Source organism: Pseudorasbora parva, chromosome 12, assembly GCF_024679245.1.
Source record: "Pseudorasbora parva isolate DD20220531a chromosome 12, ASM2467924v1, whole genome shotgun sequence".
Taxonomy (NCBI): Eukaryota; Metazoa; Chordata; class Actinopteri; order Cypriniformes; family Gobionidae; genus Pseudorasbora; species Pseudorasbora parva.
In genome coordinates, this window is record NC_090183.1 from 36,952,960 (window position 1) to 37,022,543 (window position 69,584).

Here is a 69,584-nt window from a genome sequence, read left to right on the forward strand (position 1 = left end):
CTTCTCATCTCATGCTGTTTCTGATTTGGCAGTGTGTTCAAGGCAAGGACAGACTCAATGTAAAGCCAATCATGCAATCCATTGAAGAATCCCAACATAAGGCCCATTTATGAATCTACTATTTTTATAACATTGCCTCTCATAGGTCTTCCACACATATGCTAGACGTTGATTTATCAAGTTGAGCGTGAAGCCTTGATCATGCATTCAGATTAATCAGGCTCATCTGGAGGAGCTCTTTGAGTCTGTGAGAATTAAATTACAGGCAATTGTGGGAGGTTTCCCCTAAAATTACATATTTTATTGCCTAATGACTTGTTTATATGGATATTTGCAAAAATGCTTTGATGCAAAAACAAAGATAACCAATCAGCAAAGATTTCCAATTAGTCAAACTTTACTAGGAAATTCCCTTCTGTCATTCATTTTCAGCAGCAGAGAGGAGTGGGGTAAGTTGGGCCACTTCTTACCTACTCATAGTTTTCACGTGACGTCACACCCTTATTGACCAGTTATCAAAAATAATGTTTTTTTTTTGTCTTTTTTATTAATATTATAAGATGAAAGTATAGATTATAACAACATTAATATTATTATTACCTGATTTCTCCCTCTAATGTTAAAGCTACACTATCTACTTTTCCGTCCACTAGAGGGCGCCTATTGGAGCTGAGTAAGGACGCTGGAGTGATTGTTGCCGAACACCGCTCGCGAGCAACGTGACTTTTATTATGATGGGACACAGTCGCCGGCGCCATTTCAGCTTTTACGGTCATGAGCATGAGGTAACACAGCTGTTTATCATATTAGATGCGTTTAAGTGTGTTTAAAATTATGACGGTACTCTGTGCGTTCGCTCAGCGGCTGCCGTGACACTTGTTCACACTGCTAAGAGTAAAGCGCTTCTGCAGAATAAAACCGGAAACCGAGGGTAGCGCAGATATGACGCAATTGACAGGCGACTCGCTCAGACGTCCTGGTTCCTTATTTAAAATAGCAATTTTCTCAATTTACAAATAATTGGAAACATTTGGGATATTGTAAGAACTCAGCTGAACAAAATATATAACACTGACTATAGTTTTGGGATATTTTACTGCAAAAATATTTCATAGTGTACCTTTAATGTTAATGCAGATTTGTTTTAGAATGTATGTATTATTTATTTCTTGCTTATTTAATTCTACTTTAAGTTTTTAAATTTTTATATATTCATATTTGTGAGGACCCCTGGGGGTCCCCGGACCCGTTTGAAAACCACTGCTATGGTGATTGTCCTATGGGGTTTTATAATGGGTTTTCAGTTTATGAGTAAAATAAAGCCAGTAAATATAACTTGATGATACTTTAATGTTTTGTTCCAAACTGCACACACCCATACTGAAAATGCAACATTTGAAGCAGTCATGTTTATTTTTGAAAACGTATGTTTCTAAGTAACTAGATAAGACAGTTTGGGGTGTGTGCAATTATAACGTTGTAGAACAAAACATCATGATGTAAGAGATTTTGTTGAATAAAGCATTGTAGCCCATTTGTTTGCAAAGAGCAAATACTGTGGTGTAGGATCTATAGATTCTTGCTCTGTTTATACATTTAAATGAGTTCCACAGGCTTAGACTGGACGTCTCAGTGCAAGCTAAATTAAAATCGATGTGGATGCATAAAGCATGCAACTGTTCTGCTTGCTCAACCTGCATCCTTCGACCTGTCTGAGACAAAACGGCAGCAAACAGCATAACAGCTGAATGTGCTGCATCTGGCCGAGACCATGTCTGCCAAATGTCATCATGATTTACAGTAATATTAGTAGTATTTATAGAGAATCATTACGTCTTTTTGTGTGCGGTACAATAGAAGGTTGAGAGTGTTGAATCCCAAGATGAAAATGACTAATTAGTGTCGGGGCGAATGAGGGAAGCCAATTTGATAGCTTTGAATTTGTCCTCTGAATGCTGCTGTCCTGCGTCACTGAGACGCCATTATCAGGTCGACATTTGAACAGCTTTAGTGAGCATCATTTGCATTCACTGCCTGCCCTTGCCATAATTCCACCATGTGAAGCTCAGAAACTCAAATGGAGAGTCTTGCTTCATGTTGATAAAAGCCACACTTGCACATGATTTCAGGCCAAGAAATAAGCTAAGTTTGTGATTTATCTATAATTTAACATTTGATATGTTCCATATGTTATAGGTTTTTAGTGTCTCTGCAGACAGTGATTTTCTTGAATTTGAAGAAAACACTCCTGACTAAGGACAGTCTGGGGGTTAGTTCCAACGTTTTAGTTGTAGTTTGAGTAATATTTACTTCGTAAAATGACTCCCGGGAGATTTAATATATATTTTTAAAGTTTATAAAATTATATTTCATCAAAGCAGCTCCCTATGCATCCTTAGAGGTCTGAGCAAAGCCCTGAATATTCGTTGCCCTTAATAATCACCTCAGTTTCCAGCAACTTCTACATCAAAATCTACTTCAAAAGTGTGACGGTAGACAGTATAATGTAAGAAATGAACTGACCAATTATTGTAAATAAATTCTAGCAAAGGGTTTACAAAGTAATACCTTTATAATATTTACATCTGCTTTTGCATTTGATTAGGTAATAGCCGCAATTTTTACGAACTGAGATTTTGGAGGATTCAGTTCAAGTTTTAGAGTTAAGTAAATGTGTCAAAAAAGGCTGGTATCAAAAATAATGTTGTTTTTTGTATTAATATTAGATAAAATTAGATTAATTACATGATCATCTAATTTCTCACTCTTTAATGTTAATGAAAACACACACACACACACACACACACACACATACACACACACACACACACACACACACACACACACACACACACACACACACACACACACACTCTCTCTCTCTCTCTCTCTCTCTCTCTCTCTCTCTCTCTCTCTCTCTCTCTCTCGGGAATTAAATGAGATTTAGTTTCAAAATTTCCCTGGATTCATATCACTCTGAATAAAATTATTATAATCATAAAGAGGAAAAAGAGCTTTACATCCTTATTAAACCGATTTAAAACAATTCACAGTTCATATATTTCGACTCTATGTTGGTCTCCTGAGTTCATAAAGCTTCAGTGAAGAATTGAGAAGCTTTAAATACTTCGGTACATTTTTGGGAAGAGGTGAAAACTGGTAATCGCGGAAGTTGAGCGGTTACCTCAGGGAGAGGTGAAATTTATAACCCGAGGGAGGTATTTTTAGACTATTAGCTCCTTAATGGAAGGTTTTATTAGCTGCTCCTCACAGACAGAAAGCTCTAGGAGCTGGACTAAAATGCTTCGAGGACAAAATAGAATGACACAATTCCAGCACAAATAACCATAAATAGTCCTAGTACTTCAATTATGTATACCTAATGCATAGTCAAAAGATAGACAGTGTTATTTTAGTATCATTGATATGTTATTATAGTTGTTAATGTTTTAAGATTTTGTTTTCTTTTCAATTTTAGATAAAGTCATTATGTTTGTTTTTTCTTTTATAAATATATCTAGTTTTATATTAAGTTTGTTTTATTTTTAGTCCACGATAATAACCCTGGATGTAGATTTAGATATGAGAGCTTAAATCAATAAATATGAGGGGTTATCACAAATACAACTTTCATAAAAAAAAGAAAAAACTCATTAAATCATAAGTAAACATGTGGTTATTTCTTGACCACACCATTTAGCATTGTTAAGCCAGTTAGATTTGCTTTCTCATTTCAAGAGCCTGATGATTTGTGTTTTTTTTACAGCCTCTATTTTTTCCCGACTTGGGGTGCAGTTTAAATTTAAGAGGTGCACAGGTTTAGTTGTGGTGGTTCTTGTTTAGTTTCCTCCAGGGATTTTACTGTTATGATGCTATAATTTTACCCTCTGCCTCAACTTTCAGTTAATATATAGCTTTGAGGATATGGGAGCTACAGTCTTGACCTATATGGTATGTGCTTCCAAATCATAGATCATATTTTAATATAGAGGTCCTCTGTTTCTTTGCCAATAGCTTAAACAGGCTTATTTGTGATCTCTTCCTTCAACATAACGAATTGCCATGCAACACTATATGCTCAGATGAGGAAATTTTCCATGTTTCTCAATGGACTCCACTGATTAAAACACATTTTGTTGTCATGGAGATGTCAAGAAGTCCACAATGGGAAAGACGAAAAACAACCCATCAGCCTTTTTGGGACAGATCTAGGAAAATGACACCTGTTTTATTCCCAAGACTCTCTTTGATTGAGTCTAGCACTGATGTGCTTAGTGTGCACTGTGTCTAAAGTCATTAGACTACATTTTCCAGCAGTATGAAAAATCCTTTTTCGTCACAGAAGTTAAAGCTCATTTGTGTGGGCTACATATATTCTCTCAACACTTTATAATCTTTAGAATAGGAAGTGATTTAAAGGCCAGTGTTCTGTTGACAGATACTGATCAGTGTGTCATTATCAGTTTGCACCAGACAGATTAGTCACTTCCAAAAATTTCCGGCTTGCAATCTTCTTCGGTTTTGCGTTATAGGTCATTGTATGTTGATGTGATGTCCCCGAGAGATTTCTTGAGAGACTTTGACCGCAACATTATTAAAATGATTATTTTTATTTTGGGCTATTGTTTAATCACTTAACCTTTTCTTGAATCACACATAAAAAGAAAAATCTATGTGAGAACAATATTGGGGGCAAGACCAAGTAATGTGAGTTACGTAATTAGATTACTTTTTTTAAAGTAACTAGTAAAGTACTTTTAACAACAAACTATACTAGTTACTTTTTCAAATAAGTAATGCACATTACTTTGTTTTTCCATTTATTGACTAACACATCTCTTGTCCCCATTTTGAGAGGTATGTGGAGTGAGGTGCAGAGGCGTTGTGTGTATTTACTCATGTCACTTGCAGATTCAGTATTCCTCAATATCAATAAAAACTGTGAAATGCAAACTCAGAATATTACAAACTTGTACTAATGTTAAAAAAAACAACATACTTTATGTATTTAATATCACTTTATTAACCAATGACTCTGGCTTGTGATGACACAATTCCAGCACTCTAATAAGCAAAAAGGACAAAAAATGAAAGGGAATAAAAACATCATCATAGTCCATATGTGACATCAGTTAATTCATTAGAATCTCTTGAAGCATCAAAGATACATTTTGGTCCAAAAATAGCAAAAACTTTATTCAGCATTGTCTTCTCTTCCGTGTTTGTTTTAAATCCTCTAACAAAGATTCAAACGGTTATGAATCAGCGGATAGATTCATGATGTGCATACACTTGCATACGCTCTCAGACTTAATATAAAATATCTTAAACTGTGTTCTGAAGATGAAGGTCTTATGGGTATGGAACGACATTAGGGTGAGTCATTAATGACATCAATTTCATTTTTGGGTGTACTAACCCTTGAATTTTTATTATTACTAATGAAAGAGTCCTAGTCTTCTGTGATCCAGAATGGCACCACAGCTACACCCTCCAATGTACAGATGTGAATTTCAGCCTGAGATGTATTCATTTCACTTTTGGTGCACTGTCAACCCAAATAAGTTGGCAAAACTCATACTTATTTAACATACTTGCTCTCAAAACAAACGGCATGCATCACTTGGCACCATGACGGTAACTCTCTAAAAACGCACATTAACAGAAACTGTTCTACATCGTTTCATTTCGTGTCTTGGAGTTTTTTCAATCGCTAACAAGCACTTACTCATACTTCAGATACCTTTTCTAAACTCTTAACACAGACTCACACCTACAAAAGACAATTAGCCAAATAGACCATTTTCTTCTCAAAAACATATTTTGTTAAATATATACTAACTCTTCATTTCAAAATAGAACACATCTTTCTCTGCACACACTAACTTTACCAACACACTGGAAAAACTAAAAAACCCACAAAATTTATGTATCTAATCTTTGCGATCTTCAGGGTTAGGCCACATTTTCATCAACATCACATCTGATATTATCCAAGGTGATGCACCTGGGATAAAACCGTCTGGTATGTCGGATTGACCCTTGGCAATTACGAACTGTGATGTCCCTGCAGCCAGCATTCATGGCTTCAACGAGGGACATCTGGTCATGTGGCTGATGGTTATAAACCTTCTACCTCCATGCAGAAAAGAACTCCTCTATGGGGTTGAGGAAAGGTGAGGAAATTAAAAATCTTAATTTGTGTTCTACTGAAGAAACAAACACACCTACATCTGGGATGCCCTGGGAGTAAGCAGATAAACATCACATTTTCATTTTGGGGTGAACTAACCCTTTAAGTTTGTCATACTCAAACCATTTAATTATTTGAATTGCCATTTAAAAAAACAAACAAGCAAGCCTATCCCTAGTGAGGGAAAGTGATGCAAAAGTAATGTAATATAACTTTCTATAAAAAGTAACTGATTAATCAGTTGGTTAGTTTTTTAGGGAGTAATGGAATATTGTGAGACTACCAGAAAGCTAGTCTTTTTATCCTTTCATGTACTTTACAGACTGTATTTTTTTTTTTACAATTGTTTTATTCAATCAGGGTGCAGGTGTGATTGAAGACCTAAAGTGAGGTGAGGAATGCGCTCTTGACAGTTTCAGAGAATTGAATGCTGTTTTGGTTTACCTCATCTTTTTTTCTAGCCTGACAAGCCAGACCCACATCAAAGACCCATTTGGTCTGGAAACTCACCATAGACAGGGCTCAATCTGAGGGGCGGGATAAACGCTTGTCTTTCAAACTCCTTCTGCACGCGATAGGATAGCGCTACAACCAACCAGAGCAACGAAGGTGAAACAGAGCTTGTTGAGTCGCCCTATCCGGTCAGCAAAACTCCGAACACCTCTTCCCTTTTTAAGAATGACTTCAATGCCGTTCTTTGTTCTTTTCTCAGAGAAAAGCTGAACTCCAAGTCTTCCAGAGTCGGGGTCAAAGCTGATTTGACAGACCGCCGTTCGCCAGTTTCTGTGTTTACTAGAAGAACGCAAATGCAACTCAGCCGTCGTCATTATGGCCCCGCCCACCGACTCTATACACGATGTGATTGGCCCGGCAAGAGTTAGGGGAATACAGCTCAGAAGGGTATTGAGAGTTGCTAGACGACACTCGCGGGCAGATTAAATTTGCTGCCGCTAGGGTGCATCTAGATTTCTAGGCTACTTTTTTTCCTCTGTGCCTTCCAAACACACATGCACACCAGTCTTTGTAGGGACCAGACTTACATAATCTCAATATTTTTCTGGTCTATGTAGTATTTTCCAGTTAGGAGGAATTGAAAATATTTACTGGTGGAGGAAGTTTCAGAGAGTCTAATGCAGTAGTAGTATTTACTTTTTAGAGGAAATCGATCTGAGCAGGGTCTGACTTTGCTTGAGGTGAGGTTAGCCCGAGAAACATTCAAATTTCTGTCTCTAAGCTGCTTTCACTGAGTAACATGTATGTGCTATTATTAAAGGTGTCAAGGCTCTCTCCTGAACGCTCTGTTTTGATGGGCATGCTGCACTAAATACTTGGAATGATTCTCTCACAGGACCCGCAAAGCGTCTTTATCAAACAAACACAGACCACATACTGCATCAATTACAACATCATGGATGCGTAGAAGAAGGATCCGAGTACTGAAATGGCCAGCCTGTAATCCAGATCTTTCACCCATAGAAAATATTTAGCGCATCATAAAGAGCAAGATGCGACAAAGAAGACCTATGACAGTTGAGCAACGAAGTCTGCATTAGACAAGAATGGGACAACATTCCTAATCCTAAACTTGAGCAACTTGTCTCCTCCCTACACATTTGAAGAAAAGAGGATGCTACACAGTGGTAAGCATGGCCTTGTTCCAACTTTTTTGAAGATGTGTTGATGCCATGAAATTTAAAATCCACTTATTTTCCCCATAAAATTGTACATTTTCTTAGTTTATGCATATGATATGTCATCTACAGGTCCTTCTCAAAAATTACCATATGTGATAAAAGTTCATTATTTTCCATAATGTAATGATACAAATTAAACTTTCATATATTTTAGATTCATTGCACACCATCTGAAATATTTCAGGTCTTTTATTGTTTTAATACTGATGATTTTGGCATACAGCTCATGAAAACCCCAAATCTAAAACAATTAGCATATTTCATCCGACCAATAAAAGAAAAGTGTTTTTAATACAAAAAAAAAGTCAACCTTCAAATAATTATGTTCAGCTATGCACTCAATATTGGTCAGGAATCCTTTTGCAGAAATGACTGCTTCAATGCGGCGTGGCATGGAGGCGATCAGCCTGTGGCACTGCTGAGGTGTTCTGGAGGCCCAGGATGCTTCGATAGCGGCCTTAAGCTCATCCAGAGTGTTGGGTCTTGCGTCTCTCAACTTTCTCTTCACAATATCCCTCAGATTCTCTATGGGGTTCAGGTCAGGAGAGTTGGCAGGCCAATTAAGCACAGTAATACCATGGTCAGTAAACCATTTACCAGTGGTTTTGGCACTGTGAGCAGGTGCCAGGTCGTGCTGAAATATGAAATCTTCATCTCCATAAAGCTTTTCAGCAGATGGAAGCATGAAGTGCTCCAAAATCTCCGGATAGCTAGCTGCATTGACCCTGCCCTTGATAAAACACAGTGGACCAATACCAGCAGCTGACATGGCACCCCAGACCATCACTGACTGTGGGTACTTGACACTGGACTTCAGGCATTTTGGCATTTCCTTCCCCATTCTTCCTCCAGACTCTGGCACCTTGATTTCCGAATGACATGCAAAATTTGCTTTCATCCGAAAAAAGTACTTTGGACCACTGAGCAACAGTCCAGTGCTGCTTCTCTGTAGCCCAAAGTGGCTTGACCTGGGGAATGCGGCACCTGTAGCCCATTTCCTGCACACGCCTGTGTACGGTGGCTCTGGATGTTTCTACTCCAGTCTCAGTCCACTGCTTCCGCAGGTCCCCCAAGGTCTGGAATCGGTCCTTCTCCACAGTCTTCCTCAGGGTCCGGTCACCTCTTCTCATTGTGCAGCGTTTTTGTACAGTGACCTGTATATTGCATTCTGAATAAAATGTTGAAATTTGAAACTTCCACATCATTGCATTGTGTTTTTATTCACAATGTGTACAGTGTCCCAACTTTTTGGAAATCGGGTTTGTACATTTTATATAGGGAGCAATAAATAAGAGAGCCAAAAAGTTTCTACATTTACAACATTAACTATATAGAAGAATGGCAAAAGCCTATCCAAGTACACTTTAGGTTGCACTCGGTTTGCCTTCATGCCTCTGCATCATTTAATCAGTCAAGTGCTCACTCCGCATGACACAGTGCCGTCGGTTTCAATGGTTTATGTCCCCACCATAGACTTTTCCCCTATACTCTCTGGGATTAATTATTGTTGCACCTGAATTGAGATTCATTGAAGTCCTGTTTCTTTTTCTCTCTTTCTCTTACAATCATTATGGGCACCAGACACCCCAGTGAATAATTTTTTCTAGTCTATATAGAATTTTCTAGCAGGGAGGAGAGAACTCAAGAGATTCAGTGGTGAATGGAAGTGAATTTTAAGAACTGCCCTTTGCTTTCGCACACTCTCTTTATGGCTGTGCTGCTTTCAAAGCTACGATAGCTAAACATGCTCTCTCCCAAAAGGTCACCGTGCTCTTCCTAGGTCTTCTTGTTTGTGACTCTCACTCTTGGCTACTGTCTCTCACACGCTCGCTCATGCATGTTTGTTGACTCTGTCAGTTATGCAGCAGCACGTGTCAGTAGGTGCATACAAAATGTGAACGTGTCAATCCTCTTGTCTGAATGCAACACACAAATTTCATCATGCTGAGCATAAAATAGGGTTGATGACGAGGTCAGACAAGGATACAACATATTTCTTGTTTAAGTGTGCATGTACCCTACATTACATATACAATCCCCTAGTGTTTCCTAAAAGATTTTTGTTTTCACAGCCTGAGGGAGATAAGCCAAATAATGAATGCTATTGGGGTTAAAATAGCATTCACAATAGCAAAACCCTCTTTTGTCACACTTTATATCAACTACTGTGTGCATACAAGACTTGTCTGTGGTACTCACATTTCACTTTACACAGCATACTTGCACTTATCCTACAAGCTGTCGACTGCTCTCCTCACTATCTTCTTTCGAAGATGGTAGATGATGATGCAGGCCTGCTTCTTTCTCCCTGGTTAAGCTGGCTTTAGGTCAAAAGTCCCTTTTGTCATCTTAGACAAGTGAATGTAATATATTTCTTTCAAGTTAAGGTGAACTTTTATTTTGATGGGTTGCCGTGAAGACCTTTGAGTTTCTGTGTGTTTATGATATGACAATAGTTTTTCTCAAGTGAAATGCTAAAATGCTCATGAATTGACTCTCAGAATGGCTCTGGAGATGAAGTTCATGTATTCATGTCCTCATATTGGCAGAGGCTAGAAGCAGCGGGAGCGTCACGCGTGCTTAAATGTGTGTGTGTGGTAAATGAAAATGCCCGTCTGCTGTATTCATTCAAGCAGAGACACACAGAACATGCAGGATTCCTATTTAAATATTCTTCTTGTGGTTTAATATTCACAGACACTAGTCTATATCGCAATTTGTTTTAAGTGCATTAACCTGCTTTTTATTTATTCATCAGAAAATTTTACAAATTCTGTGAAATTCCACAGATAATACATTTTTTTATGACTTTATTCCGCAACTACGTCCGTGTTTTCTGGGGCCCTAGAAAAAGCCAAGAAAGACATTTATCAACTAATAATTAATGAACACACTTGCCATTATGATTGCTATTTTACCAGAGATTAAGACAAATTTTACTCTAGAAAATAAATTTGTCCCTGTCCCCAAAAATATCGGTATCAAAAGCACTTCCCTCCACATTTTCTGCTGCGCAACGTTTATTTTACCACTCATGCGCACCAGTTATGTCCACACCTACTTATTGTGTTCATTGCATTACAAAACACTAGCTATTGATGTGGGATATGTGTATGGTTAGGTTTAAAGAGGTAAGGGAATGTGCAACAGTGTAACTATAGATGTACTTACAGAAATGACTTAAAGGAACTGTATTTAAGAAATGTATTTCAATTAATCATAAAATGCCCTTGATGTGTCACTAGTCATTAAGAAATCATGTTAATTTCAAATACTTATATCATTGACAACAGTAGTCCGGTCAGGATCTTGTCATTTAAAAGTTGTTGTTGCAGCCCTCAACTGATGTTGATGTTGTCATGTTGTGTTTTGCCTGAAGCTCCACCCTCCACCTATCGACCAATCATGAAGTCAGTAGTGTTTCCGCATCCGGGTTGCCAGCTCTGCTCTAGTTACCACAGCTGCAGCTACAAACGTTCCTGCTGGATCCTGCAGCCTATCTGGCAACCTCGAGTCAGGGAGGAAGGAAGAGGGGATACACCGCTCTACAGTCATTTAAAAGTGATTGCAGTACCAGTTTTGGCCACAATCTTACCTTAATCTTCATTTAAAGCTGTAATTACATGCAAGTATTTTTTTATTTAAATATAAGTACTTGTAAAAACTTGTGTGCGCACAATAAGTGAATTGTAGCTAGTTATTAATCCTATGGAAGTCAATGGCTACCATCCACTCTCTGGTTGCCAACATTCTACAAAATATTTTACTTTGTGTTCAACAGAAGAACGAAACTTGTACAGATTTGAAACAACATAAGGGTGAGAAATTATGTCAGAATTTAAATTTGTGGTTGAACTAACCCTTTAATATGAAGTGGGACTCTTACAAGAGTACTCTGGGACTCTTACTCTTATTAATTTCAAAAAATGAAATGTTTTTAAAACGAACACACGATCCTCAACTTATTTCAAGATGTGATAACCTGCAGTTCAGTGAGCTGAACTAATTCAATTCAGACTGATTTGCCAACCCAGCTTACGTTGCATGCCAGTCTGACGCAAAAATGGCTCTTTCTATTTCTGTGTGATTCTCAGGACACTTCTAACAGATTTTCTCCTTTCTAGCCCTGAGCTCACTATCTGGCCATAATACTGCAGCTGTCAGGAACAGAAAATAGAGGGATATTCGGTGAGGCTGAGAGCATCGAATGACCAAGAGAAAACATGTAAGTTGTTGAGAAATATGTCACGAAGCTGATGTTGACAAATATCAATTTAAAACTGTATGCCCCTAAAGGGTTTTAAATTATTGTACATGTTAGCAAGCAACACGTTTCACATATGTTTTGAATGTGTTTAAAAATAATCAAAAGGGGTATAAACTCTGTACAGCACTCCAGAAACATCATGCCCATTCAAACTGTGAGGACATGTGCCCCCTCGTAATTTTGAGCCAAAAGGATTTTGAATGCAGCTTCCAAAAAAAGTATATTTGATCATTATTGTATAATGATTATTGTACAAATTTGTTTTAAATGCGACACGTTTCTTTGAAGGACAGAGAACAGCCTCTGATTAGTAAAATCAAGCACATACAAAAGGTGCAGTTTTAAATTAATACAAAATATGTGGGAGCCTGAATCAATGCAGGACCATGCTCCTTCAAAATAAGTGCATGACATCCCTGCGGTATACTGTAAGATTACAATTTGCAGTTCAGTTTAGTAAAACTTCACTGGAATCATCTGATGAAAACTTGTAAATAATGCCTCACTTTTGAAATTCTCACTAAAGAGTGCCTCTGTTATGCTTTTCCCCATCTGATCAATCAGGGGTAAAGGGGTTTAGAGAAACCAAATCCTCTATTAAACAGTTTCAGATACTGAGAAAAGAGCTCATGCTTTAAATTTATTTTGTACTTTAAGAAAATTAAAATCTTTGACCTTGGATTAATGTAACAAAACATGAAAAACTAAATTAGGAATCTTTAAAATAGCCCTTTAATTGGGGCACTTTTTTAACTGTCCAACATACTAGTTGCTTTTGCACTAAAATCTGAAAAATATTGATATATGGCGGAAGTTATGCTAAGTGGAAAGTTACTTAATTATAAACAAAGGATTGCTTTGTTATAAAGATAAAGTTAGACCCCAGGCTTCCTCTATACATATCAATATAAATTTCTCTCTCATTCTCTGACAGGCTAATAAGCTAAATTTGTTCACTAAGAAGATTAAATTTGTTTCAAGCAAATGAGGTGAGAAAGGCTGGGATTTGCTCTTCTTTGAATGAGATTTTTACATTAATTCCCACACATCCAACTTTTTTTAATTCTGTGGATATATACTATCCCTAATCCCATGTTATTTGTTCATAATTTAATTTATTGTCGTCGCTTATATCACAAAATATAGTCCAATATGAATAAAAGAATGTGTATGAAAATAAAGTATGCTCTTTCTTTGGATTTTTTGTCAATTTGTTTATAATGAAATGCGATGTGGTTACATCTAAAAAAATTACAGATGTTTTCTGACTCATCTAGCGCTTGCGGGAAAACGTAATGCAATTCGGAATTCAATGGCTTTAGCAATTTTGAACTTTCATTTTCAAGAGAGTCTAGATTGATCTGAAGATCTCTCTCAATGATACGACTTCATTCACTTCATGCCTTTTCTTACAGAAATACTAAAATTTGACCATATCCAATTTCATTTGAGAATAGGCCCTCACCTCTTCTATTTATGAACCACCGTCATGTTATTTCTTATATCTTATCTGAGTGCTGTGAGAACAAAATAAAAAAAACCCTTGAGAGCGGTGAGATACTGGAAAGTGATGCTATCTCACTTCATTTACAACTATAGTGCAGCACAGTTTGAAAATACTTAGCAAAGCCTGAACTATACTGTGTTCATTTCATTTACTGGTGATTTAAAAGGAATCACAACACTGCTCTCCAAATATGTTTTATTTGGATGTTTCAGGGCCTGTCTTGCATTTTTATCTATCTGATCCAGTGAGAATTTGTCATGCTTGTCTATGTTAATAAAGAGTGAACCTGTTTTCTCTGTCAACCTTGAAGTGTTCAACAGTACTGCCAAAACCCCCAGAATGCATCACTTCACGCATGCCAAGATTTAGGTGTATTCTTATCATGACTGTTTCATTAGCATTTTAAAAAACGTTTTTTTTTTCTCTCTGCACAAGATTAAAGAGCCCTTACTTTGTAAAATACATTATCTGAATCTCTAAATGTACCTTAAAAGTACATTGTTTTTTTGTTGAAATTTTACATTTAAATGAGTCAATACATCATTAAAACATGAGTTTTTGTCTTACCCTGATTCACTATGGTAAGCCTATTATTAAGTGTTTATGTTGTAGACCTGTGACGATTTTCGTGGGAAATTGTGTGCACAGCACTCGCCCGTGCGTATCTCGCCATATCCATACATAGAGAAGTGTTGCTTCAGCTACTTTGATGTTTGTGTGGTGTGGTAGTGGCAGGTTAGTTGTCGTAATGAGTTCGAAAGGTTGACATGGAGTAGCTAAATCTCCAACCTACAATGAATCACCCATTTGAAAAAAAAAAAGCTGAACAGAGGAGAGTCTGTTGGCAAAAAGAGAATGCAACAGAGCTCGTAATAAAACAAGAATAAACCTTGGTTTGGCCTTTCAGAGATCTCAGGAACTGAGGGGTTAAAAAAAGTTGTAAAAGTGATGCGGATATTGTGTTTTTATTACTTAAATGGTGAGTAAGGTGTTTTATTAAATGGATAAATTACCATATGTTGCTTATATCTATTGTGAAGGGTCAAATTCATCCACACAGTCACGCAGAGCCTAAGACCAACCAAAACCGTTCTTCCACAAAATGTATGCAGTTTTGTATTTTAACCACTTGAGAGCCAAAAGTTACCTTTAAGAGTTATTTAAGTAGCGTTAAGATCTGATTTAAGTTTATAATAAATATTATTATTAAAGACATTTTACATGACTTAACGGTTAAAAAACTGTACTAAACCTCATCCTTCAATTTTTTTCCCAATCATTTGTCCTTGAAAGTCCTGGCGGTATTTTTTGTGAGCTATTTCTCACTAAACAAAATATCACAATTCTGAAAGGTTTTGCGTTTTTTAATAGGTGTGTTTGTCAAATAGCATCTGAATCACTGCATATTTTCAGTGTGATGGATCAGTCAGTTATCATAATCTTCACCAGTATGTTTAATGCATGATTTATTGTTTTCTTTCTTCATTTTTGTCAACACTACAAAATACCCTACATATGTGAATCATTTACCATTCAAATCTGTATCTGCTCTGGTCAAATGTGTCTGCCAACAAGAAATCTTTCCGGCAAGTGGAAATGGAAATGTTTTCTCTATGGCTATGATTCTACAACTACGTTTTTCATCTCCTTTTGTAAGCATATGCGTGTGAATGTGTGTGTATGTGTTTTACATTATTCTGTAACGGATGGATGGATGGATGGATGGATGGATGGATGGATGGATGGATGGATGGATGGATGGATGGATGGATGGATGGATGGATGGATGGATGGAAGGAAATATAGATTCTTTCCTTACTTATTTAAGGAAAGTGCTGCATTTTGATAGCGTGAGCTGCTCTCTTCCCTGTTTTGTGTCTTTGTCCTCTTTCTCTCTTACTGTGTGTACACATCTGTCTGTGTGAAGGTAAATACAAAGTCAGACCATCCTTCAATGACTTGATTTAATTTAATTCTCTGCATTCAGTTTATTATCAGATAAACAATGTCCCATAAAGAATTTACATCCGATCTGTCAATGTACAATGTAATAACATAAATGTAAATAATTGTTTCTTTTTTCTTTTAACAGTGTAATGAACCACTTTGTAACCCTTGCTCTGTATATTATAATGATTATGTTGATATAGAACAGACACTCTCACATGTCTATCGACTAGGTAGCAATGACCCATGAAAGGCCAAACACTCATCAGCAGTAACTTAGTTTCCAATGGCTGCATGGTTGACTTTGAACCAATCTTATGTAAAACAATATTTACCTTTCTTTGACGTAGCTGCATCTTTTGGTGGTTGATTACCAAAACAGCATTAGTCCTTTGAGAACATCATGCAGCCTACACTCTAAAACAGTGGTGCTATAGCACTAAGTGGTTCTTAGCTCGTAATCATAGGGGAGCTGCTTTTGGTGCTATATCACCATATCTTTAAAGGTGCTCTTCAGCTTTGTCTAATGGTGCTAAAAGAAGTGCCAGAAATAGTGGTGACAGAAACGGTGCTAAACAGCACCAAAGGTGGTTTTTAGGCTCGTAAAGAACCTTTTAAGGGGCTTAACTGGTTCCGTTTATGGTAGTCGTGCTATATAGCATCTTAACCACCACAAAGAACCCCTAAGAAAACCATACAGGGGCTTAACAGGGGGTTCTGTATATGGTAGCAGTGGGGTTAAGGCTACTTAACACACCATGGCTATCAAACATCAAATACAGAATTACATTTTTGGCAGAATATGGGAAGTTTGATTCAGAGTTCAGCTGAGTTGTATGGAAGAGGGGTTGAAGCATGAGTTGCATGATGATGATCCAGAGAGGTGTCTTTGGAAATCTGATGAGAAATATTATAAATGCATCTCTCCCACAGTTGAAGCATGGAGGAAAAGGTGCCATTGTGTGGGGAGCCTTTTTAGCTGCTGGTATTGGTGAGCTGCTTCTTTGTTAAAAGTCATTTAATTATTTGGAGTACATGAGAGTATTGTGGAACGCTTGCTTCCCACAAATGAAATGTTATCTAAAGAGAAATTATCCAATGTTATTTTTTAAGAAGACAAGGCACAATTTGCAAAGACAACCAAGCAGTCCATTAAGCTTGTGTTTTAAGCCCAATAGGGATTGTTTGGTTTTACATTAAACTCAAACTAACTAATCATCAACTGTTAGAAGCCATCAACACTGACCTGTAAAAAAGCTGTATGCAAGTACACAAACATGGTTGAAGAAAAGAAAGAGGAAGACCCCGTGCTAAGTTACTTTAGTATTTGTGCAATTCATGCCAAGTGATTTATTAAGTCAAAACCAAATATTTATTTATTTGTAGTAAATATTTTGCCATTTTTGGTGTGGCTCAATTTTTTGAGTGTGCATTCAGAAAAACAAAGATTATCACTTTCACACTTTTATTTCATCTGCTTTGAATGTTGTGCAGCACACACACCACGTATTTTACAAATAAATAAACCCTCTGGCCTGTGTATCATCATTTATTTTAAATTTATTATGGGACGGTCGACCATTTCCAGATCCTTTCTTAGCATCACTTTTGTTTTAACCAATTACACTTGCCAAAGGGAATGAAATTTGAAAATCAAATTATGGTGGAGTTGTGCCAGGGATGATAATGAAAACCAGGCTTACTGTTCAATGATAATGGGCCAATTCAAATCATAAAGCTGATAGAGGAGACATGCTGTAAAAAATAATGATTTGGTTCTTTAGAAATATACCAAGGAAAACAGCTTGTAAGAACACTTATAAAATCTCCGGCGAGCAAAAATGATGCTTTATATCGACTCTTATGCAACTGATTGTTGTTTGAGAACTAAAGAGTTGTTTAAAATTTCTAGAAGAAGTCCAGGCCTGTTCTCTTCCGCCACTGAGAATAATGAGTGAGCTTAGCTGTAAATAAACACCACAGTCAGAAGAATACATCTCCTATAGGGTCAGCCGGGTCCTGCTATTTTCTCTAGAAGAAGCCTGGCTGTTTTTGAAGCTCAGAACAGTGATTAAGGTGACTGCGGTCTTATTCTGAGCCCCTCTTTAGTGGCCAAATGAGATTTTAGGATGCTGCTGTGGCCGTGATGCCGTTATTATGCCAATTATGAGCCTTACTGCATGCCAGCATGCTGCACTTGCACATTTAGCTTTGATTCTCCACAAGTATATGGACTTTTTAGAGGAATTTTGTTATAGGCTCTCTGTGCATGTCATTCCACAGAAGCTGTTTGGGTGAATCTGTTTAAAACTGAAGTTGACATGCAAACTCCATTTTGCCACTGTACAGCAGGAAGCATCTTGAGATTTCACTAGAGATTCCACTGACAGGTGTAATTTACAGCTCTTTGTGGTCTCAGCAAGATTTCTCTCACCACAGGGATTCTTTGTGCCTACTTGCTATATGAGACAGCTGGCTTATGCATATTTTCACCAAAGGTACTGGAGGCAGACATTAAGTTTGGAACATAATAAGACAGAGTGATTTAATGCAAATGAACCATGCAATTGAAGACCATTCACTGCACACAACATCCAGTGACTTAGATTTAGGTCTGGTGGCCATGATAGCACATGGTTTAAAAAGTAAGATGTTAGATTATCGGAGTTGAAGAAATCATTTTCTTCCAATGGCCACATGGGATATTTGAGGTTCTGTGACGTCCCAGATGAGTGATAGTGAGACACTTGTGCCCCAGTTGGGCTGGAAAACCTGAAGGTAGTTGTAGCATGGAGTGATTTTTCTTGAAGCTGACCTGTCTGACACATTGAGGACTTTCCACTGTTGGGTGTTATGAGTGACAGCAAAGTGGGCGATTTAGCACAGTCGATGGATTGCGCAGTGTCAGTCTGTAATGATGATTTGGTGATCTCATTGTATAAAGTTTTTCTTTTTTATATCCATTTCTACTTAACATTTAACTATTTCAGTCCATTCAATTGACTTCTCATATACTCTAAAAAAAAACACTGGGTTGTTTTCAACCCAAGGGCTGGGTAAGGACAGAACCCATTTTACTCAGCAAATTGGGTTATTTATTTAACCCAGCATAGTTGATTCATTTTTACTATAATAGATTTTTATTTATTATTTTACTTCAAACATGAATCAACATCTATGGATTAACTTAAATCCGCTAAACTTTTTTTAAAACCACTGGCTTGCATGATAATTCCTTTATCATGTTGCATATTTTACATTATAGCATATTTTTTATAGCTTTTAATACATATTGCCAACAGTTAACTGGCGTTTAACAAAAACTAGAAGTAAAAATACACATTTAGAAATAATTCAAGTGTAATCGAGCAGTCTCTGTCCCGTTTCAGCTGATCTCATGCCGGACCCGTATCATGTTCAACGGAGAAACTTCTAACTTTCGGCCAACCTGCATTTCTCTCTTAGCTGAAATATGCGGTGACTGGCTCCATAACCTGTCTATAAACAATCAAGTATAAACTATAAAGTTGACAGTTCTGAGAACATAAGTATTTATATTCTTTATCTTTTTGTATAAAATCATAAAAGGCGTGAAAAGACAGATGTGACACTTGTTTAGGTGACTCGCTTTGCATAAAATTGATATACAGCACAATAATAAATTTATCTACCCAAACCCTGGGTTGTTACATCTGACCCAGGATCTGGGTAACACAAAAATTACCCAAACACTGGGTTGTTATGTCTGACCCAAGAGTGTAACACAAAACCTACCCAAGCACTGGGTTGTTACGTCTGACCCCCAAGAGGGTAACAAAAACCTACCCAAACACTGGGTTGTTATGTCAGACCCAGGAGCAGCGTTACACAAAAATGACCCAAACATTTTTTTTGGTTTGAAAAAAATCAGTGTATTCTAATCCTCTCCATAGACAGAAATAACAATGTGACACACATCACAGACAGACTAGCAACATATTTGGAGGGCAATGTGCTCTGCCTGTATGAAACACACACACAAAAAGCACATCTGTGCGTTGTTCATAACAAAAAAACATACCTTAAAAGTGTATCAACAAATTTTGCCAATGCATTGCTTTCCATGCGAAGTTATGAAAACATGTTATCGTCTGACATTAATAAGTTATGTAATTTCCGTATAACTGGATGTCCTTGTTTGGCCAGCACTATTTTATAAGCGTGTTGACTTTCAGAAATCCTGACCCTGGTATGCAGCGCGTCCACCGAGATGCTGACGCAGATCAGGACTCGGGCATTCAATTGATGGAGTGTGATAAGCCCTGTTTGGGGCATACTAATAAGTCATCTTGAGGTGGATATTCAAAACATGAGCTGCAACCTCTCAAATGCCACCAAAAGATAAATATTATTCAGTGATAACAGTGTTGGCTGATATGCTGTCCATTTTGTTTGTTTGTGTGTGTGTTAATGTAGCCTACAATGTATAACTACAATTAAATTTTATATATTCTCCTTTGCAAAAATGAATTTCTCCTCATGATTCTGCTCTGTTCCCATAAGTCTTTCTATTTGACTGTCCTAATAATAGCTTTATTTTCACAAATGCCCTTAATAAATATTTAATATGTCCCCTAATTATTACAAGGCAGTTAACATGCAAGCACTGAAAACATTTGAATCATTCAGGCTCTTACTGGAACTTACTGATTTGTAATAGAGCACACAGACCCCTAGTGGAAGTCATGGGTAAGTTTGGTTAAGGAGAACCATTGAGAAGATGTATAAGTGGGGATATCGTGACGCGCTCCATTCAGTGTGAGCCGAGTGAGAGCAAAGGAGCTTCTCCCCACCCAGGACTCTGCTTTTCACCAACTCTGCTGGAACTCGGAAAAAATGGCTAATAATTGTAAGTGCTTATTTAAAATGTTATTTTCAATTATGTTTTCGATGTCTAAAATATTTTCAAGTTATATTTTTCTGAAACTACTGGATGCATGAGTAATAAAAACATTCTTATTACTATAAAATATAGGCTAAATGTGATTTATATATATATATATATATATATATATATATATATATATATATATATATATATATATATATATATATATATATATATATATATATATATATATATATATATAAAATACTCGTTGTGTCGTTGTGTGTATAGCTCACAGTGAAGGTTGAAACCAGCTGAGGGATCACCACCAAGCAGCAAAGGACTTTCCCTGTTCCTGGAGATCTTTGGGGCTACCTGTTAAGATAAAGAGCTGCCTGTGTGCTGGCTGATGATGCGCGAGGGAAAATAAGCATTTCTCTGACATCTGTGGAGAAGTAGGCGTTTTGTCACCATGGAGGACATCTTAAAGGATCAAGACTTTTGGTCCTTCAATGAATCATCTAGAAACTCCAGCGTCACCAATGAAACTTACGGCGTGAACCAGACGGTGAACCCCCTGAAGCGGAACGAAGAGGTGGCAAAAGTGGAAGTCACCGTACTGGCCTTGGTTCTCTTCCTGGCACTCGCTGGTAACCTTTGCGTCCTTATTGCGATCCACACGGCCAAGCACAGCCAATCTCGCATGTATTACTTTATGAAGCACCTCAGCATTGCAGACCTGGTCGTGGCCGTCTTCCAGGTTCTTCCTCAACTCATCTGGGACATCACATTTCGCTTTTATGGACCAGACATCCTGTGCAGGTTGGTGAAATATCTTCAGACCGTTGGGATGTTCGCCTCCACGTACATGCTGGTGCTGATGTCCATAGACCGATGCATGGCAATCTGTCAACCACTCCGTTCTTTACACAAGCGAAAGGACCGTTGTTACGTGATTTGCTCTTGGGCACTAAGCTTACTTTTCAGCGTCCCACAGGTTTATATATTCTCTTTACGGGAGGTGGGTCCAGGAGTATATGATTGCTGGGGAGACTTCGTGCAGCCCTGGGGAGCGAAAGCCTACATTACATGGATTAGTCTGACAATATACATCATACCAGTGACCATCCTGAGTGTCTGCTACGGCCTTATAAGCTTTAAAATATGGCAAAACTTTAAAAGGAAGACGAAGAGGGACCCGTGCATCACTCTCACAACCAAAGCATCAAAATGCAGCGCTCTCACGCGGGTCAGCAGCGTCAAACTCATTTCCAAGGCCAAAATCACCACCGTTAAAATGACATTTGTTATCGTACTGGCTTATATAGTGTGCTGGACTCCGTTTTTCTCCGTACAGATGTGGTCAGCGTGGGATCCCCAAGCACCAAGAGAAGGTGAGTTTCTTGAACAGTTTGATTAGAGTTTTACGCACGTGCAATGCGAAATGGGCTAATGGGGATCGGGGGCTATAGTTATTACCTTAACTAACTCGAGTAGTTTGTGGAATCGAAGGGAAGTTCGATTAACAGTTGGTTAGTCTAAGGATTTTTCATTTCATTGAAATTTTGCTGGCAGTTACAAAAAGATCATTTTGGCAGTTGCATTTTTTTTATTTTTTTTTGCGTCTGGATCTAGCCTACATATTATGTTGTCTTAACTTGTATATTTTTATAGTTTAATGCTTTTTGATCTATCTATCGATCTAAAATATAATATCTTTTTAGGTTATCTAAGTTATTAAACAGCAAGTGCTAACAAAAAGTATATCAATACTATAAATTTAAGGCTTGTTAATACTGGTCAACCAATAATCTAAATATTAGTGATATATAGCCTAGAGTTTTTGTTTTATAGTATGCAAGTTTTTAATAGTAAGAGCATTAATAATAATAGGCTAATAATAATAATTAATACTAGGCCTACTACCATAATAAAGTCGTAAAATCGTGTAAACAATGATTATATGTAAATAGGTCTAAATCACGAAAACATAAAATTGAATAAAACAAAAAATGGTCCGCGATATGGCATATCAGTCAACAAATAAAAAAATAGATAAAATAAGGAAAACTTTAATATTACTTTTCTAAAGTACCTCACTAATTAAACAAGTGATTATTATTTTTATTATTTTAATTTATTTTTTAATTTTATTAGACAATTAAACAAGGTATTCTAGTAGACTCAGTTATGACGTCAGTTTGTAGCCAAGTCCGGAAGTTTGCTTGCCGTAAATTCGGAAGTTCCCTCAACAAGGTTTGTAGTTGTAATTTTTAAAAAAAATCCAGTTTTGTTCTTTAAATAATTTTTTATGTCATACATTTAAAAAAAAAAATCGTGAGTGTATATATATTACACCATGCTTCTCTGTCACCTCAGCAAGGTAATGTTCATGTATGATTTAACCCCTAATGTCTACAGCCTACTGATGTCACAACATTCCTCATCTCACTTTTACTTCTATTTTCATACCATACCTGAGCATGCTATTTTCACAATCAAAAATAATACAGTTAGATATACAATTGGGCTATCAGTCTTAGCCTAAAGGTATGGTGAATTCAGTGTAATTGCGACACTTTTTGCCATTAAGATGACTTGGAAAAAGTGTCCCAATCAACCTGAATTTACCATAAGAGCCGACAAAATTAAAATGGTAGCCTTATATGTTCATGTGAGATGGTTCCTGTCCATGACTATTGTGTTCTTTCAAGTGTTATATATTATAAAGCAAAAAACAGCTGGTTTTAATTTATTGTAATTCATTGGACACAATGAATACGGTTGTATCAGTCCAGATCTATAGGATTTTTGTGATGGCATCTTACTTTTAAATCACTACAGATGTAGCCTACTCCGCTATAAACGGCAAAGCTATAAAGACCGGCCTCGGGGACACATTAATATTCAGAAGAGCTGCACCGCTTAAATCATGACCGTCTGCAGTATGAGAAATCACCCATCCAAACAAACCAGGGAGAGCTTGTGATAAAGACCTGTTGTTTCGAATAAAAGAATGATGCAGCTATATGAGATTAATAATGTAGCATATTACTGAAATATGTGCTTAATCGATAAATTGATTACAAAGTTGGTTTGTTTTTTACATGCACATGAGACATTAAGGATTCCTAAAAGTTTTGAGCTTGGCCAAACATTGCATTATTTAAAAATACAAATTTATAAATGTTTACACAATATTCCTGCAAGCTCAGAAGTTGGATCAGAGTTCCAAGGTTATGGCTTCTCTTGTGTGTTTGAAAGAAAATGTCACAATCAATGTTCTTGCCATGGGTTTTACCATGTTTGTCCTGCAATAAAGAGAGTACGGTCAGGTCACAAGTCGCACAGTTCAGAAAGAATTTTTTTTATATATCTCGTGTATATATACTGGCTTGCATCATGACCTCCACCATACAAAATTGGCCAAGACCAAGTGGTTCGTTTTATAACACCGATGATTTGATGTGCTCAAACCTTTAGCTGAAGCTCTACGTTTGAATGATAGCTGAAAACAGACTCTTCTTCTTGAACTTGCATATGTTTGCTTTATTTTGAGACCATGTTGGGTTTGGCAGTGTCATTTGGCCATTAGTTTTGTTCTCATCTCCATGACTCTTGCTTGAATTACAAGAGAAAAACAGCTTTCCACCAAGTCTTTCACCTTTTTTCGAACAGTAAAAACATTTGGACAAATGACGCTCTCTGGACTGTAGGGCTTCTAAAATGAAGAGAATGCGCTGAGTTGCAGGGACCTTTATCTTCAATGTGTAAATATACACTGTCGTTGAAATCTTTGGGGTTAGAAATATTTTGTATTATTCAGCAAAGATTTTTACAGTGTCACAAAGAAATCTATTTTAAATAAAAACTTTCTCTAATTCTAATAATCCTTTCAAAAAATGTATTACAGGTTCGCAACATTGCTAATAACAAGAAATATTTTTAAGCACCATATCAGCATATGACTTTTGTAAGGATCATGTCAGACTGAGGACTGGAGTAATGGCTGCTGAAAATTCAGCTTTGTAATCACAGGAAATAAATACACCAATCAGACATAACAATTGTGACCACTGGCAGGTGAAATGAATAACACTGATTATCTCCTCATCACGGCACCTGTTAGTGGGTGGGATATATTAGACAGCAAGTAAACATTTTGGCTGCGTCCGAAACCTGGAAAATGCTGCCTTCGGAGGACACATTTGAAGGCAGGAATGCATCAAGCAATGTCCGAATCTAATGTTTGCTTCACTTCCTGTCTCCAGAGATACCTTCATCTGATCGATTTTTGAAGGCAGCGTACATGTATCCTTCACTGCCTTTGATATCCCACAATCCTGTGCTTTCCATTCTGTGACAGTTGAGCTGGGGAAAAAGTTGTCGTCTGAAAGTTGTGTTTGCTGGTCAGTTTGTGTGTAAATGTGTTTTTAACAAATATTTTTCACTTCTGATGTCATTTCTAGCGAGAAATGACTAATGTAGTAATTAAATATGTGTTTAGTTTTCACCAAAGCTCTCTCTATTTTGCTCTCAATCATTAAACTGTTAAGCTGCCTTAGAAGTCTGTCCGAAATCAGTTTTGTGAGGTGCCTTCGTGCACAAAACTGCAGCGAGGCAACGAGTCAGTTGGCTAGGTTTTCAGACGCAGCCTTTGTCTTCAAAGTTGATGTGTTAGAAGCAGGAAAAATGGGCAAGAGTAAGTATTTGAGCGAGTTAGACAAGGAACAAATTAGCTCTTGTGGGGTGTTACCGGTCTGCAGTGGTCAGTATCTATCAAAATTGGTCCAAGGAAGGAACAGTGGTTAACCAGCGACGGAGTCATGGGCGGCCAAGGCTCATTGATGCACGTGGGGAGCAAAGGCTGGCCAGTGTGGTCCGATCAAACAGACAAGTTACTGTAGCTCAAATTGCTCAAGAAGTTAATGTTGGTTCTGATAGAATATAGGTGTCAGAATACACATTGCATTGCAGTTTGCTATGGGGCTGCATAGCTACAGACCAGTCATAAGCATCAGAATTGGACCACAGAGCAATGGTTTGAGGAACACTTCAACAAGTTTGAGGTGTGTTGACTTGGCCTCAAAATTCCCCAGATCTTAATCGAGCATCTGTGCTGAACAAACAAGTCCGATCCATTGAGGCCCCACCTTGCAATTTACAGGACTTAAAGTATCTGCTGCTAACATCTTGGTGCCATATAGGGGTCTAGTGGAGTCCATGCTTCGACAGGTCAGGGCTGTTAGGTTGTAGGTCATAATGTTATGCCTGACTATATATATATATATATATATATATATATATATATATATATATATATATATATATATATATATATATATTCTTTTTAAAAACTGTTTTTTTATTTACTGTAATACTATTTTATAATATCATCTGCGGTAACATTATATTTTAGGGTTCAATTCTTGGTAATAAATTGCTTGTTATCATACATACTAGGATATTGCCTGTTTATTAGTATTTATAAAGCACATCCAATGCATTATTCCGCATTACCTTCTACACCCCTTAAAGGGATAGTTCACTTTGAAATTAAATTTTGATATGTTTTAGCTTACCTCATGGGCATCAGAGATGTAGGAGTATTTGTTTCCGCAGTAGTTTCAATTTTGAACATTTTAGGTCAAACCGTTCTTGTCTGTGCCTCACATAATGCAGGTCTATGGTCACCACCTCAAAGAGCATACACAGAAAACAGTATTTATATCGTTTTTACCTCTTGTACACCACTACGTCCGACTGATCTGAGGGTGCGCGTGCGTGTTTCCTGTGGTGTACAAGAAAACGATATAAATACTGTTGGTTTTCTCACACAAACCGCTCGTTTCGTGTCTTAGGCCATCAGTGTGTATTTACGATGGGGGATTGTTTAATTTGGACTTCTCTGTGTATGCTCTTTGAGGTGGTGACCATAGACCTGCATTATGTGAGGCACAGACAAGAACGGTTTGACCTAAAATGATCAAAATTGAAACTACTGCGGAAACAAATACTCCTACGTCTCGGATGCCCACGAGGTAAGCTAAAACATATCAAAATTTAATTTCAAAGTGAACTATCCCTTTAATCCTACTCAATACCTAAACCTAAATGCTACAAAACTACATTACTAACTATTAATAAGCAGCAAATTAGGAGTTTATTTTGGGAAAAGTCATAGTTAATAGGGAATATGTGTTCCACATATACTAAAGTGTTCTACTTTATACTAAAATGCATTCTATAGGTTAATACGGTATATAGGAAACTTCTTTCAAAACGACTTACTGATCCTAAACTTTGAACAGTAGTGATTTAAAGATCAAATACCTTAATATTATAATAGCTTTTAGCATGATGGAAAAAAATGCTTAAGTAGATGATCATCTAGCTTTGCACCCAGTCAAAATGTTAATCTGTGAATCTTGTGCAAAGCACTTTTGCAGCCTGGAAACTCATTTTCACTGCTTCACATAAGAATATTCCCTTTCATTCTCTCTCTGTTGATTGATCTGACTGCCGATGGTACAGAGATGTGCTTGCCCAGTTTTCTCTGAGGCCTGAGAGCTCAGCACAAATAGGAGATAGCAACTAGCAAACAGAAAAAGCAATACAGTTGACTGAAACCCTATCTGCTATATGGGTTTGTTGCTTACTCCTTCATTTTAATTTACTCTGAGAGACTGAAGGATCAAACGGAGAAACTTTGAGTTCGGGTGTTTTAATGCGAATGACCAAACAGAAAGATGTACACTGAAAAACAAAATCTTGTCAATCTTATTTCATTATTGCTCACTGTAAAGTTTTTATTTTTGCCCAATTTGCTTTTCTACTGGTTTGGTCTTCTTTAAACCTGCGATGGTCATGGTTGTTTGTTGAATATTGTGAATTATGCTGCCTTCACATGCTGTCAGAAATGTACTTCTCACTTCTGAAGTTGTGATTATGAGCTCTTCACGTTCAAGTGCTTTGTTGTTGTAAAGAATAGGAATCCTAGAGGACATCAGGTTTATTCTTTGCCTGTAGAAGCCTTATTAAAGCCAGAATGTCCCATTCGTTGACAACCCTATAAAATACCAGCGCTACTGTATACATCTTCAGCCATCAAGATCTAGAGTCTCGGTCAAATACATGCTATTTTTGGTGTGCATAAATCGTACTATGTTTAAAGTTTAGGGCACGCCCAACTTGGAATCTTGAGTAAGAGTATCTCAAAGTTGTACTGTCATGTTGAAAAGAGCAGCATAACTGATTTTCAAGTTATTCTTTCTTTTGGATGGACTAGGTTTTTCCCCCTACAAAGCCTATAACCAGCACAATTTCTTTGGTTGTTGCTCTATTCCTAACACAGATAGGTCTTTTTAAAATGCGCCACAGTGTATTTTCAGAAAGATTTTGGAATCCAATGGAATCATGGTTCATGTATCAGAGTCTTCTTTTTTACCCTCATGCATCATCCTTTTCTCAGAGTGAGGTCATCCAGAAAGAAACATTTCTCAGGAGAATTTATTTCACAGCTCTTATACATTAGACTGCAATAGGCATGTTTAATCGCAGTACAGTCAGCTCACCACCAGAATACTAATTCGACTTTTGATTACTATCACCTGGTTCTTATTTCCTCTTTGCATACCAAAAATCGTAGTTAAGGACTACCGAAGTTGCTATGTATGGCAAAGTCCTATCAGTATTCTTATGGTGATGTAGACAATGTTAGTGCTTTTTTGACCTGGTTTTCCATGTTTATGCATATTATTTACAGGTTTTGGATTCTTATCCCCTCCAGTGTGAATGCCTGAATGCGGATTGCCAATTTTTGTCTTAAGATAAGATCACATTAGCGATATTAGCAAACTCATGCAGATTAAGAAGCTTCATTGCCAAGAGTGTACAGAGGTATGAAGCACGGAAGTCACTTTGAAACTAAGCAGCTTTCTGTTGTTCAAATCTTGACGAACTTGAACCGGTTATAACATTTCTATTTCTATGGTCTGTACATTCTATTTCTATTTCCAGTGTTGGGGGTCAATTTAAATTTGTGGAAACGATCAATTTTTTTGTTTGTTTTGTTTTTGTCAGGAATCTTTGATGAATAGAAAGTTAAAAAAATAAAATCTTTATCTTTATAACATTGTAAATTACTTTACTCTTAAAATGTAACCCTTTATTGCTGAATAAAATTGTTAATTCTTTAAAAAACAACCTAATGACCCCAAACTTTTGAACAGTGTGTCATATTTTGCCATCATGTTATAGAAGCAATAAGTATGGAAGCTTGTTTCCGCCACAGAATAAAAAAAGATAAGTGCGACTTATTATATCTCACAATTTTGACTTCATAACTCACAAATCTGACTTTATAACTCACAATTCTGACTCACAATTCTGACTTTATAACTCACAATACTGACTTTATAACTCACAATTCTGACTTTATAACTCACAATTCTGACTTTATAACTCACAATTCTGACTCACAATTCTGACTTTATAACTCACAATTCTGACTTTATAACTCACAATTCTAACTTTATAACTCACAATTCTGACATTATACCTCACAATTCTGACTTTATAACTCACAATTCTGACTTTATAACTCACAATTCTGACTTTATAACTCACAATTCTGACTTTATAACTCACAATTCTGACTTTATAACTCGCAATTCTGACTTTATAACACAATACTGACTTTATAACTCACAATTCTGACTTTATAACTCGCAATTCTGACTTTATAACTCACAATTCTGACTTTATAACTCACAATACTGACTTTATAACTCACAATTCTGACTTTATAACTCACAATTCTGACTTTATAACTCGCAATTCTGACTTTATAACTCACAATTCTGACTTTATAACTCGCAATTCTGACTTTATAACTCACAATTCTGACTTTATAACTCGCAATTCTGGCTTTATAACTCACAATTCTGACTTTATAACTCGCAATTCTGACTTTATAACTCACAATTCTGACTTTATAACTCACAATTCTGACTTTATAACTCACAATTCTGACTTTATAACTCGCAATTCTGGCTTTATAACTCACAATTCTGACTTTATAACTCACAATTCTGACTTTATAACTCACAATTCTGACTTTATAACTCGCAATTCTGACTTTATAACTCGCAATTCTGACTTTATAACTCACAATTCTGACTTTATAACTCACAATTCTGACTTTATAACTCACAATTCTGACTTTATAACTCGCAATTCTGACTTTATAACTCGCAATTCTGACTTTATAACTCGCAATTCTGACTTTATAACTCACAATTCTGACTTTATAACTCACAATTCTGACTTTATAACTCACAATTCTGACTTTATAACTCACAATTCTGACTTTATAACTCGCAATTCTGACTTTATAACTCGCAATTCTGACTTTATAACTCGCAATTCTGGCTTTATAACTCACAATACTGACTTTATAACTCACAATACTGACTTTATAACTCACAATTCTGACTTTATAACTCACAATTCTGACTTTATAACTCACAATTCTAACTTTATAACTCACAATTCTGACTTTAACTCACAATTCTGACTTTATAACTCACAATACTGACTTTATAACTCACAATTCTGACTTTATAACTCACAATTCTGACTTTATAACTCACAATTCTGACTTTATAACTCACAATTCTGACTTTATAACTCGCAATTCTGACTTTATAACTCGCAATACTGACTTTATAACTCGCAATACTGACTTTATAACTCACAATTCTGACTTTATAACTCGCAATACTGACTTTATAACTCACAATACTGGCTTTATAACTCACAATTCTGACTTTATAACTCACAATACTGACTTTATAACTCACAATTCTGACTTTATAACTCACAGTTCTGACTTTATATCTCACAATACTGACTTTATAACTCACAATTCTGACTTTATATCTCACAATTCTGACTTTATAACTCACAATTCTGACCTTATATCTCACAATTCTGTCTTGATATCTCACAATTCTGACTTTTTTAAATATATGCAACTGCAAGTTTATATCTCACAACTTTGGGGAAAGAAGTCAGTATTGTGAGATAAATGGTCACACTTATCTTCTAAAAAAATGTATTTTGTGGCAGAAACGAGCTTCCAAGTGACTACAAACCAGTGATATGTACTCGAGGCTCAGTCTTGGTCTCGGACTCGGTCTCAAGACCATATTTTAATGGTCTTGGTCTCGTCATGGACTCGTATGCATTTGGACTCGGAATTGACTCGTACTCGAACATATTAGAACTCTTTAAATTGATGTTTGACACATCCAATGATGTGTGATTTTCTTAAGCACAACTGCGCATGACGTATGCAAAGGTAGCAGGACTCAGAAGACACGAAACGATTGGTTTCTCTAAGGAACCCAACAGTATTTGTTATTTTTTACCTCATATCAAACAAACCTCATCTAGTATTACCCGCCTCCATTACTACGCAATCATATATATATATATATATATATATATATATATATATATATATATATATATATATATATATATATATATATATATATATATATAGCCTGCATGGATCGGTCCAATGGGGAATCTATGTAAATATTTCTATGATTGCGTCGGCTCTCTCTGGTCTCAGTCTCGACTCGGACTCGAATGAGCTGGTCTCGATAACAAAACTGCTATAAACCATACTTTTGCCTGAGAACTCTCTCCCATGATGATAAAATCACTAATGTATGACCTTGTTTGGCTTATTGTTTTAATGTAAATAGGAGCAAAATGAGTTTATCTCAGTCAATCATCTCCGGCTTTCTAGCTTAGCAGATCTTTCAGCATTGTTATGAGTTAGCAAACAATCTGTTCTTTATTTTGTCTATATTTATCTGTTTGCAAAAGATCTTAAAGAAGGACAGCACAGTGACAGATTATACTGATTACACTAACACTGTTTTTATTTTTAAAAAAAGAAGTAATCTGAAGTAAGCTTCTCACATCAATTCATTTTTAATGCCACATTTATTGTGTATGCATATCTCAACAAGATTGTAGTGATAAAGCGTGTCTGAGCTTGGGACACTGCTGAATGACATTTTTCTTTCTGGACTTCTAAAGACAAACAGTTCAGTGGCACAGGCCCTTATCAAGATACTGTAGCCAAAATAAATTGCCTAATTTGCTACTGAATGTAAAATTAGTGTCTAATGTCTTCACAGTAATATGTTTTCATTTTGCCCAGATTGCAATCGTTCATTCAGATTTGATCTGCGCTAATATCAGATCTGAGGGATTGTTTTGTATGAGGTTAAATAGAGGACACCAGCCTATAACCTATTAATCTCAAACAGTTCTCAAATATCCGTTGGGCAGGAAATGTCACACAACGTTGTAAATATATATATATATATATATATATATATATATATATATATATATATATATATATATATATATATATATATATATATATATATATATATATATATATATATATATATAATATGCAGTATATACATGCAAATATTTTTTTTAAATATATATACATGGAGTAGTGTGTATTTATATACATAATAACTGACCATGCAGAATATTTCACCTAACAGGTTAAAACAAGATCATACAGTTGGATTACAACTTTTTACATTGTTTACAGCTGTTTCTTTCCCTCTACAGCAATGCCCTTTATCATCTCCATGTTGCTGGCCAGTCTGAACAGCTGCTGTAACCCCTGGATCTACATGTTTTTTGCTGGGCATCTCTTCCACGACCTTAAGCAGAACCTGCTGTGCTGTTCCACGCTCTATCTGAAGTCCTCTCAATGCCGCTATGATCCGGAGCAAGATTCCCGTAAGAGCAACTCCTCCACCTACGTCATCAAAAGCACCAGCAGCCAGCGGAGTATCACCCAGACTTCCGTCACATAAACCAGATGTACCTCAAACCCTTTTATTTTCACAATTTGAAAGCCAGATGAAGGACAGGGAAGCTAAAACGTAAGCCCACACAAGACCGCAGTGCGAGCTAAATGTCAGTAATCAGTTTCCTTCAGCTGTGTTTTCGTTTGGGAATTATTCAGAATGTCATTTTAATTACGCCACTTCTTTTTCGCTGGTTTTCTTATCTCTGAGAAACCTTGAGCAGTAGTCATCTGTTCCTTACCTTCATGTATTGTGCTTCTTAACATTACAGAAGGAACGTTGTTCAATTCTGACCATGGTTGTGGTCTATTGACACTAGTCACACATCTTCATCGTTTGAATTGCTATCTGATTGTGTATACACGTCCCGTTTGGCTGCATAAATGTGTCTTGGTGCTGGGCACCAAAATTTGCAGCGCTTGAGACAGCTCATGATGAAAGCAGTATGGGGCTAAATAAGCTTTGATGATTGTGGCATAAAACATAACAGCTGTTATGTGGCACATACAAACTTTCGTTTACGGGCATAGATCTGTTTAGGAGGAGCAAAGTTTGCATATGGCCTGAACAGCCAGATGGATTTACACTTGGCCGATTCTCAAACCACCAGATCGGATTTCGGTCGGTCTTAAATGTGTCTTAGAGTGTCCAAGTGTAAATACCCCTGATGATATGTAAATGTGCAAAAACCACCAAACCTTAAAGGAATAGTTCACCCCAAAACATTTTGCCATCCATTACTTAACCTTTCGTCTCCTCTGAAAATGCTTATTCGTAAAAAGGAAAGAAAAGCAGTGAAAATGAATACCATTTTCCCTATACTTAATGTCAGTGAAGTTTGACATACTTTGTACTGAAGACGACTGCAGGATTTTTCCCTTTAGGGCCCGTTTACACGACACCATTTTGAACTAAAAAGAGAAAATGTTTTATGTCTTAGCCGTTCTTTTACAACAGCGTTGGTAAATGATGGCCTGCAAACACACTTTAAAAAAAGATACCGCTATCATCTCCGTGTAAACTACAAAAATAGTGACGTCATGCGCATGCGTATTACGTGGTCAGTTAGTGCATAGTGTTTCTTTACAAAGTGACATCGCCAACTACTGGCCTGGCATGAATAATACAGCGTTTTTCGTTGTTTTCATGGATCCGTGTGAACAGGATCGTTTTTGTCTGTGTGCGAAAATGCAAAGGAAAACATTTCTTCATTTTTAGTACATTGATGTCGTGTAAACGTACCCCTATGCATTAAAAAGGAGGCAACTGTCACTCGCTACAGAAAATCGCTTACATAGACGAGGAGTAACATTTTTGTTTGTTTTAAGAACACAAGCACTTTTCATTTTTAGAACACTCATGTTCTTGTTATTACTGTTCTTTATCATGTTACATGTAAACTTCACTGTCAAGCCTATAGAGGACCACATCTCTTTGCAAAATGTTTCTGCAATGCATTATGGTAATCAAATATGACAAACAGCCGATTTGTTTTTGAAAGTGAAGGGCTGGTTGTTTACTCGAGTTTTATGGTTGTTTGTCTTGTAAGAGAGAGTATTTGTAATCAATAAGATTAAAGTGTTTATTCCACTTGCATATTTTGCTTAATATTGCTCTAAATACTTATGATTTTGTTGCTTTATCTTTATAAAATTTCCTGAACATGTTAAGAGGACGAGTACATTTTACATAATTGTTTACGAGTGCTGCAAAATGAGAAGGAAAAATGATAAAGGCAGTATTATCAGCAGAAAATATATTTATTTTATAAGGTTTAAATACTCTATTCACTGAAACCTTTGTTACTTTCGCATTTAAAAAGCTACTGATTTTTTTGTTCCTCTTGAAAAATATAATGCCTATTTACATTTAATATGTGTAGCTGTAGATTTTATTTATTGAAATAAATTGTGTTGATGTCTAACTGTGAGTAAATGTGTTTACAAGTGGAGTATAACAAGCCATCTAAAGTGAAGAGTTGAAAGCAAATAGATCAAGTTGTAAAATTATATTATTATATGTTTTTGACCACTGTATCCTTTCGTATTTATTAGAGGAAAGGGAAAAGTGTCATATAAAAAATTTGAAATTACAGAAATAATGAAATTCAAGAATTCATTGCATTAATTTAAAGGGTTAGTTTACTCACTTTAAATTACTCAGTTTATTATTCACCCTTATGTCATTCCAAACCCATAAGAACTTTGTTCTTACACATATGAAGATATTTTTCATGAAATCCGAGAGCTCTCTGACTCTTCCATGAAGCACTGTAATAACCACTTTCAAAGCACAGAAAGGCAGTAAAGACATTGTTAAAATTGCTTTTGAGTTCTACGGCAGAACGGCGGCTCACCATTGGCTGATGCTGTTCACGTGATCACCACAAAGCATTCATATGATGTTTTATAACAATGTTTTATACCTTTCTGGACCTTGAAAGTGGTTATTACATTGCTGTCTATAGAGGGGTCGGAGAGCTCTCGGATTTCATCAAAAATATCTTTATTTGTGTTCTGAAGCTTAACGAAGGTCTTATGTGTTTGAAACGACATGAGGCCAAGTAATTAATGACAGAATTTTTTTTTTTTTTTTTTTGGTGAACCAACCCTTAAAGAGATGAAATCATATCCAATGTCCTTTTTGGTAACAAATTTGAGTATATAAAATTGAGTTGTGGAATGAATCAGTTGTAGTGCAGCAGCAAACTTGCTTTACACAAATGAAGCAGAGAGATGTGTATTCTCATTTAAATCCCCACACTTTTAATTAAGTAAAAAAAAAGAAATTAACCTATAACTCAAAAAACGTTATTTACTTATATATAAAGGACAATTCAAGGCATTATTGTTTAAATTGAAATGTTTAATTGTCGTACAGAATACATCTGACATTGTCATGATAAAAATACCACACTCAGCAACATACCATTTTGAATCTGTCAAACTTAGACACCCAATGAGATCAGATAAGACTTATTCTCCATTGTCAGTCAGAGAGGCCTTTCATCCAACACACGTCTTTCTGAACAAGCAGGTGGCCTAATACTCAATTGCTCCCAAAGCCTCTTGCATACACTGAGAATATAGAAACATTGCATGGGGCAGACAATGAATTTCTTTCATTTTTAGGGAACTTTTACTCAAAATTAGCTACTTGTCAAATAAAACATTTTCCTCCAAGGACCGAACATGTAAACTTGGACTTGTCTAGGAAATCTAAACCTCTTTGCGTAATGCCACCCGTACGCTGCTGAAAATCTTCCCTAGAGCTTCGAAAAAGGGGTCACAGAAGGTGTGGATGCAGAGAGAGTAGATTCGACTCAGGCATTGGGTCTCGATCAGATAGCTCTTAATGCAGGGCATGACTGCCCAGATGTGACAGAAGGAGATGCAGGCAAAACAAAAGCCCCACAGCAGCGCCACTGGGACGCCAAAGATGGCGGATAGCACTCGGTAGCACCAGTACTTGGAGACGGTGAAGGTGGTGTAGCTGGCCTTCCACACTCCATCCATACTGTGGGTGCCATCGGGTTCGGCTATGACATCCTCAAAATCCACCTTGGATTATTGGGGGGAAAGATATCGTATTACTGGTTAGTATAAATTTTCAAGAACCAAAGATTTGCTGTCAAAGATTAGCCTATTGAGCAATCAAAAGTCAATGTCAGTGATTTGTCAGGCTTGAGATCTCATCTGTGCTCCTAAAATGGGTGATGATTAATTCTCCAAACAGCGACATTTGATATCAAAATCCCCCCATCAGTTGAAGGCAGCTTGTTTATTTCAGCTTCAATCTCGTAAGAACTATAAAGAGTATTAAGAGGAACTATTTCAGAAAGGTATTTCAAATCTTTATGTAACATCTATTTAAGAGCTGACAGAGAAAAATCTGATATTCAGTAAATATGCAAAATGCAGCCTTATAACACGTAGTACTGACAACATTTGGAATTAAACTCTTGAATGAGAGAGATTATTGGAAATCAAAAAAAAAACTATTTTTAAAAGAAATTTATGCTAGTATTAAATTGATCAAAAGTGACAGTACAAGCTCTATTTCAGATACATTCAATTTTTTTTAACTTTGCTTTCTCAAGGAAATGTATCAGTTTCCAAAACTATATTAAATATATTACATTTCAATATTGATATTAATATGATATGTTATCAGTATTAAAATGATTTCTGAGGAATCATTCATGTGACACTGAAGACTGGAGGAACTTTGCTATCACAGGAATAAATTACATTATAAACAGATCATTTCAAATTGTAATAATATTTCACAATACAATATCTGTTATATATTTTGATCAAATCAATGCAGGCTTGGTGAGTCACCCTGTTTATATATAGATTATATACTGTTTATTACATACCTATATATAGTGAGAAGTACACAAAGTGTTGCTAATGACAACAGTGATCTTACACTCACGGTCAACAGTGAAAGAACACCATAGTGTAATTTTTGCCATGCTCAATAAAGTCAATATAAATTGCACAATATCTCCTACTAATCTAGTGAATTATTAAAACACATGGCAGCTACTGAAGTAATATATTTTACTGTCTGACACACCCTTTTACCTCCTTCTATAAATACTGATAGTATGGCCTGTCCTGGCAGATGAAGTAGGTTTAGTGCTATTTTTGGGTCATGCTGTGTAGCTACAGAATAAAGTGTTGTGCAGAGCTCACACGCAAGCAAGTCTGTCTCTACGGACCAGATCAATCCACTCATATCGGTTCCACCGATTAGGAAGATAGTGAATAGTTTGCACTCTTGATCGGTTTCTCAAAATGTATTTATAGCTACATGTACACATTTTTGTCAAATATATGCTTACAGGGATATTTTGGCTGAAAAAAAAGGTCATATACTTAAAAAATTTTGTGTGCAAGCTATTCGTTTCTGCAAATAATTCTCAAACCCACATTTTTTCTTTTTGTTTAAATGGCATTTCACTGAAATTTGCAATGTTTGTTAACAATGTTTTGTCACACCAAAATCACACATACCTTTACGACATCTTCATTGATCTGCTTGGGGTCCCTGTTGATCAAATCAATCTCCTTGGTGTGACTATCCCTCAGGATTTTCTCCTCGTTGGTGTTATACTGGTCCGCCATTTTGGGGGCCTCTGGCCCAAAACTGGTCAGAGCAGGATAGATGTATTGCAAGAAGTGTCTGAAGGAAGGAGAGTCAAGCAAACTAAGACAGCGACCGAAGGAAAAGTGTCGGAATGGCCCCACAGTCCCTAGTCCCTTTTAATTCTTCAATCTGTGGACTGACGACACGCCTGGAATGCAAGGGACAGCTGCGCCGGCCAGGGCTCCTGTCTCTCTCTCCTGCTCAGGCTGACTGTCTCACTCTGTATGTTACCCTCCTCTACCCCCACCCATTACATATTCTGCCCCACACTGCCCATACTCTCCAGTCCATAACTCACACACTTGGTAAAAGCACCTCTTGAAGGGGAAACCACGGGCCATGTCACATTTCACACACGGCTGCGGGGTCAGCCAGGCAGGAGTTGCACTGTGGCATGACTTTCCACTGTGAAGTGTTGCTTTGAAAACTGATGCCAGGCCGTGATGGATTTAAACCATTAATAGCGAAAACAATATTAGGTGTGTTAAACTATTTCAATGTTATTTATTGTTGAGAGTACCCTGACAAATGTCAGTGCATAAAATTGAGTTGTGGAATGAATCAGTTGTAGTGCAGCAGCAAACTTGCTTTACACAAATGAAGCCAGAGAGATGTGTATTCTCATTTAAAACCCCACACTTTCAATTAAGTAAAAAAAAAAAAAAGTTTAACCTAAAACTCACAAAACACATATATAAAGCACAATTCAAGGCATTATTGTTTAAATTGAAATGTTTAATTGTCGTACAGAATACACCTGACATTGTCATGATACTGCTATAGTTACTATTTTAAATAAGCTTTTATTGTTACATTTTCCTCTTTATGATTCCTCTTTATTTTAAACCCAGTTAGAATTTCAGTATTTTTGTTGGTGTTGTATGTTGTTGTTTTTTTTATTACATCTATAATCTAAAATGTTTTTATTCATTTTATTTCACTTTTAGTCTTAGTTATGCTAGTAGGCTACATCAGGTGATATAGTTAACTAAATGAAAATGTGAAATGCTGTCTTGACCACTAACAGAAATAGTTTTACATATATACACTGTAAAAAAAAATTCAGGACTCCAGCTGAAAATGTTCTAGTGACTGATCACATCTAAATTTTTCAGTCGGCCAAATTGAATTTAATTCACAGAAATTCAGTTTGGCCGACTGAAAAATTTAGATGTGATCAGTCACTAGAACATTTTCAGCTGGAGTCCTGAATTATTATTTTTTATAGTGTATATATAGTATAACAATATAATAATGTTCTTTTAGAATAGTATTTATTATGCTCTGAGATTGAATCGCAGTGCATTATTTTGCATAGTTGAACTGCATCAAATTTGTAGCTGCTTAAAAAAATACAAATTATAACCAATAACTATGTAACAGTTTCAGTTTTTGAGTAATCCCGCAGTTGCTGTACATCACTTTTCATTGTTATGTACTGTCTACAATGAATGACACTACTAGAAGATAAAAAAATGATTTTAAAACAGGATTCTTTGCTTAGATGCACCAAAAATAGGAACAGGGGTCTTTAAATGTGCCGGAGGTGTGTGTGGAATGTCTTTCTGCTAATTAGAGAAATATTCTCAGTGTTCTGTGAGCTGGGATGGTGTTCAGATCCTGAGGGAGAGAAGAACAAAAATACCCCACCCAGACATGCCTGTGTCGTTTATATCTGTGGGACTGTTTATAACCAACCCTGTCTGTCTGTACTTAGGAAAGATCCACAGGCCGCTCTATTCTTTACTACATAAGCAAGCAGAAGAAGAATTAAATGTGAAACTGGCTGCTTTATTAATATGCAAACCTGATGCTTGAACCGATCTAGTTAAAAAGTTTTCAGAAGCCAAAGCTTAGCACTGTTTTTAAACAAGTCCTTTTCTACACAGATGAAACATGGATGAGATTATTCACAAACTCTCCCATGAGCGGCTTTCGTCTCAAAAGATGTATTGTTTTTATTGTATTCTTTCTTAAATGCTTGGGGGGAAAATCAAATATTGTTGATGCTCATCTACCAGCTCATCCAGCAATTCCGATGCCCCAAGTGTAATTTGCATCATCTCAGATTTTATACATAAAATATCCCATAAACTATGGCAAACGATGACTGCTATTAAAAGGCTGACAAAGAAAGTAGATGAGAAGCCAGCATCATTGGTATGCAGATGTGGCTTTTCAAGACTGATTGTGTATCTGTTTAAAAAGGCCACCACAGAAAATGACTGTTTTTTTAGTCATGTAGTTGTCAATCACAGCACACACTCACTGTAACTTTCTTTCCACTTTCACCCTGTCACAGTTTGTTGCATAAACATTCACTGAATTGTTAACCCCTAACAGGGTTAACAGAAGAATCATTATTTTAACAGTATTTTTTTTTGTTTTGTAAAAACCTGTTATTTGGTTAATGGTAAGTTTCTATACTGCGAATAACTGAGAATTATATAACATTACATTTAATGTAATTTTACAGAAAAATGTTCTTCAGTTCAAAATGCTTTTCAGTTTTTACAGTTAACTATTATTAAGTATTTACAGTTTTTTTTAAATGAAAAGACCAAGTTATTGTATGATTTAGTTAAAAATCATAAATTGACATTCCCCAAAAATTCCCTGCGCGACACCTGACATTTGGGTGAATTCAGGATCATTCGGAAACTTTTTGCCATTGTGATGACTAAGAAAAGTGTGCCAAACAACCTGAATTCAGCCCTATTTTCAGTGGAATAACCAGTTTTATGTTTTTTTCTTATTCCACTCAGTTATGCAGAGTTTTATGTTACATAATGTAGTTAAATGAATGTTTACTGCATTGTTTTAGAGTCATGTTGCCATGATGGTTTTTAAATGTACCTGCAGCTTGTTGAATGGTTTTGATTCTTCATGATGTATTTCTCATCACCTGTCTTTGGTGGTTGTCAATTCTATTATATATAAAAAAACTGATCTCAGTAGGCCAACCCATAGGTTAGTATTAACAATATATCAGTTAATGAAATACCGGTTTTTACTGTACATTTAAGACAAATCTGTAAAACCTAAAATGTTGCTATTTTTTACATCAACTTAATCACTTTTGTTCTTAAATGAATGTATCTTATCACCAAAATGATTAACTTGTAGTAACCAAATGAAAAGTAATTAGTATCATCAAGTACTGAAATAAATTATGAATAATTATAAATCAGTATAAAATGTTAGAACTCTCTATCCTCTTCTTCTTTTTACAGGCAAGTCATTCTTATTTATTAGTCACTTTACAATTCTAAACAATCCTTTAATCCTGTAATGCAGTTCATATTTTTCCAAACTAATTCTGACGAATCCCCAGCACTTCCCAGAGCTTCTGAAGAAGGGGGAGATTGCAGTGTCCAGCACATTATGCCAGACCACCTTTATCCAGTGCAGGTTTATGGTCAAGAGCTGCACGCTGGGAACTATCAGCCTGAAAAAGGAGAGAAGGCAGATAAGTCATTTTTAGCTTTCTGGTCTTCTTTTAGACTTCAGTTCAGATTTTTGACACAGCTGACTATATTACATGGCTTTACTTTAGAGTCAGTTAAGCTTTTATTGCAAATTTTACTGGATAAATTTGAAGTGTACTTGGCTATTACTTTTTCAGGAAAAATGATATAATATGTGATGTTCCATAAGGCTCTAATCCCAATTTTCAAATTTTAATTAACAGGGAATGTACCTTGGTGTTTAAGACAAACAAAAGTACAAAAGAAGTCTAACAGTCACCTCAAATGATCTGCTTCTGTTACCGATGTGTGTTATGGATTTGAACTTGAGCAATTAGAATTATAACACATTTAAAGTGTGTGGGGGGAGGGGGGGGGGAGAATCACTAAACACCAAACACCATGAAAGCTGTTATATTATTTAATTATTGATAAGTTTAAAGGGAAATGTTACTAGTAACTAATTGATTAAAAAAGTGTTTATCGTTATTTTCTGTGAACAGGCAACACTTTTAAGGTTCTATACTGACATTGGTTAATAATGCATTATGATTTATGATGCCATGAACTATAACAATATCTTTACAGTATCAAAGTTAATTAAAAAATGTTTTAATAAAAATGTTAAATGTTAACACTTTTAATAAAAAATTATAATAATAGAAATAAATATGAATAAATGGTGTAAAAGTATTGTTGATTGCTAGTCCATGTTTGTACATCTGTTTACAGTTTTACTGTTCTCAAAAAGTCGACTAAATAATGTTACAATGTAATTAGCTAATACATTGAATCTAAACAATATTTTAGAATATAACTTTATTAAAAAAATTAATAAAAATAAAACCTGTACCATGCATCATGTTATGACTGTTTGGGTTGCCACAGTGAATATTAAACTAGAATCTCGCTTCTGTTAGTGAGAAATAAATATCAGGTCTTGTAGTAAAATGTTTTCCCTTCACACACACATAGTTATAAAAAGAACAGTATGCAGATTTTTACTTTTTCAGTAAGAAGAAAATCAATCATGTTTTACATTTTTACAGTACAATGATCTACAATTGTGAGCTTTCATAATCCAAAATGTTGAAAACTTTTGTTGGCAATTTAGAAAAGTAATCAAAAAGTAATCAAATGTAATCAGTAACATTACTTTAACAAAGTAACATATTGCTACTTAGGCTATTACATTTTAAATACAGTAACGTGTAAGCTGTAACCTTCCCATTATGATATATTGTCAGATCCTTTTTTTCAATCAAAATAAGGCCTACTAATGCTAACCCTAAATTATGCAGATATGTCACACTTTTGCTTTATAGGATTTTTTTTGTTCACTAACTCGTGACTCACCAAATATGTATACAGCTGATGACAGCAAAGAGAACACCAGCAGCCAAAGCCAGCGGCACAGCGAGCAGCAGAGAAACGACACGGTAAAACCAGAGTGTGGACACCTCAAACAGAGCATGGCTCCACAGCCACACCTCATCACAGCTGCGCACTGAAACGGGCTCCGCTATCACATCCTCAAAGGTCACCTGAGCAGACACATTATGAGGGAAACCGTCACTTTAGACCTATAACTCAACCCAAACCAACCCTCTTACTGGTGATAACTGATTACTCTGAGTAAATTAGAATCTGTGTGTATTTTTGAAAGTCCTGCAATACCATTGTTTAACATTAGAGTGCAGTGTAGCATTACAAACGTAGTAGCAACCAGCCACCCACTACTGGTGTTGATTTAAGACTAGATCAGCAACACTGAAAAAAATTCAATTCAGGTAAGGGTGAGCTTTATAATTAAGAAAAATTAAACTGTGTTTCTAGGACATTATGAATAATATAGGCCTACAAGCTGTCCCATTTATTTTGACATCTAGCCTTGGTCTCACTTAGAAAATGTTTAGCATGTTGAGAAAAGAAAATAAGGTTCTTTTAAAAAAATGTTCACTGAAATGTTTTTTGGGGCCCAAAAATAGCAATATGGCATCACTGCATATACAGTGAGGAAAATAAGTATTTGAACACAATACGTTTTTTCCCAATTGGAAATCATGGAGGGGTAGGTGCATGTCCACTGTGAGACATCATCTATTAAAAAAATCCAGAAATCACAATATATGATTTAACAATTTATTTGTATGATACAGCTGCAAATAAATATTTGAACACCTGTCTATCAGCTAAAATTCTGACCCTCAAAGACCTGTTAGTCTGCCTTTAAAATGTCCACCTCCACTCTATTTATTATCCTAAATTAGATTCCCCTGTTTGAGGTCGTTAGCAGCATTAAAGACACCTGTCCACCCCATATAACCAGTAAGAATCAAACTAATAACATGGCCAAGACCAAAGACACTAGAGACAAAATTGTACACCTCCACAAGGCTGGAAAGGGCTACGGGGACATTGCCAAGCAGCTTGGTGAAAAAAAGATCCACTGTTGGAGCAATCATTAGAAAATGGAAGAAGCTAAACATGACTGTCAATCTCCCTCAGACTGGGGCTCCATGCAAGATCCCACCTCTTGGGGTCTCAATGATCCTAAGAAAGTTGAGTGTCAGCCCAGAACTACACGAGAGGAGCTGGTCAATGACCTGAAAAGAGCTGGGACCACAGTTTCCAAGGTTACTGTTAGTAATACACTACAACATCATGGTTTGAAATCATGCATGGCACGGAAGGTTCCCCTGCTTAAACCAGCAAATGTCCAGGCCCGTCTTAAGTTTGCCAATGACCATTTGGATGATCCAGAGGAGTCATGGGAGAAAGTCATGTGGTCAGATGAGACCAAAATAACACTTTTTGGTCATAATTCCACTAAACGTGTTTGGAGGAAAAAGAATGATGAGTACCATCTCAAGAACACCATCCCTACTGTGAAGGGTTCTGGAATGGAAGCATTCTGCATTTTCAAAAAAACATAATTTAGTATGTTTATGTATCCATTTACATTGTACATACATACATACATACATACACACTTGTTTTGTGTATTCTGGGTTGTGTTTAACAAATAAAAAAGTTACCATTAGTTCCACCAACACAGACTGTGCCCTGTGTTCCATCTTCAGTCATATCTGTGCAAAAATAGCACAAAACTGTTTACAATAGAAAAAATTTAGTCATTGATAGTTCCTTAATTTTGCTCTCAAAATGCACCAGATGGGACCAATGTCCACCCACCACAGTCTCACAAAATCCTGTGGGAAACACTGTATATATTCATACCGTGTCTAAAAAGGGTCTAAATAGGAGTGTTGCCACCATTAGTCTGGAGAAACTGCTCATTTAGTACACATGTCTGTAAGCCTGATAAGACCAGCGGACCATTAGTCTGCAGCTGCACTGTGTTGATTGTATGACTCACCTTAAGACACTTGTTGATTCCCTTTGGGTCTCTGTCCTTGATGAGAGCCTTTGTGTTACTGTGAGCAGCCAATGAATCCTGTCCTTCTGTAACACCAGGAGCATCATTAGAATTCATTTCATGCTGATCCAAGAGTGAAGACACCTCCTCCTCCACCTCCTCCTCCTCCTCCTCCTCCTCCTCCTCCTCCTCCTCCTCCTCCTCCTCCTCCTCAGTTATCTCTACGTCTATAGCGATGTCCTTTCGAGGTGCTGCCTGGTCCATTGTGTGCAGTATGTGTGTGTTTGTGTGGTTGTCTTAAAGGCTTCCTGTGGACATACTGAGAACAACAAGATCGCAAAGCGTCTTCCCAATATGAGCGAAGTCACTTGCACCAAGATGGCACATAGCAGAAATATTTGTGCAGCCTCATCACCATCCAAAATGGCTTTTCAAGAGGACATTACATAAAATATAACATGATTTATTATATTTGGCAAAGGTTAGTTAATTGACATTGGGTGGAATGAGTAAGAAAGGGAAGTTAGATGGGTAAATATTTCTCACTGAATGAGTCTGGACATCAGTGTTTATTATACAGTGGCTTGGGAAAAGTATTTGGACTATTAAATAACATGTAATATATATATATATATATATATATCCACAAAAAATATATTTAAAAAATGGTCTACAATCTTAAACCTCAACATATATTTGTAAGTGATTTTGATTAAGTAAATGTGTCTGTGGTATTTTTTAAATGTGATTTTCTCTATGTGAAAAGTGTTGATTAGTGTCTAAATACTATTGCCATGGTGTGACTGGAGACAGACATATTGGAATTAACATTTACACCAAAACAAATGGACGGTGCACGGAAGAAAACTGCGAAGGACAGGGGAAATGAAAGGGTACTGCCTACAAAATGAGGAGCGTTGTGTCCTTGTTGTGCTGGGCCTGGGAGTGAAGGAAGTAAAGGTCAGGCCACTGGAGGAGGCATGAAGGTCATGAACCTTGAGGAAAATAATGATAGTTTTGAAGTTTATCTCAAAACCAGATTAATCTTTATGTTGATTGTATTGTTATACTCACCTCAAAACATAAAAGATGGGTGGAGATTGTAAAGAAAAACATGAAGGTCTTCATCAGGATCGATGGGCTTTTGAATGCTGATTTCTGTTCTACACTAAATGACCGTCATTTCCAAAGGTCACTGACAGCATTGCTCTTATTGACTTGTTACTGAAATTATATTTTCATTTATATTATTCAAAAAATGAATCAACACCAGTGAAAATATATAAAAAAATATATATATATATAATTTTTTTTTTTTTTTTTTTTTTAATATTTTAGACATGAGTATCAAGATAATGTATACTTGCCTATAATTCTTTAAGGTCTTTTGACAGTTTTTACAATTACAGACTTATAATAAATATTAAAAACAAAGACTATTGCATATTTTACCCTTTGTCTATAAATTCTTGTAAAGGAAGGAGAATCCTTGTCCTCATAGTGAAAGCAGTGAGCATCTGCATTCTCCAACCTTTACAGCCATTAGATCATCTTCCAGAGCCTCCTATTAATAACCAATGTCAGCCTTGACTGTCTGTGAGAGGACTTTTTTTTTCTTTCATCTGATAGTTGGAACATTTTTTAATCTCTCCTGACTGTCCTTCCAGAAACGCATGTGCAAGGATAGAGGATGATGAATTTACTTTTAAAAACTCCTGAATCCTACGATACTTATCAATAGTATGTCCAATAGGAGGCACTTTGTCTCAGAGAATTTTTCACAGAGATAATTCAGTTTCACCTTCTTACTACAGAGAAACTTTGGATGTTCACACTGATTGTGTAACAGAACTAAATCCCCACACGACTCGCCCTGAAAACATCTGGCTTCTGGATAAGGATTCTGCCATTAATGCAGGGTGATGTATAATTCATAATTGATTTTGATTTTGAACTTGAGTCTTTATTCCATGTGAATATATATGATTCTTTAGAGGTTAAAATAAAATCAAAGCCAAAATATGTAATTTTCACTGCTAGAGGTCACTTATTCAAAACAAAGGCGTAGCTTGATGGCGCCTTGATTTTATGGAGCTGCACAGACGACCGCTCCCGCTTCTTCTGGTCAAGCGTGAGGTGAAGCAGTACTGTTTTATCATATTAGATAGGCTACATTTGAGTGTATTGAAAGTTGTTATAATGCTTCTCTGTGCATTTGGTCGATGGCTACTATGAGACACATGTTGCACACTGCAGTAATCTAGATTGATGGCACGGTAAAACATGGTACTCAAGATAAATCAGGAAAACTAAATTTAAAGAATAAGACTAAATGTGTTGAGCGATATATAAATATTATTAGTTTTCTGAATGCATTCTAACAGTTGCTCACACACAGAAAAATAGGGTGTCAAAATTGTACCTTTAGGGGTACAACAGCTTGTCGCTGGGGCCCCTCCTGTTGCTGCAGTTATGGATCATTCCATTACCCTTAAAAGGACATCTTTGTACCTTTATTATTCCTAAAAGGTGCATATTAGTACCTTTGAGTACAAATGCATACCTTAAGGTACTTATGAACCTTTTTGTGGTAAAAATGGTACAAAGTCCTTTTCAGGGTACTGCCCCAGCGACAATCTGTTGTACCCCTAAAGGTAAAATTTTGACACCCTATTTTTCTGACCTGTCTAATAAAACCAGGGTATTCTCACAAAAATGCGTATAAATACGAGTGTGCAATGTCGTGGAATGTATACGCCAAAACTCATTTTGGCGTGTCTATGGCACGCTGTTTTTCGCGTGCATATGATACGCATTTTATGGCGTATTATACATACGAACCCCCCACCCCACCACCCTAAACCTACCCAAGCGTGTGTCATATATACACCATAAAGTGCGTATCACATGCACGCGAAAAACAGCGTATCATATGCACGCCAAAATGAGTTTTGGCGTATACATTCCACGACATTGCACACGCGTACTATTTATACGCATTTATGTGTGATCGGGTTGAATAAAACACATAATATATTAAAGCATCTTTGGTTTCTACAAAATAAAAAAATGAATGGTAATGTGGGTATGATATCATTGATAGGCAACACAGACAAGGTCATTGTCCTTGTTAAAATTGCTTATATCTCTGGATTTAAACATTCTTGGCGAACATTTGGGATTATGTAAGTAACGTTACACAATCAACAAAATATATAACATTGCTCTAGTGTTTTTATTTTTATTTATTTTTTTTATGTTTTAATCAAAAAATCTTACATATTGTGCCTTTAATACATCATTTACTCACCATTGTGTTGTTCTAATGCAGTAAGGGCTTTTTTCTTTAATGGGGCACAAAAGAAGAATTAAACACACACACAAAAACCCCATGCTTGTCCATAGAATGGCAGTGAATAGCTAAAAGCATCAAGCTTCTTTAAAAAAACCACACAAAAGTAGCATGATCCCATGTGACGTGTCGTATATTCTGTGTTTTGGGGTGGGGTAGGCGGGTTTGGTTAAATAAAAAATAAAAAAGTCACGTATTTAACAAAAAATCCTGACCATGGCCATTGGTCAGTGCACATGCATGTTCATGAGTTCACTCACCTTGCCCAGAATAAGCACACAATTTGTGAGAAATCAAGATTAATTCAAACACATGACATGAATGAAATAGGCCTACAACTCATATACCTTCTTCTCTGAGGTGAATCCTTTGTGTTCATCTTAACACAAAGTTATCACGTTCACATCCAACTGTCGCATAGGATCAATCTGTGATATGCGTCTTTTAAAAAAAGCTTGATGCAGGTAGCTATTCACTGCCATTATATGAACAAGGAAAAAATCTCCTTTTGTGGTCAATAAAACAGAAGGGCATTTACACAACATCGGTGAGAAAACGATGACTTAATTTCAGTCACTATTAATCTCTATCAGTAATTAAAGTAAGTTTAGCACTATATGCACTCGTTATTTTCGTTAACACAATCAAAAACATAGTACACAACAGCAATCATGTGGATTCCCATGGTGCATTGATGTCAAAAAGGCAATCATGATGATCATAACACAAACCCCCTTGTGCCACTAAATTGATTTAATAAACTCTGATCCAACTAGCTTAAGTGGATTTCAACAGCAGGATTCAGAGCGCTGTGTTCCAACACTCACACCTGCCCCTCCAGCTGTTGCTGCAGTTATGGATCATTCCATTACAGATTTACCCCATCCCAAAACCTGGTTTGAACCAGCAGATTCAAACTAATTTTTATCCCTACAGCTCAGTTGTTGCTTGGCACATGTAGAATAATCACATATTAGACATGTATTTTCTGTCGTTCAATTCCAAAGATTCAGGGAACCAAAACACTGTTGCTCATATCAAATGCTAAGAATGAGTTTACAAAAAAAATCTTAAAATGGTCCATTTAATTCTAACACCATGTCTACACCTCAACCTGTTGTGGCATGACTTGAGGCTACCGACGCGACAAAGCAACATTTGCAAAATAGATTTTTTTGTGTCATAAATACAGGGCATCAGTTTAATTTGTCATTCTACATCAAGTGTAGACAGCATCACTGATTATAATGGGTTCTTTTTGCTTTTGTCGCGTTGTGTCACGCAGAATACTCAGAACACAAATGAAGATATTTTTGATGAAATCCAAGAGCTTTCTGACTGCCAGAAAGGTAGTAAAGACATTGTTAAAGTAGTCCATGTGACTACGGTGGTTCATGTTAATGTTATGAAGTGATGAGAATTCTTTGTGTGCGCAAATAAACTAAACACAAATAACGATTTTATTCAACAATTTCCTGTTTGTAGTAGAGCAGAGCTTCCGGGTTCTAGGTCAGAACATGGCTCAGTATTGGCCACTGATTGGTCAGCTCCTGCGTCAGCCTCACACGCACATGTGTTGTGATCATCAGGTGAACAGCGTCGGCCAATAGTGAGCTGGCGTTCTAGAACCCAGAAGATCTGTACAGCAAAAGAGACTGACATGGAAGAGAAGACATTGTTGAAATAAAGTTTTTTTTTTTTTTTGCACACAAAGTATTCTTGTATTCTTAGCTTGATACCAGACTCTTGTAAATTTAATTTGTACAGAGAATCTGACCACTCTCCATTGACAAGCATTAACTTTCTTGAAGGCGGGTACTCTGTTGAAGTTTTAAACTATTGGATCTGCCCAGAGCCACTCTGGATCTGCCATATCCAATCACTAAAGTTTATGCATGACGTATGTCATCTCAAACTAGCGCACGACATCAATGTCACACATCAATGCCGTGATTAGACTGTTAAAATTTGAACGGAGAAAACCAGAGAATATACTGGAATCCCAGGCAGAGTACTGAAAGAAAATGAAAACTGTCTGGAAGTATGTTGGAGCCAGGCTATAATAACATTAAGGTTGAACCACTGTAGTCACATGGACTATTTTAACTCTTTCCCCGCCAAATACAGAATTTTCCGTTATTTGTGAGAAAATGCTTTCCCATTAAAATCTGGCTTTTTTAAATAAAAAAACAACTTACCCATATTTAAGTGTTGATTAAAAAAAAGGTATGCATAAATCTAGAATAAAATGTCAAAGACCCAGAGTTGCCAATGTCTTTCCTACCTTACAGGTCCACTGAAATCCAAATTTTTTTTTTTTAGCTTTTAGTATGATTGTGTTTTAGCTTTGATTTTTAGCATTTAGATGAAGTTAAAAATAAGCTGGTATGTTCCAAAACTATGACAAGATTTGCATTAAGGAGATATAAGCATTTAAAATTTACAGTCTCCCACTTCCGTTAAAACGAATCTCAGATTTTGGTGACATCATCGCAGACTTCACTTTCAAATCTTCTGTCCAATCAGAATGCGCTCTACAATCTAAAGCCCGCCCCCTACACTGCTGAAGCTGAAATCGTTGTTAACACACATTTACTAATTTCTACATGGTGAAAGGCACATAGCACAATATATATGTGAGAGGAAACCATTCAGTGCAAATATGCATTCATTTGAGGCGAATAAAGTCTGTTTTCACGTTAGTTTCACACACCGCAGCAGCGCACACACCCCAACGGCTCTCTTCTAAATTTAGACTACAGACATGAGAGCGCAACGCGGATCATATGTGCGTGTCGGCGCAGACAACAAACATATCGACCTATTTGAACTCTGCACTTCAGAATGCTGCATTTCAAAGCGACATGGAGGAGATTATGATGGTAAACAGTGTTAGAGGAAACTGGCTTTACCAAACAGAGAAGGTCCTCTAGACAAACTGTATATTAACGAAACGCTATTGGCTGTTTCAAAAAAGGGGAGGAGCTGCTAACAGCTGGAGCCGTTTCAGGGGAAATCACGCCAGCACATTGAATAATGTGCCGCGTTTCAAGGCACTTCAGTGGACCTTTAATGTGCTTAAAGTGTCAATAACGTTGCATTCTATAGCCCCATTTCCACTGAAATTACCCAGAAAAATTTGTCCCAGGAACTTTTTTGCCCCACACCTGTTGCTGCTGTCTTTGTTTCCATTGCAGTCTAATGAACGTGAAAATTAGTCCAGTGACGTAGAACTGTGTGCATAGAACCCACGGTCTAAAAGTCATAAAGAGGGTCAATGGTCATGGAGGACTAAGTTATGATCAGATTTGTTGAAAAAAAAACATGAATTTTTTTCTTCATATATATATGAAGGTCTTGAGGGTCTTATCATGATTCATTTTCATTATTTGATTATTATTATTTAAAAAAAAATTATATATATATATATATATATATATATATATATATATATATATATATAGAGAGAGAGAGAGAGAGAGAGAGAGAGAGAGAGAGAGAGAGAGAGAGAGAGAGAGAGAGAGAGAAGACCCACATTTTTGGCATGCTTCAAATTACGTTTTTATTAAGACATGGCCAACTGCAACCCACACAATATTTAAGCAGGCCTTCGTCGCCTTATTATTGTCCATTGTGGAGGGGGGTGGGGCTTGCGTCTGATCATCTGACCATGATCCCCTTCCCCCTCCCCTTTAATAATTTTCCTTTAATCTTCACCTCAACATGTCTAAATCCTTTCAGGTTCTATTTTTGCCCGGCCTTGTTTTGATCATGACGGGGACACTCAAGTTTATGAATCCCTAATCATGCCACCATCTACCTGCCCCTCTCTCCCTCTCTCCCTCTCTCCCTCTCTCCCTCTCTCTCTCTCTCCCTCTCTCCCTCTCTCTCTCTCTCTCTCTCTCTCTCTCTCTCTCTCATGCATGGCTTGTGGTTTTATTGTTTGAAGTGACAGATCAGGTCACTCTATTGAATCACTGAGGAGAAAGACCTGTTTTGAACCAAAGACTAATCCACAGTGAGGATACATCCTGTTAGCTTCTGAGAATATAGAGCTTCTTTTCCTTCACATACTGCAGTTGGTGCAGTGACTTTCTTCATAATGACTCCAAAAGGCATAGATCTGTCTCATTTCATGTCTGAACCTGCCATGTTAGTGTAATATTTCACCTTAAAATGACCACTGAGAATGAAGGGGATTACAAAAAACCCTCAAAAAAATACTAATGAGAATTTCTTTCTTGCTTTTATTTTATGCAAAATGAAAAATGTTCCTTTTTCTCCTTATTCATTTAGGGGTGACATGTGACCTAAATCATCTTTATTTGTATATGCAGTTCCTTCAGACCACTTTCCTTTACACATGCCAGCAATCGGACAGTTTGCCATGTTTACTAACCAAAAAATGGAATATACTGTACAAATTACATAATTAAAAACAAATTCAACACCTAGTGTGCAATATGAACCAGTCACTGTTGCTGTTTGCAGAAGACAAACAAGCTGGCTCCTGATTTTTGCCCTTGTACACTAAAAGGCAACTAAGTTGTACACTAAGTTGTACACTAAAAGGCAAAAGACTATAAAATCTCACCACGTTATTTGATTCTTGCATTGCATGGTGATGATTTCTGGTATATTGCTCTCAACGGTTACACTCAAAGCCTACATCTCAAACTATAGGTAATTTCATCCTCATGAAATGGTTATTATCATATATCGCAGATTATAAAAAGGGCTAGCCTGAAACCCTTTATTTCATCCAATCTGCTAGGGCTATACTCAAAGGCGCCCTGTTGCTATGCAAGTCCCCGTCTCATCACATTTCCATGGTTACAGGGCAACAAGGAATTAGCAATGAACATCAGAGCTCCCTAAGATACACATATTTTCCTAAAACGAAAACTAAATTAGGCCTGGTGGTGATGGAGTGAGAAACTTAATATACAATGGCCTTAGAGTGAGGCATTAAATCACATTTAAAATGCTATGTAAGAAATTTGTTTTTATTTTTACAGAGAACATTTTTTTTTACATATTAATATTAATGGCTATTTGTGTCATGATAACATCAATATAGTGGCAGAAAGCACCATTAACAGCCAAAACTTAAATAATGGTAATTATTGAGTACGAGTGTCGATATGAAATGAATGAATAATGACAGAGTAATTTTCAATTAACTCCTTAACATTTTAAAATATGGAAATAAATAAACATGTAACAAAAAGAATTTCATATTTAATCTTATCATGGATTCTTACTGATGCCACTGATCAATAGGAACCATAGCAAAAATTTATGAATAAATAAATTACACTGGTCCAAAGATCTGATTAAAGGTATAGTTGACCCCAAACAGAAAATGTTGTCATCATTTACTCACCCTCATGTGGTTCCAAACACACGACTTTCGATCATCTTCAGAATTTGGAACACAAATGAAGATCTTTTTGATCCCTATAGACATCTACATAACTACCACTTTGACGCTTCAAAATATTGGAGATCATAATCCATAAGAATTGAGCAGTTTAGTCCAAATTTTCTGAAGAGACTCGATCGAAAAGAGACTTGTACACAGATTGAATGTGAATTCAATCTGCTCATCATATAATGTGTCTCTTCAGAACATTTGTACTAAACCTCTCAATTCATATGGATTAGTTTTACGATCTCTTAATTAACATTTTGAAGCGTCAAAGTGGTAGTTGCATAGTTACTGAGCCCCACACATGACATGCAGTAAAAAACTAGTAGGCTAAATCTTGCGCACGATTTACTATTTCGTTCCCTTTGATTTATTAATAGTGTGCGAGTTTTACTAATTCGTTCCCTTAATTTGCTAAATCGTCCGCACAATTTATAAATCAAGGGAACGAATTAGTATAATGTGCACACGATTTATAAATCTAGGGAACCAATTAGTAAATTGTGCGCACTATTTACCTTTTTATTTATTGCATGTCATGTGCAGGGCTCCGTACATAGCTGTCTATATGGAGGGACAGAAAGCTCTCGAAAAGATCTTCATTTGTGTTTCGAAGATGGTCACACAGGTTTGGAATGACATGGGGGGGGGGCATTTTTGGGTGAACTATCGCTTTAATATCTTTAATATATATTTAGAATCATGCACACAATGCTCTTCTTAATAAAAACAAAAATTCACAAGTCATGACCTTTATTCATACGAGTACTCACACATTTTCCAAGTCATTCCTCAGGGATCTGGCCAGGTAACCTGGCACCCTGGTCCACAGTATTTCTCGGACTGGAATTGCCACAACTGGGTCTGGTGGTCTCAGCCGTGCTGCTGGTCCTTTGTAGAAACTGAAGAAAGTTTTCCTGCATGGAACCTTCATGACTGGAGGCTCGAAGTTCAACAGGCCTACTGGCGCAACATTTTCTCAGTTTGATCAGTTCCTCGCGGATCTGTCGGTTCAGAAGTCCGTAGAAGAACGGGTTCACAGCAAACGAGGAATACGCAAGCCACGTGACAGCTTCTTCGATGTCCCCTGGGCTCTGAAGTGGAGTGGTGATAGACATATAAAGGTGGAAAATAAAGTATGGGAGCCAGCAGATAAGAAACTGGCCCACAATGACAACCAGGGTGATAGCGGCCTTTCCGCCACCAAAGACTCTCTCAGGAGACAATCTCTGGGGCAGGCTGCGGGTGGTGGTGATGATAGTGGTCTGGCTGTTGATGGAATCCGAGCGACGCTTAGCTTGGTTGGCCGTCCAGCTGGGCAGTGGTACGCGCTGACGGGCAGCTGTCCGTGCGACTTTGTATACATTGCAATATACTGCAAAAATCACTACAGCAGGCAGCAAGAAGCAGAACACGCTGAAGAGAATAGCAAAAACCTTCCGGAGGCTACTGTGGCTCCAGTGTAAAGAGCAATGGGCCGCTGCAATTGAGCTCTGGTTCCCATACGCTGGCCAACCGAGAAGTGTAACCAAAGCCAGCAAGATGGATTTGACCCAAATGAAGACCATCACACCAAGCGCAAGGTTTAGAGTCATCTTTACCTCGTATCGCATAGGATGAACAATATAGTAGTAGCGTTCAATACTGATCGCAGTCACAGTAAGAATAGAGGCACAGATGAGGAACACGTTTAAAAAGATGTACACCTGGCACTCCAGAACGGTAAACGCTACAGTGCTAAAGAACGGAGAACTAGACACTATCCCAAGTGGCATCAACAATATAGCACAAAGCAAGTCGACTGCACAAAGATGACAAACAAACACATATTTTTTCATATGAGGAGCTCGGGCAATGGCCACCATGACTCCGCTGTTGCCCAGTAGTGCTGCCAGGTTAAGGGTCACCATGCAAAACAGCCCAACAAGATCCTTAATCTGAGATTCCGAGTGGATGACCTCCTCCATGCTGGGAGGGGTAGGCTTGGTTGTGGTCCGCTGGCCGGACGTGTCATTTGGAGTTGTGTGATTGGTCAGGAGACCCAGCATCAGACCTGGCAGAGCTTTCTCCATACTTCAGGGGCTTGAGATGGAACCAGGCTTCTCCATGTGTAAATGTTGTTTTCTCTTCTGTTCGTCAAGCGTTTGTGTTGAAACCATCTCTGAGAAGAAATGAGCAGATCTGTTAATGCTGTATTTCATGTGATGTCATATGCCACAGAGCAAAGTTTATAGATACACATATAGAAATAGATTTACATTTATTTATTTAACAGACGTGTTTATCAAAAATGTGACTTATGCTAAATATAAATGTATTTTTACTATATTAATATACATACACACACACACACGCACGCACGCACGCAAAATATTTTTATTTTATTTTTTTAAGTCTCATTTTAATAATATTGATAAAATAAATTGTTGTAGAAAAAGTATAAGCTAAAATAAAATAAAATTCCAAAACAAAATCCATCAACGGATGGATGGATGGATGGATGGATGGATGGATGGATGGATGGATGGATGGATGGATGGATGGATGGATGGATGGATGGATGGATGGATGGATGGATGGATGGATGGATGGATGGATGGATGGATAGATAGATAGATAGATAGATAGATAGATAGATAGATAGATAGATAGATAGATAGATAGATAGATAGATAGATAGATAGATAGATAGATAGATAGATAGATAGATAGATAGATCATTAAAATGATTGGTGACTGTTTCATAGCCATAATGATTAGTTATGTAAAGCTGTAACGCCTCCATCACTCATCATTCAGTGAGAGAGCGAGTGAAATCCCCTTCATATCAAACTAACCATGCAATTATTATCTGAACACTAATGCTGGTATTTCACTAAACACTTGAGTGCAAATGGAAAGGAAATTCCATCATACAAAGTTAATGAATAAATCCTGAATGCATACTGGTAATCATTTCTCTAAGAAAGAAGAATTGCTTTCCTTTGAATTATTGAGCACCTCTGTAAGGTGAAAGATCATTCCCAGAATCACAGCGTCAATTTCCTTTTACTTCAGTCTTCATGGAAAATCTCCCCTATTTTTTCCCCAACCCACTCACCACCAGGTCTCTCTATATGCTAATGAGGGTAAAACAACATCCTGTCCTTCCTTGTTGGCAACTGACAGATTGCTTTCACCCGACAGGAGCATGGGTTTTTTTGGTGCACAAATGGTTTGTTGACCTTCAGAGATCAATGAAGTTGGAGAAATACATGACTGTTGTTATTGTTGTTTTTTGTCAGTGGGAGTCACACATGAGTCATACCTGATTGTGTGCCGTGGCCTCCCCACAACACCCACCTACGCACTGAACCGTCCAGTCCCGTCCCCTCCCCTCCCCTCCCCCGACCCACAGACATCACGGCCCCATGAACTTTTACTCCCATTACTAGAAATCAAAACGAAAGCACATTTTCTACTAAATTAAAATGAATGACCTACTGTTATGTCAGGTTGTGCTACACTGTTCTGACTGATCCTCACAGGTTGCCCTGACACATTAGTGAAAGAAGACAATGAGAGTTTTCTTACCTGTCAAATGAGACTTTGTCCTTTGATTCTCCAATCAGATTTCGGGTTTGAACATCTGGGCGTATTTTCACGTGTGTAGAGACTTCTGCAGACACTAAAACAAGTGCAGAGCAAGCCCATAGGAGGCCAGTGTTTCAACACTCGACATCGCAGGTGAGTTCAGTGGAGACCAACCAGAGTGCATCATGATCCATCAAAAAGTATCATCATCCACAAAAGCCCTGGCTCTAAGAAGCAAAGTTTATATAGGTTTCCCTTTCCACCTAACAAAACCCAGGTGAAGCAGAAAGAATATGGTCCCACCTGCTCTCCCCGTCTCCAGTAGTGTTGATCAGTATTCGCACCACTTAGGCCGGTGTCGGTCAGGATGCTCTTCCACAGTGTCCGGTGCTGTGCAGGGCTGTGACTGTCACACATTGTATCTCTGTGATTTTTTTCTTCCTCTTTCAAACAGACACATACTCCTCTGTCTTCCAGAGTGGCAGTCATCCCCTGGGTCCTACTGCACACCATTAAACAAAAAGATATTTTAAGGGTGCATTGTAGCTAGACAGAGTCATTTTTTGTCACTTGTCAGGATGTTTTTTAAATATACAGGACATTCACACAAAAATAAAACATATATCACCAGTCTAAAATTGCATTAACAATGGACAAATCTTTTTATTTATTACAGTGTTTGTTACAAATTATTTATCTATGCACATCTTATTTTTTCTTTTTTTACTCATAATCTTTAATCAAAAAATCTTCCCTTCCCTCTGGCTTCAACATCTCTTCTCTTCTGTTTACTGGTGCGGTGGCAGGACAACCTGTCACTCACATGAGATCACAGCAATAGCAAACCACAACCATCCAATCAATTCCCAATGGACAAAATCAAGTCCCGTCCAACATTTTTCTAGTTTAAGACATTGCCCTTGGATATAGGACACAATAGGGGTAAAAAAAAAAAAAAAAGACTATGGCAACATCCATTTCATGCAGTCTTTAAATATTGCATGTGCAAAAAAATTCTTACATACATGTCTAGTGTATCTTATTGAATATATCCTAGGCCATTCAAACATTCCAAATGTTTGGAAGTTTCCCTTGTTTTTTTTTTAATGGATACCAGCATAATTCATTATATTTTACAGGAGGAACATATTGTTTTGTATTTTACATAATTATGTAAACTTAGTTTAGACAAAAGTTAATGTATGCTTGCTAGAAATTGATATTTCTGTGTTAAAATACTGAAAAACACATATCTAGATTAAAATGCTATTAAATGCAGGCATGTCTATATAGTGTGCATACAAAAAAAAATTGTATATATATATATATATTTTGGTTGCTACAGCCAAGCCTTTGGTCAAATATGGTTTCAATGGTGCCAAAAGTGCAAATCTTGGGTTGTGGACAATGTAAAAGATGTTTTGTTCTGACGAGTGCACTTTCAAATGTCTTTCCCACATCTGTGGGAGCTACGGTGGAGAAGCCCCAAAGAAGCTTAACACCCGGACTGAAGCACATGGCGGCTCAGTGATGGTTTGGCCTGAAATATGGCATTACCTACTGCTTTATGGGCGCATCATTGCCAAGGATTACGAACCAATCTGGAGGACCAACTGAACCTGCTAGTTCAAACATTGTACCCTGAATGGGATGTCCACGATAATGCACCAATTCACACATCATGACTTGTGACAGAATGGTTTGATGAACATGAAAGTGAAGTTGCACAGTGACCAGATCTAAATATTGAGCCACTTTAAAAGTATTTTGGAGGAGCAAGTCAGAAAACGTTTTCGGCCACCAGCATGCAGCATCACAGTGATCTGGCCAACGTTCTAGAAGAGGAATGGCTCAAAATCTCTGGCTACTGTCCAGAACTTCCATCTGTCATTCACAAGACAAACTGATGCTGTAATGGCAGCAAAAGGACACCATACTATTATATATATATAATAGTATATATATAATATATATAATAGTATATATATATATATATATATATATATATACACAAATTTAAAATATTATTAAAAGATTTTGTAAGCATATTGGGTAATTGTGTGTGTTTTATTTCTGATGACGCAGTGAAACATGCCAAATAGTGCTATTTTCATGATTTATCAAATTTTTTATGTGGTTCAGATACAATAATATTTTGAGTTTCTATTTCTTAAACAGAAATAATATTTCGGATACAGGCGGCTGAAATGAGCTTTCTCCGCAGGGTGGCTGGGCGGGCGCTCCCTTAGAGATAGGGTGAGAAGCTCGGTCACTCGGGAGGAGCTCAGAGTAAAGGCGTTGCTCCTTCACATCGAGAGGAGCCAGCTGAGGTGGCTCGGGCATCTATTTCGGATGCCTCCTGGATGCCTTCCCAGGGAGGTGTTCCGGGCATGTCCCACCGGGAGGAGGCCCCGGGGAAGACCCAGGACACGCTGGAGGGATTATGTCTCCAGGCTGGCCTGGGAACGCCTCGGGGTACCCCCGGAGGAGCTGGAGGAAGTGGCCAGAGAGAAGGAAGTCTGGGCGTCTCTGCTTAGACTGTTGCCCCTGCGACCCGGCCCCGGATAAGCGGAAGATGATGGATGGATGGATGGATTTCTTAAACAAATTGCCTACATTGTATCAACTCAAATTTTTAATTTCAATAAACTCAAAATTTTAAGGCAACCAGGTTACTTACTTTTTTAAGTTAAACCAACAAAAAACAACAAATTGTTTTTGCAGTGTGGATATACTTTTTTTTTTTTGTATACACATATACACACACACACACACACATATACATATACATATACATATACATATACATATATATATATATATATATATATATATATATATATATATATATATATATATATATATACATATTGTATACACACAAACACACACAAATATATAGTTGTCAAAAATATAGCTCATATATTTTTTCATGTAGAATTTTGTGACATTTTGCTGTTTATATTCGTCAAAACTAAGATTGGAAAAGAATCTCAACCTGATGAAGGCTAGACGCCGTAACACATAGGTGTATTTGTCACCAGTTCTAAACAAATATTGCCATGATATATTAAAGGCTTTTTAATTCTTTCTAAATTAGCAGAGTGCCTTGGAAATTCTTTTATTTTGCCCTTTATATTCTGTAACATGGAGAACATGAGATTACTGTATAAATCTTATGTTAGGTCGTATTAAATAGGTATGTGTGGTAATTAAAGAAAAAACTGTCATTGACTGTACTGGTACCCACTTGATCTCAGAACAATATATTGATTGATCATAAATTCACATAAAGTCTAGCAAATGATTAATTTTTCTAATGAAAATCTAACTATAATCTTTGTTAACAGTTTCACAGATTGCATACAGTCATGTGGATCTAATGGAACGTGTGTAAGAAAACCTTTGCAATTTAAAAAGTGACATCTACTGGTTATAAGGAGAACACAACAGTGCAAGTAAATAATTATATTTATTTATTATCTTCAGGGTTTTTTTTAGTAGTATGCAATTACATTAACATTCACAACAGAACATTACTTCAAAGCTCTCCACAACAAGAAGAGAAAAATATATAACAATGGAATAATATCTAATTTTTACCTTAATAGTGCAATATGATTGCATGAAGAGCTTCAAACAAATGCTTGATAAAACAAACATCTGACCAAAAAAAAAGAAAAAAAAGGCTGTAATAGCATTAGACTTCCTTCATTAGCCATGCTTGTCAGCAAAATATGAGTAGATTGCATGCACATAATTGCAGGAACTTAAACTTAAAAGAAATTAAAATTTTAGAAAAGAAAATCTACTCTCAAAGAAATTAATTGGGCTTTAATCATACATTAGAACTATTTTATTAAATACTCTTTTTCTGTGTAAAATAAGAGTATTTAATTTGACAAAAAAATCCAAACAAGCTTGCAAAAATCAATTACAATCTTTTATCCCTCTTCATTTAGCCATTTTTGAAAATGTTGTTCTTTTAAACAAATTTGAAATTTAACATTTTTCAAATGTTTAAAGGTGAACGTATATGCTACCTCGTTTTATGACAGTACAGAAACCTGAGGGAATGTTTCTAATATGAAAAAGACATTCAAAAATATAATATACACAAGTCAAGAGCAAACACACTGTAAGTCTATACCAACCAAAGTTTACAGTACATGATAAACATGTAATGATATAATCAAATATTCCTTAGACTTTCCGACTAATTAAGTCAAACATTCAACGCTTTATTCAGTATGTGAGCGTGAAACCGCATAACAGAAGTGCCATTTATAATATGGATCTACAGTTCCATGTTGTCACTCAGCTCTAGTAACAATTGAACTTCAACTCCAGGAGGTATCTGATGCGACACTGGCTCTCCTTATAGATCAGATACTCACTGTTGTAGAAGGAACTTCCTTCGTACTGCTGCTGTTTTATGGCTTTTCCCTGAGGAACCGACACCTTTTTACCATCAAACTCAATGAAGGCATTTTTTGAAGGATCTGTGAAAGAAATTAAATTGAGAAAATGAAAAGTTAAAAACTAATGTTATGCAGAATTTTACATTCTGAACAAGACTATAAAGAGAAATGAGCAATGATTTCAGATTGTATTGAAAAACCTGGTTCTTGGCTCCCGCGTGCAACTACGCTGTCATATCCAGCGGGGGCCTTCCTTAAGCTGCAGTCATCCTTTGTGATGGTGTACTCTTTTCCCAAAGCAACTTCATTTAGAAACATAATGCCGATGTTGTTGGATGGATGCACTGTGAATAAAGAAGTTAAGAAAAAATATTGTAGCGATAAAAAGTGCCTTAAAGGAACTGTATGTAATAAATGTATTTCAATTCATCATAAAATGGCCCTGATGTGTCACTAGACATTAAGAAATCATGTTCATCTCAAATACTTATATCACTGACAACAGTAGTCCGGTCAGCATATTGTCATTTAAAAGTTGTTGTTGCAGCCCTCAACTGATGTTGATTGTGTTTTGGCCAGAAGCTCCACCCTCCACCTATCGACCAATCATGAAGTTTGCCAAAATGCCAGCTCTGCTCTAGTTACCACAGCTGCAGCTACAAACGTTCCTGCTGGATCCTGCAGCCTATCTGGCAACCTCGAGTCAGGGAGGAAGGAAGAGGGGATACACCGCTCTACAGTCATTTAAAAGTGATTGCAGTACCAGTTTTGGCCACAATCTTACATACACTTCCTTTAAATCTACTATAATACAATTTATTGTTAGTATAGAGAACCCGAGATTCTTCATGTCAGTGAACAAATAAATAGTGCCTTAAAGATCTGGTGGTAGAACTTTTGTTAAGTGTGAAAGAGAGGTTCACAAGTGATTGTACTGTATGTCAAGAGCATGAACAAGTTTGGTACATCTTGTTTTTGTGATTTTGAGACAAGAGAACATTGTAGCCTTCCGCCACTTGAAACTTAAACAATTTATAATTACATTCCACATCGCAGAAATCACAGGGCCCTAATTCCAGTGGCAGATCGCCTCTTATTTAACAAGCAAATAAAATAAATGTTCTGCTAGTCAACTGGAGATTTTTCATTGTTTCATTGTATTAGGTACATGCCGTCAAATGTGGTGGCAACTGCAAATTACGCCTATGACTAATGTCTATGACATTACCAATTTTTGCAAACTGAAAATGCCGAGAATTATTTATCACTAGCAATCATTGCCATTGTATTGCCATGTTGTATTTAATTAAACTTTATTTGTGTTTATATTGTTCTTTTTCATTTGAAGTCTATCGTAATGCAAAGAAGGTCCTGTTTCTCACCATAGCCAGCAGATTTTATGTTTTCAGAGGCAAAATAGATTCCCCTGCCCACACGTCCACCAGAATGGGGCATAATACGAAGGCCGCTCTTCAGAATGGCTGCAACCACTGCCACGCTTGTTCCATGCCAAAGCAGCTTCCGGTTCTCCAAAGCATCATTTTCCTTGAAGCGCTCAGCCTACACAAGCAAATGCACACATGCACACACAAACAAAGGATTTCATTAAGATAATAAGACTCAGTAATGAACAGAATTCAACACCCACTAAGGCTCACTGCTCGTTTAAAATGGAATCAGGAATCTAATGGGAACCTAACAGGAGTTCTAATGGAAAAAATGACTTTTTTGTCATTTATGGTTTACTTTTATTGTTTACTGCTTACTATACGTAAACTTTAAACTTAAATGATGCACTACCACTCACCTCTGTATTTCTGTCAACTTCCCAGACGTCTACTAAAGTGAGTCCTTCACGTCCAGTGGCATTCAGGTACTTCTCAATTATCTTAAACACAAAAATAAGAGAGAAGGTACTTCTGAGCAAGCCACTTATCTATACATCAATTTATTTTATCAAGGACATCTCTATGATTGTACTCTTAACATAAACAAGACTTATATGACTTTAACAAAGGTTAAATAATATAACATTATTTCATTATGTTCATGAAAATCTGGGAATATTTATTTAAATCTGGCAATTCAGCATTTTTAAACTGTTAAAAGTTGACATTTACAATACATTTCAATATTTACAATTTTAATATTTCTAGATTATATTCTTAGGTAAAATATTCTGACACAATTAAAAAAAACTAATTTAACTTGACAGTGTTGTACATTGTATCATTTATTATTTTTTTAAGTTTGTTTACCAGATTTAAATTTTTGAATCCCTGATTTCCAATGTGGAATATAAATATTGCTGTGCATTGAAACCTTATATTCCTTCGATTTCTTATCCAGCAAACTTAGTTTGCATTTCAGAGACTGGTAATTTTGGTCAACTGGATGAGGCACCGTGTCCTTCATTTCTTCTGTAGCTTTCTCTGATTCTGCTTTAAGACTCTGGGCAACCTCGATGTCTGCAAGAACCTACAAGATACAATCAAAAGAAACTTTGGATTTTGTTCATTCTTATCAAGATGGCAAAGCAATCGATATTGGCCACTCAACTGATACACAAGATCAATGGTTTTCTTTTTGTTTTTTTGTTTTTTGTAGCCAAGACATTGTTTGATTTGACTTAACAAATAAACATATTCTGAGAAAAATTCACAGTAAAAAGTGTGAAAACTAACTCCTATATCATGAAACTGAAACATTCTCAGTACACAGAAACTGTTATGTATCTCACCAAAAGCATCTCCTTTTTTCCCTGAAGAATAGAATCATCAGAGATGATAGGGGGTCTGTTGCGGCCAAAGTTATGAGGAATAATGGTGAAGAATTTGTTGGTGAGTTCTTCTAACTTGTTCCGTTCCCCCTTTTTTATTGCGGCTTCAATCTCCTCCAAAGCCTCAAAGCCTTTGGCTATCTGCTGCTTGCTGAGTTTCCCCAAAGGCATCTTCTTAATATCTGTAAGAGAAACATGTGACGCATTAAACTCCTTCACAGAAATTGATCTTTTCTTATGGCTCAGAAAAGTGGTAGATAGGGCTCAAATAGGCAGCAAAAAAACCCATCTTCAGTTTACAATCACAATGCTAAAACTCCCCGGTGGCCTTCAGAAACACATGTAAAATGGGAAACAAATCTCTGACAAGTTATAAAGAACCAAAGTAGCACATGGCTATTGAAAGGAAAAGAAGGACTGTGACTTACATACAGTCCATTTAAAGTGCCCTTATTGAACTTATTCTGATATAAACTTTCATGTAGTGTGTAATTAATCTGTTTGTGAATGTAAAAGATCTGCAAAGTTTCAAAAATCAAAGTGCACAACAAATATAGCTAATAATTAGTTATTAACAATTTTTTAGTTACTGTCTCCCAAAAGAAATACCAAATTTGAACTGCCTGAAATTAGTCATCTGTAATTCCAGTGTGTACACTCTGCCTATTACACACACACAGGGATGCACAGCAGCACACAAAAATGAAAAATAATACAAATAAAAGGATTACAATGTAAAAGATTATTATTGTGTACATAAAAAATTGCCAACATGTCATTATGGTACATTATGTATAATTGTACATTACGCTCAAAACACACCCATGACTCATTAAAGGGTTACTTCAGTGATTAGCATATGGCTTTGTATCAGTAGAAACCCTGGAGTATATTCGTATGATTGTGCTTTCCCCCCTCATATCCCCTTGAGACAAGAGAGTTATGCATTTTATTTCTGGAAAAATTCCTTCCATGATGCAAATAGACAATATTTGCGTCATCTTTGGAATGGTTGGCCAAAGGCTAAAGACTACAGCCAGCAGAGGGAGCTATTTCCACGTTTTCAACCCGCGCATGGGGGATGGAGATCTCACTCACAGCTCAGCTCGCAGCTGCGGGCATTCATGGAAACTGAACAATGTTGAGAGCAATGTAAGTGTTTTAACTTCTTAATTTCTATGAAAGGTAAGCTTCCAAAAACATGAACTGAAAACACGCCAGACTGCACACGCGTTGTGAATGTATGCCGCGAATGTGGTCGCGATTTCCTCAGCTCCCATCACGAGAGCTCATCAGCTTATTCATGACAGTCAATGTAATCTGACTCCTGTAGCGTTAGTGCTGTGAGACTCACGCAGCGACTCCATCATTATATTGAACAGACACCTTCAGTATTTAATTGTAATGTCTGTTCTTAAACTCAGTCACAGTAATCCAGTAGGTGGCTTTGGGAATGGCCTCACAGGGCAGCGAAGCATTCTGGGAATTGTAGTCTTTCATCCCCACGAGACAAAAATACATTTTCTGTCTTTTCTCAGTCTAGAAGGCACCAAATTCAAAAATAATTTTACATTTCTACTACATTAATGATTCAGTTTAAATACAGATTCACCTTTCCAGTGCTGAAGTACCCCCTTAAGAGACTAGGTACCCTTTTGAAACATGCATCTGGTGCACAGACTGTTTGCTGTAGTTTAACAAGCAAAAGTGGATTCGGACAGGCCCTAATTCATCTCCACCATGCGCTTCAGAACCATGCTCTCAAGATCTTTAGAATAGGGCCCTAAATCTTTGATCGTACTGTTTCAGACATTGTGAGAAAAGAGGTGATGCTGCAATGTATATTATGAGAAAATGTAACTGTTTTTTGAATATGGATGCATGTAAACCTATTGATGAAGACCTCAAAAACAAAATGAGGAACCTTTCAAATAGCATAATAGGGCACTTTAATGATTCAAAGCTATACCGGAATAAACTAACCCAGGTTCATGCTGGACATGGCTTCTTTGAACATGTCATTGTCGAAGATGAATCGGATGAGTCTTTGAGTTGCCTTATCCAATGTACAAGACAGAACGTGCTGTTCGCTTTTCACCTTCACATCTCCACCGTCTACAGTGTCAACCTGCAGAAAAAAACAAAACATCAGAAACTGTCAAATGTGAACAACAATAAGGACATGGCTTCAATTTAGGGTGTAATAACTAAATAAATTCATTATAAGTGTTCCAAAAATGACAAACAGGCTAAATTACCTTCACTTCTGCATCCTGGTCCCCATCTACCTCTATCAATGTGTACTTCCCAGAATGCGAGACAAAGTTTTCTCGATCGCTCCAATTATTCTTGGTCTTCTCTTTGAATTTCTTTTCGAAACTCTTAACGGCTGCATCAGCGGTAGATGGACCAGCTAAACTGTTTTGCCCTGACTCTCCCTGAAATCAGTGAAAGACAGAAGACATCCGTTAGAATTTACAAGAGCATTTATGCACATTATGCTGAGACATATCTGACAGACAAAAGGAAGCAACTTACCACTCTGCCCCATCTTGTCCAGCAATAGTACTTCCCTCCAGACACTAAGATTTGGATTACATAGAATTTGTTATTGTTGTTTCCGATGTTAGTTTGGTTTAGCATACAGTCGTAATCTTCGTGAACCTGTTGGTTAGGATCACACATACACAAAAAAAATCTGTGATTCAGGGCAGACAATGAAAACTCTCTATTCTCAATTAAAACAAATACATTAATGGTAGTTCAAATATGTTATATTAATTTGTTCTGTCTCACCTCAGCATTTGATAGATGACAGAAGCTGTCAGGGTTCCTCGTGCTCTTCACCTGCGATCCTGTTGCCTTCAGAGCCTCTTTGGCAGAGGTGAACTTGTCCTTTGGTGGAGCTTTAGGCTCCTCCTTTACCTTCTTCCCTCCAGCTTTGGTGCTTGATGTTGCCCTTCTCTTAGGTGCCATCCTCTTTGCTCTCTGTTCATAATCATATCATTTTTAAATATACTATATAAACATTCAAAAAACAACTGATCATCAATCCCCTTGTTAAAAAAATCCAAAAGGATTCCTATAAGAAACCTGTACAGGATTCCATTAAGAAATGTCTATCATACGTTGGAAGCGTTCCTATAGGATTCTGTAAGGAATTGTCTTATAGGATATTTATGTATTGTCCTAAGATTCTTATCTGATGGAATGGATTCTGTGGGAATCGTCTTAAATGATTACAGCATGATTTCTCTCTCTCTCTCTCTCTCTCTCTCTCTCTCTCTCTCTCTCTCTCTCTCTCTCTCTCTCTCTCTCTCTCTCTCTCTCTCTCTCTCTCTCTCACACACACACACACACACACACACACACACACACACACACACACACACACACACACACACACACACACACACACACACACACAATGCTACTCTAAAAAGTAATCATTAGTTAATCATTTATTTATTATAATAAAAAGTTATAATAAAAATATCACAGTACAAAGTGAAAATCCATTAAATAAAAACACAATGTCCAATATGATTTTAAGAATCCAATAAGATACTACAGGACAAACTGAAATTCCAATAAGATTTTTTTTAACAAGTGAGTCAGTTAGGTATGACAGTATACACATCATGCATTACTTAATACATTTGACATTAATGGAAACCTAATAAGTTTAAGTTTTATTTTTATCGTAATAGCACAATTAATTAAACATAAGGGCATAGGGCGTATTTTCAATTATTTCACCGTTGAGAAATTTGTCGCCACATTTTCACACACACTTTTACATGTACAATTTAATAAGAAAATATACTAAATGTATCTTGTATGTTATTTATAATCAACGTTTCCAGGCAGCAAGCACCCTGTTTGGAAATGGCATGACATCACATTTGAACTCAACACGGTCCTGCTGAGACATGTGCAGACATGCTGGAGTTTACTGTAAGTGACGTAGATCGTCCTAGCAGCCTATCAGAGGCTCTGAAAAGGCGTTCATAGAAATCACGGTGTGTTGTTTAGTCAACAACGAGAACACTTACTAAACAACAAATAAACATATACTGTGAAATATGTGAAATCTAAGTGCTCAGAATCGCGGCGAGTCATGATGGCGTAACGCAACGCTGGCGGGCGGCTGCTAAAGCGTGTTTTTGACACACACTTATCCAGCGCTATACATGTAGTAACACAGTCTTCAGAGCAATATATGACAGTTAGAAATTATTTGACGTTGTATTATTAGTCAGATAAAATGATACTGACCTGCTATGGACGGTGCTCAGAAAGTTTGCAGATTCACTCTCTCACACTTCGGGACTGTCTGCAGCCTCTGACTTCCGTGTTTCTGACCGTTTACGTCACACACACCTACCCTCCCATTAGCCTGCCTTTCAGGTATTTTTTTCTTCAGACAGATTCTTCAATGTCATCAAAGTTGTAGCTAATGGTTTTTTTTAAAAAAAAACATTTGAGATACGATTAAGCTTCACAACGTTAAATAAATACCTAAACACATTTTCATCATAGGCTAAATAATTTTAGTGTAGCCTACTTCTCTAATAGCCTATTACCAAAGTTCAGATTGTGGTGTAGCCTATGAGACATCCAGCAAAAATAAAGTATTTAAAATGTTTTTTTTTACTACTTTTTTATTTATTTATTAATTACAAGTAGCTTCAAACCCCTTAACAGCTGCAATATAATGAGGTTGTGTAATAATTTAGTTCCTAACATCCAACCTTTGTGCTCTCACTTAATTTAAGATGCTGGCTTTGTGCTTGAATGGAAGCAGCTAAAAATAAGCTGTAAAAGTAACAGTATAAAATGAAAATTCTCCAGAGGGACTATGTCTATTTTGGCTCCTGCAATGGGTAGGGGGGTGTCCTATCCCTGTGCGTTGAGCCGACCAGATGAACCTGTTTCCAGTGCTGACGGTCTTGTGCCAGCTGCTCTGCATCCTCCACAGCAACTCCATGTTGTTGGAGGTCGCCCGCAAGGATGTCAAGCCATCGGTGCGGGGTTTACCTCGTGGTCATTTCCAGCCTGCGGCTCTCGGAAAAAACTGATAAAGGCTCTTGTCGGATGGTCAGGAAGGAGGCGGAGGACATGGCCAAACCAGCGGGTGCGCCGGTGCGCAGCTAGGCAGGATGCTCTGGCCTTGATTGCACTTGATTGGAGACCCGCTGGGGCTACCTGATGTTCTCGATGGTTCTGAGAGCCCTGCTATCAAAGCCATCTAATCTTGCAGCCAGTGTCTTATTTAAGGGCCAAGTCTCCGAGCCATAAAGCAGGATAGAGAGTACTGCTGAGTTGTAAATCTGAAGCTTCTTCTTGCGTGAGATGGTCTGGTGCTGCCAGAGTGGTTTCCAGAGAGACTGCAGGGCTGACGCAGCCAGAGCTCTTCTGCGGGTAATCTCTGGTTTTAGGTCCCCCGTTGTCTGTCACTATGGATCCCAGGTACACAAAGTTCTTGAAAGGCTCTACAAAGTCATTGCCAAGACGTAAGGGAAGGTGGATGCGGTCTGTCACAGGCGTACATGAACTTGGTTTTCGTCCAGCTCACCTGGAGAAAGAACTTCTCAGTCTCTTCACTGTATATGCCCAGAGCGTCTCT

The 69,584-nt window shown here is 36.9% G+C and overlaps 5 protein-coding genes across 6 annotated transcripts; 1 reads left to right on the plus strand and 4 right to left on the minus strand.

Moving 5' to 3' along the window:
- The first annotated feature begins 20,162 nt into the window (after positions 1–20,162).
- oxtra (oxytocin receptor a) lies at positions 20,163–34,320 on the plus strand. Its single transcript, XM_067460157.1, has 3 exons — positions 20,163–20,496; positions 20,767–21,869; positions 32,152–34,320. Exons 2-3 carry the CDS (start codon positions 20,948–20,950, stop codon positions 32,400–32,402), a joined length of 1,173 nt encoding a protein of 390 aa, XP_067316258.1. The 5' UTR covers positions 20,163–20,496; positions 20,767–20,947; the 3' UTR covers positions 32,403–34,320.
- A 931-nt stretch (positions 34,321–35,251) lies between these two features.
- Positions 35,252–37,806, minus strand: cav3 (caveolin 3). The gene is made up of 2 exons (XM_067458497.1): positions 37,421–37,806; positions 35,252–35,956 (listed from the first exon to the last, which is right to left on the minus strand). Exons 1-2 carry the CDS (start codon positions 37,529–37,531, stop codon positions 35,615–35,617), a joined length of 453 nt encoding a protein of 150 aa, XP_067314598.1. The 5' UTR covers positions 37,532–37,806; the 3' UTR covers positions 35,252–35,614.
- A 1,805-nt stretch (positions 37,807–39,611) lies between these two features.
- Positions 39,612–44,663, minus strand: LOC137093372 (caveolin-2-like). Its single transcript, XM_067458186.1, has 3 exons — positions 44,400–44,663; positions 42,377–42,564; positions 39,612–41,001 (listed from the first exon to the last, which is right to left on the minus strand). The coding sequence occupies exons 1-3, from the start codon at positions 44,661–44,663 to the stop codon at positions 40,809–40,811; spliced, it is 645 nt and encodes a 214-aa protein (XP_067314287.1). The 3' UTR covers positions 39,612–40,808.
- A 9,167-nt stretch (positions 44,664–53,830) lies between these two features.
- On the minus strand, positions 53,831–57,162 carry gpr61l (G protein-coupled receptor 61-like). Of its 2 annotated transcripts, XM_067458500.1 has the most exons (3): positions 57,059–57,162; positions 56,756–56,982; positions 53,831–55,343 (listed from the first exon to the last, which is right to left on the minus strand). In XM_067458500.1, the coding sequence occupies exon 3, from the start codon at positions 55,252–55,254 to the stop codon at positions 53,968–53,970; it is 1,287 nt and encodes a 428-aa protein (XP_067314601.1). In that variant the 5' UTR covers positions 55,255–55,343; positions 56,756–56,982; positions 57,059–57,162; the 3' UTR covers positions 53,831–53,967. The 2 variants fall into 2 exon arrangements, with proteins under 2 accessions (XP_067314601.1, XP_067314599.1); XM_067458498.1 differs by having other exon boundaries at positions 56,756–57,158.
- A 3,046-nt stretch (positions 57,163–60,208) lies between these two features.
- parp3 (poly (ADP-ribose) polymerase family, member 3) lies at positions 60,209–68,394 on the minus strand. Its single transcript, XM_067458501.1, has 11 exons — positions 68,234–68,394; positions 66,752–66,943; positions 66,494–66,619; positions 66,214–66,393; positions 65,939–66,083; positions 63,917–64,137; positions 63,499–63,654; positions 62,984–63,064; positions 62,559–62,736; positions 61,377–61,520; positions 60,209–61,257 (listed from the first exon to the last, which is right to left on the minus strand). The coding sequence occupies exons 2-11, from the start codon at positions 66,929–66,931 to the stop codon at positions 61,079–61,081; spliced, it is 1,590 nt and encodes a 529-aa protein (XP_067314602.1). The 5' UTR covers positions 66,932–66,943; positions 68,234–68,394; the 3' UTR covers positions 60,209–61,078.
- Between the last annotated feature and the right edge of the window lie 1,190 nt (positions 68,395–69,584).

Excerpts from the sequence above, each read along its gene's own strand:
- LOC137093372 (XM_067458186.1), bottom strand. The coding sequence starts at position 44,663 with ATGGACCAGGCAGCACCTCGAAAGGACATCGCTATAGACGTAGAGATA. Across the intron at positions 42,565-44,399 it reads GAATCAACAAGTGTCTTAAG|GTGACCTTTGAGGATGTGAT; the intron begins GTGAGTCATACA and ends GTGTCTGCTCAG. Across the intron at positions 41,002-42,376 it reads ATCAGCTGTATACATATTTG|GCTGATAGTTCCCAGCGTGC; the intron begins GTGAGTCACGAG and ends CTCCTTTTTCAG.
- gpr61l (XM_067458500.1), bottom strand. The coding sequence starts at position 55,254 with ATGGAGAAAGCTCTGCCAGGTCTGATGCTGGGTCTCCTGACCAATCAC.
- parp3 (XM_067458501.1), bottom strand. The coding sequence starts at position 66,931 with ATGGCACCTAAGAGAAGGGCAACATCAAGCACCAAAGCTGGAGGGAAG. Across the intron at positions 66,084-66,213 it reads ACCAGGATGCAGAAGTGAAG|GTTGACACTGTAGACGGTGG; the intron begins GTAATTTAGCCT and ends TTTTTTCTGCAG. Across the intron at positions 63,065-63,498 it reads AGAAATCGAAGGAATATAAG|ATAATTGAGAAGTACCTGAA; the intron begins GTTTCAATGCAC and ends TTTGTGTTTAAG.
- oxtra (XM_067460157.1), top strand. The coding sequence starts at position 20,948 with ATGGAGGACATCTTAAAGGATCAAGACTTTTGGTCCTTCAATGAATCA. Across the intron at positions 21,870-32,151 it reads TCCCCAAGCACCAAGAGAAG|CAATGCCCTTTATCATCTCC; the intron begins GTGAGTTTCTTG and ends TTCCCTCTACAG.
- cav3 (XM_067458497.1), bottom strand. The coding sequence starts at position 37,531 with ATGGCGGACCAGTATAACACCAACGAGGAGAAAATCCTGAGGGATAGT. Across the intron at positions 35,957-37,420 it reads TCAATGAAGATGTCGTAAAG|GTGGATTTTGAGGATGTCAT; the intron begins GTATGTGTGATT and ends CAATAATCCAAG.